Raw genomic sequence first — 71,555 nt, 5'->3', positions numbered from 1 at the left:
GAATTTCTGCTGTACAGCAAGGTGGCTCCATTATACATACAGAGAGATTCTTTTTCGTATTCTTTTCCATTATGGTTTATCACAGAAGACTGAATATAGTTCCCTGTGCTCTACAGTAGGAACTTGTTTATCCATCCTGTATAGACTGTAGTTTGCATCTGCTAATCCCAAACTTCCAATCCTTCCCTCCCCCACTCCCCTCCCCCTTTGGCAACCACAAATATAAGCAGAAGGAATTTTATAGTTCATGTGAAAGAAACTTTAATTTCAAGAGAACAGTGAAAACAACAACAGCAGCAACAAACCACTACCAACAAAAATACTTCTGAATAGCATTAAAGCATTTCATATGAAATTTTTATTTCACTTACCTATTATAAAAAGTGGTTCATGGGCCAAAAATTAGAAGACATTTCAAGAAACAGATGAGATCTCCTTTAACTTTCAGAGACAACCTATTTCTTCAGAGAAGAACGATTCATCTTTTCTTTTCCTCCCACCTTTTAAAACATATGACATGGATTGCTATTAATTAAAACAACATGGATTTTTGGAGGGACTCACTTTTACAACTCAGATTTGTAAATTTTTCCCCCTAATTAAGCTTGTGGTTTCAATGCCCTTCTTTAAGCAGTGAAGGATCTCATTAATAGCGACTGTGAGTAATACTAGTTACTATAGGGCAGTGGTTCTCAAGCCAGTTGCCCAGAAGAATCAACCATCTAAGGGGCTTTTAAAAATACAGATGCCTCTGCCCTGCCCTAAACCAGCTGAATGAGAATCACCGGGGATGAAGTCCTGTATTAGCAGAAATTAAAAGCACCAGGTTATCTTAAAGCTCATCCCAGGTCAAAAACTTACTGCTGTAAATGAAGTAACTTCAATGTAATTATGAATAAATTAGAAGATAATACATTGATTTTATACTACCCCGTCTTTCAATTAGAAACCATACATACATACCTCTTTATTTAGTTTCACCGGCTACTATTTTGACACAGGTGTTACTTTTTAATGACGGCTACATTCAAGCTAGAGCACTGGTTCTCAAAGTGTGGTCCTCAACCAGCACCACCTGGGAACTTGTTAGAAATGTAAATTACCAAGCCCCACCTAGACCTGCTGAATCAGGGGAGTAGAGCCCTGCAATCAGTGTTTTAATAAGCCCTTTAATGCACCCTGAAGTTTGAGAACCACCATGCAATTGTAAAGCTTTAAATCTGGGGCTGTCAGGTTAGATACAGGATACCCAATTAAATATGAATTTCAGATAAACATCTTTAATATAATGATGTCCTAAATATTGCCAAAGAACATACTTATACTAAAAAATTTTATTGTTTATCTGAAATTCATATTGAACTAGCCATGCTGTATTTTTATTTCCTAAATCTAGTAATACTATTTAAATCTTGCCCATGTAGCTTTTAATTTTAGACCTGTAAGAACAAGATGAATATGTCCTTTTTAGAATGAAAGTTTTTTTCTTTATAAAAGTAACTTCATAAAGAAAACTTGAAAAAGATGACTAAGTTGAAAGAAAAGGAAAACATTCATTCACTGAAAACACCATGTGAAGAAATACACCAAAATGTTCACAAAGCTTATGACTGGTGGATAGTATCACGAGTAACATTATTTACCTATAGACTTGAATTCTGAGTAATTCAGAACAGTTTGAGTTATTGAGAAGTATCTCCATTTTAGTGATGATGAAACCAAATGCAAAAGGAGATTTGCAGTTGATTTAAAAAAACAAACCAAATAAACAAAGTCCTACTGTGTAGCATAGGGAACTGTATTCAATATCCTGTGATAAATCACAATGGAAAAGAATATTAAAAAGAACCTAATACCGCGGAGCAACTAAGCCTGTGCACCACAACTACTGAAGTCCGCACACCTAGAGCCCGCGCTGTGCAACAAGAGAAGCTCCCACTCGCCGCAACTAGAGAAAGCCTGCGCACAGCAGTGAAGACCCAATGCAGCCAATAAATAAATAATTTTTTAAAAATTAAAAAAAAGAATGTATATATATGTATAACTGAATCACTGTTGTACAGCAGAAATTAATACAACATTGTAAATCAACTATACTTCAATTAGACAAATTTAAACAACAAAAAGAAAAGAAAACCAAGGTATTGCCTATTTGGAAGATTTGTAGAGAAATGGGGGAATAGTACCTCCTGATCCCTATTTTGATTAGTTTCCACCTTTCCCAGGAGAACTTCCGTGGAGGAAGGTGCTGGAAATTGGCGGCTGGGGGGAGAGGGAGACTAAGCGCAGAGTTTGCAGGTGAGAGTGACGGGTGCTTGTCTCTGGGCATTTTAAAGACATATTTAAAGGAAAAAAATAAAAACTACTTCTGGGGAGTTCCCTGATGGCCTAGTGGTTAGGATTCCAGGCTTTCTCTGCCGTGGCCCGAGTTCAACCCCTGGTCGGGGAACTGAGATCCCGAGAGCCTCACAGTGTGCTCCCTGCCCCCCACCCCGCAAATATAATAAATAAAATAAAACAAAATAAAATGCAAAAAAAAACCCCCACATCTGTAACTCTTATTCTAAGAATCATCAAGATAATGATTTAGAAAAAAGGACTATCTTCTTTCTTAAAACATTTTTCTGATTAGAAAAGTAATACTTATTCTTTGTAAAAAAAAATGAGAACTTTATAGAAAAACACAAAGAATTAACAGCTAATGGAGAAATTTGTTAAAATTGTGTGCAAAGCCTTTGCAGCTTTTTTTCAATACTATATAACAAATGTGGGCTATATTACTGCACTTAGTGTTTTATAACCTAGGTTTTTTTGCCCCGAGAACATATTTGAATACTTTCTCAGATCATTACATTTTTTTCCCACATAATTGTGATGGTGACTTAGAATTTAGTTATAGGGATGACTATAATAATTTATTCCCCTGTTGTTGAATGTTTAGTTTTCCTAGTTTTTCCCAATTGCAGATATAGGACATCCTTGAATATAGGTCTTGTTGTATATATCTGATTATTTTCTTAGGGTAAATTTCTAGTCATTAGAAGAGACATTGCTGGTTCAAAGGGCATTCTTTTTTTTTTTTTAAGAACTTTTTTTGAGACACAAGTGACATACAATAAACTGTGTATATTTAAAGTGTACAATTTGATATTTTTTTCTTATTAGTAATGTATAAATGGTAATCCCAATAAAGGGCATTCTTCTTAAATACAGTCATTGTAATTTAACAGGATACTGAGCAGGACTTTCCTTGCTGCTTCAGAATTGGTGACTAGGGCTCTGCCAGGGAGGGCCAGAGTCCTTCCCAGGAAATGAGACCTTCAGCAACTACCCTGGCCGTTAACCCATTCCCTGGTCTATATAAATTGACTTGGGAAGGAGAGACACCATGCTTGGGAGCTTCAGGACAGTGCCATGAAGGAAGCCCCAAGCAATTACTTAATAGAATGACTCGGAAGAGGGGTCTGTAAAATAGGGAGACTGGGTGGGTGCATGTGTCCTAGGCAGGGAGAGAGGACTGAAGAGATGGCAAGGCAGAGTGGTGGCGATGGAGCTGCCAGCATCTCCACCATCTGCCATAGCAAGGATGTGGGAGTCGTCCCTGCTCAGGTGGATCCAGGGGGAGTGGGGTGATGAGAAAAGTTTCCAATAGAAAATGCAAAAGTATATGGACTTCCTGGTGGCGCAGTGGTTAAGAATCCACCTGCCAATGCAGGGAACACAGGTTTGATTCCTGGTCCGGGAAGATCCCACATGCCGTGGAGCAACTAAGCCCGTGCGCCACAACTACTGAGCCTGTGCTCTAGAGCCTGCAAGCCACAACTACTAAAGCCCGCGCACCTAGAGCCGGTGCTCTGCAACAAGCAAAGGCGCTGCAATGAGAAGCCCACACTCTGCAACGAAGAGTAGCCCCAGCTTACTGTGACTAGAGAAAGCCTGCGCGCAGCAAGGAAGAGCCAAAAAATAAACAAATAAAATTAAATTCAAAAAAAGAAAATGCAAAAGTATAAATTTTGAAAGGTTAAGATGAAATAAATAATATTTTAAAATATCTTGGCAATCAGAATGACTTCATACTATCTTAACTGGTACCTCAAGGCTTAATGCATACTTAGGACAAGATTCATTGTTAACAGCAGTGGATATAAATGTTTTAGTCAAGAAGCCTTCTTGGGGGAATTCCGTGGAGGTCCAGTGGTTAGGACTCTGCCCTTCCACTGCAGGGGGCACAGGTTTGATCCCTTGTGGGGGAATTATATAAGATCCTGCATGCTTTGTGGAGTGGCTAAAATAGAAGAAAAAAAAAGCCTTGATAATTTTCCATTTTCTTGACTGATTTTTTTTTCCCCAGATATGATTAGATTGCTATTTTCACCTCAAATATAGCTGGAAAAGAGCTCCTTGAGAGAGTCAGAGAAGCATCAGCTTTGCTAATTTCCTTTTTTTCCTGTCCTTTTGTGAGGGTTAGTTTAGAACTGTAAGATAATTTGTAAATCCAATAACTGCACATTGAGATACATCACAAAATACTGAAAGTGAAAAAAAAAATGAGAGAAGATACCCCTGTCCCCCTTTTTCCACTCTTCTGTCAATATATCTGTGTGCTAATATGACCCATAGAATATGTGTATATGATGTCACTCATCAGTCTACATTAAATTGTCAGTCAAGCTTAATTTCCACCAAAAAAAAAAAAAAAAGCTTAATTTCCTTCTTTTTCTTTTTACATAAAAATAAATGTAAGTCAGAGAGGGTGTGGAGAAAAGGGAACACTCTTGCACTGTTGGTGGGAGTGTAAATTGATACAGCCACTATGGAGAACAGTATGGAGGGTCCTTGAAAAATTAAAAATAGAATTACCATATGACCCAGCAATCCCACTACTGGGTATATACCCAGAGAAAACCTGGGTGTATGCCCAGGTTCATTCAAAAAGACACATGCACTCCAATGTTCATTGCAGCACTATTTACAATATCCAGGACATGGAAGCAACCTAAATGTCCATCAACAGATGAATGGATAAAGAAGATGTGGTACATATATACAATGGAATATTACTCAGCCATAAAAAGGAACAAAATTGGGACATTTGTAGAAATATGGATGGACCTAGAGACTGTCATACACAGTGAAGTAAGTCAGAAAGAGAAAAACAAGTATCGTGTATTAATGCATATATGCAGAATCTAGAAAAATGGTACAGATCAACCGGTTTGCAAGGCAGAAACAGAGACACAGATGTAGAGAACAAACATATGGACACCAGGGGGGAAACTGGGGGCTGGGATGGGATGAATTGGGAGATTGGGTTTGCCATATATACACTACCAATAAGGAAAAAAATATAAACTTGTATACTTTAAATATATGCAGTTTATTGTATGTCAATTATATCTTAATAAAAGTTGTTAAAATTTTTTTAAAAGAAATTTAAAGAATAAAAATAATAAAAAATAAAAAGCAAGAAAAAACAAATAAATAAATGTAAGTCAAAGTTTTCATCTTTTCTCCCACACCCCAGTGGGTTTTCTTGTTTATTCCTATGGTTCACGCATCTCTCTATGAAGACCCTAGATGATGTCCTGCCCCCTCCATTTCAGTTCTGACCTGCAAAATGGGTGAGCGAGAGAACCCTACATCCTTTATGAGAGTGGAGTTTTAAACTGAAGTGGAATTTTTTTAAAAGACTTCATTTTTATTTTATTTATTTATTTATTTTTATAAATTTATTTATTTATTTTATTTATTTATTGGCTGCATTGGGTCTTCGTTGCTGCACACGGGCTTTCTCTAGTTGCTGAGAGTGGGGGCTCCTCTTCATTGTGGTGCGCAGGCTCCTCATTGTCATGGCTTCTCTTGTTGTGGAGCACGGACTCTAGGAGCGTGGGCTTCAATAGCTGCGGTGCATGAGCTCAATAGTTGTGGCGCACGGGCTTAGTTGCTCCGCGGCATGTGGAATCTTCCCAGGGCAGGGCTCGAACCCGTGTTCCCTGCAGTGGCAGGCGGATTCTTTACCGCTGCGCCACCTAGGAAGTCCCTATTTATTTTTTATTGGATTACAGTTACTTTACAATGTTGTGTTAGTTTCTGCCTCACAGCAATGTGAATCAGCTATATGCATACACATCCCCTCCCTCTTGGACCTCCTTTCCCCTGCCATCCCAGCCAGCTAGGTCATCACAAAGTACCAAGCTGAGCTCCTTGTGCTATATGACAGGTTCCTACTAGCTATCTATTTTACACATGGTAGTGTATTTATGTCAAACCTAATCTCCCAATTCATCCCACCCTCCCCTTCCCCCACTGTGTCCACCTGTCCGTTCTCTACATCTACCTCTTTATTCCTGCCCTGCAAATACGTTCATCTGTACCATTTTTCTAGATTCCACATACATGCGTTCATATATGATATTTGTTTTTCTCTTTCTGACTTACTTCACTCTGTATGACAGATTCTAGGTCCATCCACATCTCTACAGATGATCCAATTTCATTTAAAAGACTTCATTTTAAAAAAAGGCAGTTTTACGTTTATAACAAAAATGAGAGGAAAATACAGCGATTTCCCATGTGCCTCCTGCTCCCGCACATGGATAGCCTCCCCGATTATTAACATCACCTACCAGAATAGTACTTCTTCGTTTTCTTCTTTTTTCTTTTTGGCAGCATTGCAAGGCATGCGGGATCTTAATTCCCCAACCCAATCCCCAGGGATGGAACCCAGGCCCCCGAAGTGAAAGCACCGAGTCCCAACTACTGGACTGCCAGGGAATTCCCAAAGGGTACATTTTAAAAAATATTATTATTATTATTATTATTATTTACCAAAGATGAACTTACATTGATACATTATAGCACCCAAAGTCCATTGTTTACCTTAAGGTTCACTGTTGGTATTGTACATTCGATGGGTGTGAACAAAAGTATAACAACATATATCCATCACTATAATACCTGTAAAAAACAAAATTCAACTAAGTAAATTTAAAGATCTAATTTACTCTGTTTTAATTTATTGTATAGAGAATTTTCACTGCTCTAAAAATCCTCTGTGTGCTGCCTATTCACCTCCCCCCAGCCCCTGCAACCATGGATCATTTTGCTGTTTCCATAGTTTTGCCTTTTCCAGAATATCGTATAGTTGGAATCATACAGTATGTACTAGCCTTTTCAGATTGGCTTCTTTCACTTAGTAGTATGCACTTATGGTTCCTCCTTGTCTTTTCATGGCTTGACAGCTCATTTCATTTTAGCACTGAGTAATATTCCGTTGTTGGATGTACCACAGTTTATCAGTTCACTTACTGAAAGACATCTTGATTGCCTCCAAGTTTGGGCAATTATGGTTAAAGCTGCTGAAAACATCATGTGCAAGTTTTTGTGTGCACAGAAGCTTTAAATTCCTTTGGGTAAATACCAAGGAGCATAATTGCTGGATCTTATGGTAAGAGTATGTTTAGTTTTGTAAGAAATTGCTGAAATGTCTTCCAAAGAGGCTGTACCATTTTGCATTTCTGCTAGCAATGTATGAGAATTCCTGTTGCTATACATCCTCTCCAGCATTTGATGTCAGTTTTCTGGATTTTGGCCATTCTAATAAATCTGTAATGGTACTGCATTGTTGTATTTTTTTAAATTTACTTATTTATTTATTTAGTTAGTTAGTTAGTTATTGGCTGCACTGGGTCTTCTTTGCTGCTCATGGACTTTCTCCAGTTGTGGCGAGTGGGGGCTACTCTTTGTTGTGGTACATTTTGGTTTTTTTTAATATATAAATTTATTTATTTGTTTATTTACTTATTTATTTACTTACTTATTGGCTGCATTGGGTCTTCATTGTTGCACGGGCGTTTCTCTAGTTGTGACCAGTGGGGGCTACTCTTTGTTGTGGTGTGCAGGCTTCTCATTGTGGTGGCTTCTCTTGTTGTGGAGCATGGGCTCCAGGCACACGGGCTTCAGTAATTGTGGCACTTGGACTCAATAGTTGTGGCTCATGGGCTCTAGGTGCAGGCTCAGTAGTTGTGGTGGATGGGCTTAGTTGCTCCACGGCAAGTGGGATCTTCCCTGCCCTGGGCTTGAACCTGTGTGCCCTGCATTGGCAAGCGGATTCTTAACCACTGCGCCACCAGGGAAGTGCTTGTATTGTTGTATTAATTTGTATTTCCCTGATGACATATAATGTGGTGCATCTTTTCACATGCTTCTTTGCCATCTGTATATCTTCTTTGGTGAGGTGTTTGTTAAACTTTTTAGGCTATTTTTAAGTTGGGTTGTTTGTTTTCTTACTATTGAGCTATGAGTTCTTTATAAATCTTGGATAGCAGTCCTTTCTTAGGTGTCCTTTGAAAATATTTTCTCCCACTCCGTGGCTGATTTTCTCATTCTCTGAACAGTGTCTTCCACATAGCAGAAGTTTTTAATTTTAATGAAAAACAGTTTAATTCACGGATCATGTCGTATCTAAAACTTCATCACCATACCCAAGGTCATCTAGATTTCCTATGTTATCTTCTAGGATTTTATAGTGTTACATTTTGCACTTAGGTCTCTTATTCATTTCAGTTAATTTTTGTGAGAAGAGTAAAGTGTGTGTCTAGATTTTTTTTTTTTTTTTGCACATGGATGTCCAGTTCCAGCATTACTTGTTGAAAAGACTGTGTTTGGTATGTCAATTGCATCTCAATAAAAGTTCTTAAAGAAAAAAAAGAAAAGAAAAGACTGTTCCATTGTATTGACTTTGCTCGTTTGTCAAAATCAGTTGACTATAGTTGTGTATAATTGGGTCTTTTTCTGGGGTCTCTATTTTGTTGTGTTGTTCTGTTTGTCAGTTCTTTTGCCAGTGCCACAGTATTTTGATTACTGTAGCTTTATAGTAGGCCTTGAAGTTGGGTAGGGTCAGTTCTCTGACTTTGTTCTCCTTCAACATTGTGTTGGTTATTCTGGGTCTTTGGCCTTACCACATAAACTTTACAACCACTTTGTCGATATCCACAAAAAAACTTGCTGGGATTTTGACCAAATCTGCATTGAATCTATTGATAAAATTGGGAAGAATTGACATTGTGGCAATATTGAGTCTTCCTATCCATGAACATGGAATATCTCTCCATTTATTTAGTTCTTCTTGGATTTTTGTTGTCAGTTTTGTAGTTTTCCCCATTTAGATCCTGTACATATTTGTAAGATTTATACTAAGTATTTTATTTTAGGAGTGCTAATGTAAATGGTATTGTTTTATTGTTTATTTTTAACATTTTTATTGTAGTATAGTTGATTTACAATGTTGTGTTAGTTTCAGGTGTACCAGTCATACATATACATATATCCACTCTTTTTTTTTTTTATTTGGCTGCACAGTACGGCATGCAGGATCTTAGTTCCCTGACCAGGGATTGAACCTGGGCCCTCTGCAGTGGAAGCATGGAGTCTTAACCACTGCACCACTAGAGAAGTCCCATATCCACTCTTTTTTTAGATTCTTTTCCCATATAGGCCATTACAGGGTACTGAGTAGAGTTCCCTGTGCTATGAAATGGTATTGTTTTAAATTTCAAATTCTACTTGTTCATCACTGGTATATAGGAAAGTGTTTAACTTTTGTACGTTAACCTTGTATCCTGCAACCTTGCTTTAATGGCTTATTAGTTTCAGGATTTTCTACATAGACAATCATGTCATCTATGAATAAAGTTTTATTTTTTCCTTCCCAATCTGTATACCCTTTATTTCCTTTTCTTGTCTTATTGTATTAGTGTCTTAGTTCATTTAGGCTGCTATAACAAATTACCATAGACTGGGTGGCTTATATACAATAGAAATATATTTCTCACAGTCCTGGAGGCTGGGAAGTCCAAGACCAAGGTGACAGCAGGTTTGGTATCTGGTGAGGCCTACTTTCTGGCTCAAAGACAGCCATCTTCTCACTAAGTCCTCAGATGGAGGAAGTGGATGAAGTAGTTCTCTAGGGTCTCTTTTATAAGGGCACTAATCCCATTCATGAGGGCTCCACCTTCATGACCTAATCACCCCAAAGGCCCCACCTCTAAATACCATCATATTGCAGGTTAGATTTCAACATGTGAATTTGGGGGATTGGGAGGGAATGCAAACATTTAGTTAAAGCAATTAGCTAGGACTTCTGGTTTGATATTTAAAAAGGAGTGGTGAGAGGTGACATCTTTGCCTTGGTCCTGATCTTAGCAGGATAGCTTCTAGTTTCTCACCATTAAGTATGGTGTTAGTTGTAAATTTTTTGTAGATGTTCTTTACCAAGATGAGGAAATTTCCACTATTCCTAGTTTACTGTATTCATTTTATTTTAATACTTGCATACCATTACCATTAACAAAAGCCCTCTGAACACAACTTAGGATTGCTTTGTATATGTGTTTTGCCTTTAGGTTGTACAGCCAAAATATAATGTGTTTTTTAAATAAATTTATTTATTCGCTTTATTTATTGGCTGTTTTGGGTCTTTGTTGCTGTGCACGGGCTTTCTCAGTTGCAGCGAGTGCGGGCTATTCTTCATTGCGGTGCTCGGGCTTCTTATTGTGGTTGCTTCTCTCGTTGAGGAGCACAGAATCTACGCTTGCAGGCTTCAGTAGTTGTGGCTTACAGGCTCTAGAGTGCAGGCTCAGTAGTTGTGGCCATCAGGGAAGTGCCTATAATATTTTTTTAAGATTTATTTTATTATTTATTTGTTTATTTATTTTTGGCGGCGTTGGGTCTTCGTTGCTGTGCATGGGCTTTCCCTAGCTGTGGCAAGTGAGGGCTACTTTTTGTTGAGGTGCACGGGCTTCTCATTGCAGTGGCTTCTCTGGCTTCGGAGCATGGGCTCTGGGTGCACAGGCTCAGTAGTTGTGGTGCATGGGCTTAGCTGCGCCGCAGCATGTGGGATCTTCCAGCCCAGGGATTGAAACTGTGTCCCATGAATTGGCAGGTGGATTCTTAACCACTGAGCCACCAGGAAAGCCCCAAAATATAATGTTTTATTAAAGTCTCTTGAAATAATTCCTCTCCTTGTGGTTTTATAGATAATCATTTGTTTCAACTTTTTTTTTTATTTCTGGGGATATTGTCCTTTTGATTTAATTTTATTTCTAAATTATGTAAAATTTTACATAAATCCTCAGTCAAAACTAATAAAATAAAATACATTAAGCAAAGTCTATCATCTACCCTTTCCTCAGTCTGTCCTCATACTCTCCTACAGGAAACCTAGGTTACCTTTTTTTAGTTTTTGGTTTAGCTTTGTTACAAAACCAAACTCAAGTCCACTTGCCAGTCGCACAGCAAAGCCAATTACTGACTCCAGGTTGTCGTGAAGGAAAGTACAGCACCACAGCATTTATTGCAGGGCACCAAACAAGGGAATAGGTGACAAGCAACAGATTCACTCCAACTAGTCTTTTGAGTTAGGGGGTTTTTTAAAGGTGAAGAACAAAGAGGCTGGGATTAATCATTATCTTGTGACATTTCTTAATCATAGTTTCAAGAGTCAAGCTGTTTCTGGCTTATAATGCTCTGGCCAAGTGGTTCATGGCTCTGGGGTCTGTGAGCTCATCTTGTCCTGGAGAAACAGCCTGAGTTTGTATGTTGATAATGATATCTATGAAAGCAATTCTAGTACATAAATGATGTTACCAACAACAGCAATTTCAGTTATCTGACTCTGGTTGATTAGTGTTCAGTTAGCACAGGATTGAGGTCAGAGGGGACAAGAAAGGGAATAACATTTGGATAGAGAGATTAATCATAAATTCAGTAAGGAAACTTGGTTTTAGGAGAACTCGGTTTCAATCCCCACTCCTGTTTTAACTCCCCACGTCTTTGAGGGAACAGGGCACTGACTGTTCTGGTTACTATCTGCTGAAATGGAGTGTAGTCCTGCATCAGTTTGGGGAATGGAAATATTTGAAATGCTTGTTTGTTAAAAATTTATTTTATTGAAGTATAGTTGATTTCTGCTGTACAGCAAAGTGACTCAGTTATACACACACACACACACACACACACACACGAGGGTGAGTCAAAAATTATGCACACTCTAGTTATATTAAAACTTCTGTTGGCTGCACTGTCTTATCAGCACTTTCCATTCAAGGCTACTGTCTTCCCAGTCACTGCTGTGCAGGTGTGACCGTGTTACATCAGTTCATTTGTAACTGGGGTGCGAGCAAAAATGGATACCCCACTTGTGATTTGCACGAAAAAAGAGCAGCGTGCAGTGATTCGTTTTTTGTGGCCTGAGGGTGTGCACGTCCGCACACTTCTGCCCACACTGTCGACACTGCAAAAACTTTGTTTTGAGGTGTTAAAGCATCTTCCCTATAGTCCTGATCTTGCTCCATCGGACTTTCACCTGTTTGGTCTCCTGAAAGCAGCCCTACAAGGATGAAGTTTCACTTCCGATGAAGAAATGAAGACAGCAGTGTGTTTGTGGCTCGCAGCTCAGCCTAAAACATTTTTTAATGAGGGAATACAAAAGCTTGTTGACAGATGGACTAAATGTATTGAAAAGGAAGGAGATAATGTTGAAAAATGATGTATTTGTCTTTTCTAACAGTTAATTAAAATAAGTTCTACAGCCAAATTGTGGATAATTTTTGATTCACCCTCATGTATTTTATATATATATTTATTATTTTTCATGTTCTTTCCCATTATGGTTTACCACAGACTACTGAATATAGTTCCCTGTGACATACAGGAGGACCTTTGTTTATCCTTTCAGTGTATAATAGAAAATATTTTTAGGCCAGCAGCAGATCCCAGGATACGAAGGCCTGGGGTTTCAGCAGCAGGGTGGCTCGCAGACCATGGTGGGGATGCACCGCGGAGTGGGAGCTGGCGCCATTGTCAAGAAGAAGCTTGCCAAAGCCAAATGTAAGGAGCAAGGGACTGTCTTGGCTAAGGATAAGCTGGCCCAGATGTTGAAGCAGTTGGACATGTTCAAGATCAACCTGGAAAAATTTGTCAGCAAGCACAAGCAGGAGATCCAGAAGAATCCTGAGATCCAGGTGCAGTTCTGGAAATAGAGTTCCCTGTGTTGAACTATATTAGGGTGGATCCTCTGGCCTCTGGGAAAGAATTTTGGTCTGAGATGTTAGGCGTGGGAGACTTCTACTACCAGCTGGGTCCAGATTATCGAAGTGTGCCTGGCCCTAAGCACAGGAATGGAGGCCTGATAACTCTGGAGGAACTACATCAACAGGTGTGAAGAGGAAGGCGCATACTCTTGCCCAGGATGTCACCCAAGGTGACCTGATGAGCGCCATCAAGAAACTAAAGGCGCTTGTCACTTGGCATCATCCTTGTGGGCATCACTGGCCACATTCGTCTGTTCCAGCTGAGCTCAGCATGAATCTCACTGTGGTGCTGCAGCTGGAAGAGAAAAATGGCTATGTGACTGCCAGTGATATCAAAGCCGGTCTTAAATGGGAGACAGAGAGAGAGCTGCCGGTGCTGGGACACCTGCTGAAGGAAGGGCTGGTGTGGCTGGACCTGCAGGCTCCAGGGGAGGCCCACTACTGGCTGCCAGCTTTCTTCATGACCTCTACTCTCAGAAGATTACAGCTGAGGAGCCCAGAGACGCCATCTCCTGACTGGGAATGCAGAAGGGGGCACAGCAGCAGGCGGGGAGAAAAGGCAGGAGCTGGTGCTGAATAAAACCTAGACTTTGTTTTAAAGAAGAACCAAAAAACTGAAAAAAGAAAGAGAAAATATTTTTAAATAGGCATACCTAAGATGTAAATAGTTCATCTAAAAACTCATCTCATTTACCTCTATTTCATTACTTATGACAATATCATTATATCCAGTTGATTTTTCTTTTCTTTTTTTTAAATTGAAGTATAGTTGGTTTACAATGTTGTGTTAGTTTCTGGTGTACAGCAAAGTGATTCAGATACATGTATCTGAATATCTTTTAAGATTCTTTTCCATTATAGCTTACTACAAGATATTGAATATAATTCCATGTGCTATACAGTAGGACATGGTTTATCTATTTTATATATAGTAGTGTGTATCTGCTATTCCCAAACGCCTAATTTATCCCGTCCCACCCCTTTCCCCTTTGGTTACCTTAAGTTTGTTTTCTATGTCTGTGTTTCTGTTTTGTAAAGAAGTTCATTTGTATCATTTTGTTTAGATTCCACATATAAGTGATATCATATGATATTTATCTTTCGCTGAGTTACTTCACTTAGTATAATAATCTCTAGGCCCATCCATGTTACTGCAAATGGCATTATTTCATTCTTTTTATGGCTGAGTAATATTCCATTTTGTGTGTGTGTGTGTGTGTTTGTGTGTGTGTGTGTGTATACCATATCTTCTTTATCCATTCATTTATCAATGGACATTTAGGTTGCTCTCATGTCTTGGCTATTGTACGTAGTCCTGCCATGAACACTGAGGTGCATGTATATTTTTGAATTAGAGTTTTCTCCAGATATATACCCAGGAGTGGGATTGCTGGGTCATATGGTAGCTATATTTTTAGTTTTTTAAGGAACCTCCATACTGTTTACCATAGTGGCTACACCAGTTTACATTGTCCCCCTCAGGGCAGGCAGGTTCCCTTTTTTCCACACCCTCTCCAGCATTTACTATTTGTAGACTTTTTGGTGATGGCCATTCTGACTGGTGTGAAGTGATACCTCACTGAAGTTTTGATTTGCATTTCTCTAATAATTAGCAATGTTGTGCATTTTTTCATATGCCTGTTGGCCATCCGTATGTCTTCTTTGGAGAAAGGTCTATTTAGGTCTTCTGCCTATTTTTTAATTGGGTTGTTTGTTTTTTTTGTTAATGAGTTATATGAACTGCTTGTATAGTTTGGAAATTAAGCCCTTGTCAGTTGCATCATTTGCAAATATTTTCTCCCAGTCTGTAGGCTGTCTATTCACCTTGACAAGTTAATTTTTATTGCCGACCAATTTTGCAACAGAAACAATAATATCTTATTTGATTTCTAGTAAACCTAGGTACAATAAAAGTATTTTACTTTATGTTCATAACTCTAAAGATATGTCTATATTAATTAACCCAATAAGCTTTAACTAACTTTAATACCAGATATTAATTTAATACTGAATATTTCCCAGGTCACATGAACCTTAAGTTCATTCAGGTTAGTTTGTTTTATATTTCTGAGAATTTATTTAAGTGCTTAGTTTCCCTTAAGTCAATTAAATAGAGTTCATTTAGAAATTAATTTTGGTAAGACTATCCAAACATAAAGACATATTTATAATGCACACATAGATGTATAGATAGACAAAGCCAAAGGCCTCATAACTTCATTTTAAAACTTGGTTATGAATCAGGTATTAGAATATAAAATTCAATAGTTTATAAATAACAGTTGGAATAGGTTAAATTTCAAAATGCTTCTTTTCTCTTTTTCCCCCCTTAGTCTCAGGAATTGGAGGTGGTCCAGATAAGACTAAGATGAGTTCCTGAGAGCCCTAACAGACCATTTACATCTCAGAAGCACAGGGAGAGAAAAGTTCTTCCTAAAAGGACTTGTGCCTTTAGGGTCAGAATTCTGAAGAGATGTTTCATCAAGCTGGAAAAACCAGTTTGGGATTGTCAAATAAGCCTCATCTTGTGTATTTTTCTCCATTCTATAGAATATTGTGGCCATGTGGTGTTACAAAAAATTATCTTTTGGTCTTTAGTCATGGAATCAAACCTAAAGTTTGTCCAATTTTATAGGAACCATCCTAAAGGAATATTTTTTAGGAAATGAATGCCTCTTCCCCATGTCTGTCAATTAAAATAGTGCACCTTCTTTAACACAAATACACACACACAAACACACACACACACACACACGATAAAACCAAACCAGTTCCAAAAGGCTTATTCTGATACAATAGCATAAAAGTTTATACATAAGGAATTTCATTCCTTTTTCCTTCCTTTTTACAAAACAGTTCTAGTTGAAAGATGGGTTTATAATTTAGAGCCATTGTTCTCCAGATTTTAAGGAGTACTGAGGTTAAGCAGTGTTACAATAAAGTACTATTATTTTCCTTTTCATAATTAAACATCTCCAGTTTCTGCAAAATACACTCTAGGGGACCGTAACATGGAACAGAACTCTAGTTACTCAACTATTATTTATTCACAGCAGGTGTTGTCAAATATCAAGCAAACAAACAGACCAATGCAAAGTAGTTTCTCAGGGTCTCAGTTCTCTAATGCAAAAGGGAAAATCCCAACCAATGCCTCGCCAAAGATGAAGCCAAATGCGATAGGGAAGAATAGCCTGATGTTGTCACACACAAGCTCCACTATTTACCAGAGATGTCTCAATCAGCTAATGTCTTGTTTCTTTCACCACAAAATAAAAAGCACTGTGGGCCAATGACACCCTGTCAGCTGCAAGCACTTGGGACAGGTCCTGAGACAAGGGTGTGAAGGCAGCTGCTGGGCAGAATCCCAAGAGCTGTCACTGGCCAGGGGTTGATGTGCCACGGGCCAGATGCCTTCATAGTCACCAAAACTGTTACTGAACCAAACTTGGCCAGCTTGCCCAAGGTGCAGCAAAGCTGGGACTTCCCTGGTGGTGCAGTGGTGAAGAATCCTCCTGCCAATGCAGGGGACATGGGTTCGATCCCTGGTCCGGGAAGATTCCACACGCCACAGAGCAAATAAGCCTGTGTGCCACAACTACTGAGCCTGCGCTCTAGAGCCCACAGGCCACAACTACTGAGCCCATATGCTGCAACTACTGAAGCCTGCACGCTTAGAGCCCATGCTCCTTAACAAGAGAAGCCACCACACTGAGAAGCCTGCGCAACCCAAAGAAGAGCAGCCCCTGCTCGCCACATCTAGAGAAAGCTTGCATCCAGCAACGAAGACCCAATGGGCAGCCAAAACAAACAAAAAGCAAAAAAAAATCACACAAAAAACCACAAAACAAAACATGCAGCAGAGCCAACCTACTGACCCCTGGGATGTGAAGGAAAATGCAGTGTTAACTGCAGGGTGCCAAGCAAGGGGGTGGGAGGCAAGCCTCAGGTCCACTCTAACTTGGCCTCTGAGTTAGGGGTTTTTTAAGGGGAAGAACAAAGAGGCTGGAATTAACCATTGTCTTGTGATGTTTCTGTGACATTTCTCAGTCATTTTTTTGGAAGTCGGGATATCTCTGGTTTACAATTCTCTGGCCAGATGGTTCATGGCTCTGGGGTCTGTGAGCTCGTCTTGCCCTGGAGAAACAACATTAATGATGATATCTATGAGAACAATTTTAGTCATTAACCATGTTATCAACAACAGCAGTTTTAGTCATCTGACTCTGGTTAATTAGTGCTCAATTAGCACAGGATTGAGGGCACAGGGGAAAAGAAAGGGAATAAAGTTTTGGATAGAGAGATTAATCATAAACTCAGTAAATGAACGTGGTTTTAGGGGGATTCAGTTTCATCTTTCCATTGTTACTCTTATATATAGAAAAATTCATATGTAGATGTATTTATAGCCTTTCTTCTTTTCTTAAACAAAACAGGTCCTACTCTGCGTACTATTTTACACCTCGCTTTTTTTTTCACTTGACAATATATCCTGGTGATCACTCACAGCTATGTGCAGAGTTCTTTCCCATTAAACTGTACTGTTTCTTACAGTATTTGTCTTTCTCTGTCTGACTTATTTCACTTAGTATAATACTCTCCAATGCCATCCATGTTGCATCCAATGGCAAAATTTCATTCTATTGTATATATAGGGCTGAGCAGTATTCCACTGTATATATACCACATCTTCTTTATCCATTCATCTGTTGATGGACACTTAGGTTGCTTCCACATCTTGGCAATTGTAAATAATGCTGCTATGAACATTGGGGTGCATGTATCTTTTTGAATTAGTGTTTTGGTTTTGGTTTGGGATATATACCCAGGAGTGGAAATTCTGGGTCATATGGTAGTTCTATTTTTATTTTTTTGAGAAACCTCCCTACTGTTTTCCACAGTGACTGCACCAATTTACATCCCCACCAACAGTGAATGAGGGTCCCCTTTTCTCCACATCCTCACCAACATTTGTTATTTGTGTTCTTTTTGATGATGGCCATTCTGACAAGTGTGAGGTGATATTTTATTACAATTTTGATTTGCATTCCCTGATGACTAGCAGTGTTGAGAGTATTTTCACGTGCCTGTTGGCCATCTGCATCTCCACTTTGGAAATATGTCTATCCAGGTCTTCTGCCCATTTTAAAATCAGGGTGTTTGTTTTTTGATGTTGAGTCGTAAGAGCTGTTTACATATGTTGAATATCAACTCCTTATCAGTCATATAATTTGCAAATATTTTCTCCCATTCAGTAGACTGTCGTTTTGTTTTGTTGATGATTTCCTTTGCTGTGCAAAAGTTTTTAAGTTTAATTAGGTCCTATTTGCTTATTTTTGCTTTTATTTCCGTATTGTTCCTTATCGCTTTAGGAGACAGATCCAAAAGAATATTTTTATGATTTATGTCAAAGAGTGTTCTGCCTATGTTTTCCTCTATGAGTTTTATGTTTCCAGTTTTACATTTAGGTATTTAATCCATGTTGAGTTTATTTTTGTATATGGTCTTAGAGAATGCTCTAATTTCATTCCTTTACAGGTATCCAGTTTCCCCTAGCACCATTTATTAAAGAGACTGTCTTTTCTCCATTGCATATTCTTGCTTCCTTCATTGTAGATTAGTTGACCATAAGTACATGGGTTTATTTCTGGGATCTCTATTCTGTTCCATTGATCTATGTGTCTGTTTTTGTGCTAGTATCATACTGTTTTGATTACTGTAGCTTTGAAGCATAGTCTGAAGTCAGAAGCATAATTTCTTCAGCTCTGTTCTTTCTCAAGATTGTTTTGGCTATTCAGGGTTTGTACAATATTACTTATATGTGGAATCTAAAAAATACAACAAACTGGTGAATATAACGAAAAACAAACAGACTCACAGATATGGAGAACAAACTGGTGGTTACCAGTGGGGAGAGGTAAGTGGGGGGAGGGGCAATATAGGGGTAGGGGATTAAGAGGTACAAACTATTATGTTTAAAATAAGCTACAAGGATATATTGTATAACATGGAGAATATAGCCAATATTAAAATATTAACTATAAAGTGTAACTTTTAAAATTGTGAATCACTATATTGTACATCTGTAATTTACATAATATTGTACATTAACTATACTTCAATTAAAAAATGCACTGTTTCTGATGAAAACATATTAAAATTGTAAGGCTGTACCCTATTTATTCCCCTATTGATAGGCATTTATGTTGTGTCCATTACTTTGCTTTTATAAAAGTGTTAAATGGATAGCCTTGCACATATGCCATTTCATTTTTTTGCCAGTATATTTTGCGATAGATTCTTAGAGTGGGATTCCTGAATGAAGAGGTAAATGCGTATTTTTAATCTATACTCATTAAACAGCAACTCCCCAATTCTCCTTCCCTGCAGCCCCTGGTAACCACAGGGATACACAGTTTTCCAAAAACCACAAACCATAAACCCCAAACTAATGGGTATCTTTATCCTTATGTCTGTGTCTCTGAGTTTTCAGAATAACAAGATAAATTTTCAATAGACAAGCTTTCTTGAATTAAAGTGTATTAATCTGATTTTGTTTTAATTTTAATTTTTTCTCTGAATCACAAAAGTTTAGGGTTCTCATAGAAATTTGGAAAATAAAGATACAAAGATAAAAATAAGAATTGTGAAAAAAAAAAAAAAAGTACTCATGCAATTCCACCAGCAGAGGATAACCAGTAACCATTTTGATATGTTTCATTCATTTTTCCAATTTTTTCTTCTTCACTCTTCTGCTTGTTCCAGAGAGAGCCCCACATAAGCACATGTAGTGCGTATATGCATATAGATATGTTTAGATATGGCTCTCTCTCTGTTATATAATCTGTAATTATAAAGGCAGGACTACACTGTAAATTTCTGCTTTTTATTTATTTATTGGCTGCATTGGGTCTTCGTTGCTGCACACAGGCTTTCTCTAGTTGCTGTGAGTGGGGGCTACTCTTCGTTGTGGTGTGCAGGCTCCTCATCGTAGTGGCTTCTCTTTTTTTGGAGCATGGGTCCTAGGCGCATGGGCTTCAATAGTTGCAGCACATGGGCTCAATAGTTGTGACTCACGGGCTCTAGAGCACAGGCTCAATAGTTGTGGCGCTTGGGCTTAGTTGCTCTGTGGCATGTGGAATTTTCCCAGGGCAGGGCTCGAACCCATGTCCCCTGCATTGGCAGGCGGACTCTTTACCACTGCACCGCCGAGGAAGTCCAGTTTCTGCTTTTTAAAGTATTTTAAGTGACCATTAAATATTCTTCAAAAATACTCTATACCAGAATGAGTGCATATTCTACCATATGAAAATCTTATCATTTAACTACCTTTTAAGTGTTGTATATTTAGGTTGTTTCTAGGTTTTTGCTCTTGTTAAGGACCAACTGTGTGTATAAATCTTGTCTGAGGAATTTATTTTCTTAGAGCTATTCCTAGAAATGGGTTGCTGGGTTAGAGAGTGTGCTGGTCTGTATCAGGATTCACTGTTTTATTATTTGTGGTCTCAAAAGCTGGAGCATGTGCACAGATTCACATGCTCCCCTGTATGTATAGAGTTATTTTATCTTCTAACCATAGAAGAGCACCCACGTCCATCATCTAGAAGAAATCATTTTACTCTCCACACATTTGTAGCAACCTTTTATCAATAGACCAGGATGAAACCTGAAGATGTAGTTAGACTGAGACCAACACTAGGGCACAGTTAACTGATATGCTTCTCTCACCCTTAGGAAGTGAGGTGATTTGACTCCATTCACATTGTGTCATATCCCCTCATCTCTCAGCACATTCAACGGAGGCACCTCTGGACCAGACTTATAATTTAGGTTATTTTAAATATGTTCATTGAGGAGAGAATAGGTCATTAGTATATCTGGTGATGGTCTCAATGCTCTAATTATTTAACATAATTGGGAAAAAATTATTCTGCATAAATGAGCTTTGCAGATGATTGAGGATAACCAGTGAAAGCAGTGGAGTTTGGGGCACAAAAGTTCCAACATTGACAACAGATTTCCTGACTTCTTAATTATAATGGACCTATCAGTATAAATTAGTTTTCCTGCATGCCTAGTGATTGGGAAACTCCTTGAAAGCAAAAGTCTTTCTCCCTACATTTATGTGGGTATTCTACCCCGTTGCCCAGGGAGACCTTCAGAAGAAAGAAAATGTTTTTCACCCCATGTTTTGGAGAGTCTGAAACCCATAATCTGTTTGGACAAGCCTTAATCGGACACCTGTTGTGCGCCAGGCTGGCCGGTGCTGGGCGACCGAGAGACCTAGGCCTTGCCTTGAGGAGCTCATTCCTGTGGGGAGAGAGTGACCTCAGAGTGTGGCACATGGATGCCCTCAGGTTTTCATAGAAGGAGGCAGACAGGGGTTTGGCACCACGTGGAGATGAATTTGAATCTGGGCTCCCCGACGTCTTGGTTCTTAGCTTCTCTAAGCCTCAGTTTCTTCCCGTGAAAATGGGGACACCAGGGGTCCAAGGTTGTGACAAGATCACGCACCCAATGCCCTTAGCACACTGTGGCAGGTGGGGTGTGATGTCACCTTAGCTGCCAGTATCTTTAGGAGGGCTTGGCAGGGGGGACGGGGGAGGTCTAGGGTTCCACTCTGAGAATTAGTTATGACTAATCCGGTAGGGCTAGCACCAGGGACAAAGGGGAACAGCTATATGCCACGACTGTCATCTCTTTTTGATACTAAGCACCTACTGTGTACCTCTTCCCGGCCCCACGAGGTCCCTTGGAAGCCTTATTGCCCCCAACCAGATGAAGAGCCTGAGGAGGGGAGGGACCGAGGTGGGCGGCATGAACAGACACAGCTGCAGCCTCGCCCCCTTTCCCACCGTGGTCTTTTACCAGAACTCACTCTGCGACCTGGAGCAAGTCTTTGCTCCGCTCAGCTTCCGACTGTGGTGGTGGTTGGGAGTGGGTAGTGGGTTACAGAGAGCTGGTTTCAGGGGTATCAGGGACGCCAAGCTTCCCACGTGTAAAGTTTTAAAGTGCGTTCCAGTCCCTCCCCCTCCCCCAAGTCTATTCCCGTCGGACGCCCAGGTAGGCGGCCCGGCCCGCAGGTCATAATAATATCAACAGAGTACCTTGCATGTACTCCGGCACCCGACCTGTGCTAAACGCCTTTCCTCAGTCGTTCTCCACAATCCCTGATCCGAGATACCCCGGGGCCGGCTTCTCCCTGAGGGCCCCGCGCCCATCCCGGCGCCGCCCCACATGCCTCCGGGCAGGCTGCGCCCCGGCCCGCGGGAAAGTGAGACCTGGGGGGCGGGGCCGCGCGGGCGTCGAGGAGGGGATTTAGCCGGGCTCGGTGACCACACCGGCCCGCCAGACCGCCCCACGCTTGCCACCATCCGATGGGTCCGCTGCCTTTGTGCCTGCCAGTAGGGCTGTTCCTGCTGCTTCTGCTGCTGGAACCCGGACTCGGGCTCAGCGCAGGTGAGTGAGGGATGGGCCCCCTCCGAGGACCCAGGAGTTGCTGGGACGCCTCCCGCCCTCCCCAGGGTCCCAGGAGCCCTACAGCCCCCAGCCCTCCTTTCTGTGGTCCATCCACACGTGGCTTTCCAGCTTCCCGGGAGCCCTAGCCCCTATCCTCCCCAAAAGCCCCTACTCATTTACTGCCTCCAGGGACCCAGAACTAGCTCAGTCCCTCCCCAGGGGCTCAGTATCCTCCTCCAAACCCTCTCCACTCGCTGTCACCCTCTGCAGTGCCCAGACCTCCCCATCCACCTGGCCTGGGGGCCTGTGAACTGACCCTTCACTCCATCTGTCCCTGGGGTCTGCAGTAGGACCACCAGGGGGACACTGGAGGATGGAAAGAGCAGGGGAAGAAGGGGCCCAGTCCTACCTGGGGTCAGGGAAGGATGCGATGTCATCTTCTCACCCATCCCTGGATGTCACCCTTGCAAAGTTCCCCTCCCATATTACCCACAGGGAAATATGCGGACACCGCAAGCACGAGACACACAGGCACAGAACACCCCCAGCCTCACCTGGGCACTCAGGTGTTGGGCTCACCGACAGGCTCACAGACACAGGCAGACACCCCAAGGGGAACACACACACAAACACACACTCAGGGATACCGAGACAGCGCCATATGGACATACACACACAGAGAAGCACACACACACAAATGCACACACACGCACACCTTCAGGCCCATAGGAAGCCCAGACAGCCTTGGCACTCCCAGCAGAGGCTGTCGTGGGCAGACAGAGCAAACAGCCCCAAGAATGACCTGCCCCACCTAAGCTGGCACGCAGGGAGTGTTTGCCGTGGTTACAAACCCAGTGCTGGGCATCCGCCCATGCCTGGGTTCTCCCTAGGGCTGAGCCCAGGACACTGAGATGCCGGACTGAGGGTCAGGTCAGGGTGGGGGGACCTCTGGGGACAGTTTTGAGGTGTGGCTTTGGAACCAGGGTCCCGTCAGATGTGCTTATTTTTATTTTCAAGATTTTATTTATTTTATTTTATTTTATTTTAAGTTTTGGCCACGCCACGTGGCATGTGGGATGTTAGTTCCCGAACCAGGAATCCAACCCCCTGCAGTGGCAGCGCAGAGTCAGGGAAGTTGCCAGATGTGCTTCGACTGGGAGTGTTCCCTGGGGCTTAGTGGATCCAGGGGGTCAAGCGAGCTTTTCTGCAAACCCACCGCATGCCAGGGGATCTGGAGCTGTCTGTGGCAGAGATCTGTCCAGGCTGGAGGGTCCCTGCCATGAGCAGACAGTGGCACAGTGTGACAAGGGCCCCTGTGGTCACATGGGGGCAAGGCAGATTCTAGAAGGGGGTGATGAGTGAGCTGGGTGAGGATGGGGTGAGAGCATTTGGAGTGCGGGGTGTATGTGATGGGCAGTTTAACTGGAGGAACAGGAAATGATGAGTGGGGTCTACGTGGGGGGCATTGAGAGAAAGCACTGGGGTGGGGGGGTGGGGGGGTGGGAGGGTCAGCTCTTGCAGGGCCTCTGGTCAGTGAGGACCCTGAGCTTCACCTGGAGGGGGTTGGGAGCCTAGGGAGGTTTCGGGCAGAGGTGTGGGCAGCTGGGTGCGTCACTCAGCGAGTCCTGTAAGAGCCAGGATGAAGGCAAAGCTCTTAATGCTAAACTTGTTTTTACATTTTGCTTCTATTTAACTGACCTCCATTCCCCTGCACGAATATGCTCCTTTTCCCACTGAGAAAAAAACAAAATTGAGGGAATTTCCTGGCTGTCCAGTGGTTAAGACTCTGAGTTTCCACCGCTGGGGGCCCAGGTTTGATCCCTGGTCAAGGAACTAAGATCCCGTAAGCCATATGGCATAGCCAAAAGAAAAAAAGAAAAAAAATGGAATTGAATTGAACTTTGGCCTGGACTCTTCCAAATAGTCAGCATGATAAATTCTTGTTCTAGGTAAAAAGATGTGAAAGAGACATGATGATTAAAGGCAATGCAAAAATCCCCCCTGGATCCTCAGTCCTGGAGCAGTGGGTGGAGAGCTGGCCCCCAGGTTTCTGCTCAGCAGCTCGCCAGTGCCGAGACGTGGATGGGTCCTTCTGCCTCTCGTAGCCTAAGTCTCTCCACCTGTAAATGGGAGAATAGCTGCCCATGAGACAAGGAGGTCAACAACAGATGTTGCCTGTAAATTGGGGAGCACCGTGCCTGGTGCAAGGCAAGGTCCAAGTGATAGCATCTTCTGACTGGGGCTCTGGTTGTGGTTTTTGACCGAACGCCAGAGTGGACTCATGGCCCTCACCAGGAGGAGTCCCTCTGGGATTCTGTGATGCCTGGGTCCCAGCGGGTTTGGAGGTCTCTTACCCGGAGCAGTGGACCCCTTGATGCCCCTCCGCTGTGTCACCCTGGCAGGCCTCCCTCCTCTGCTGCTATTGGGCGAGGAGGAAGGAGCACTGGATTGGGAGTCAGCAGACCCCAATCAGGTCAGGTTCTTGTGGGCCGTGTGACCGTAGGGTTGTCCTTCCCACCTGGGCCTCCTCTTTCCCCCAGGTGAGATGCTGGGGTTCCAGGCGCACACTCTGTACTGCTGTGTGTCACGGCCACGTGAGGGATCCAGAAAAATGGCTGGCTTGTGGCTGCAGGGCCTCCCTGTGTGGGAGGAAGCTGTGCCTGGGCAGTGAAGATAAGAGGGGATGCAAAGAGCTGTGAGCCAGAGCCTGGAAGGCAGTGGTGGGGGGTGAGGGAGACCCAGGGACAGGGAAACCCCTGCAGAGGAGCCCGTCTTGATGGCAGGGACCCTGTTCAGCTCATCTCTGAAGTCCAGAGCCCAGCACGGGCAAGTGGACGGACATTTGATGCACAACTTGCAATCTGACTGTGTCTGGAGTTGACAAGGGCAAAAGATAGGGAATCAGGGAATTCCAGGAAGAGGGACCAGCCTGTGCAAAGGCCCAGAGGCGTGAGTGTTTTCAGATGCTGTGGTTCTGTGACCTGTTTTCTCCTTCCTGGCTGCCTTGGAGATATTGACGATAATAGTTAGAGCTTATTGTGTGCCTGGTGCTTTACATGCCTGATCTCACTGCATTCTAGGGAATGATGGTTTACAGATGATGAAACCAAGGCACAGAGAGGTTGAGTTGTCCAAGGTCACACGGCTAGGAAGAAGGAGCAGCAGGATTCAAACCGAGATAGTCCTCCAGGCCCAGGGCCAGGGCAGCCCCAACCTGCAGCCTCTCACCTTTGTCTCCCTCCACCCACTGCAGCTTCCCAGAGGTCACACGTGCACCGACGTGGAATCGTTGAGTTGGCAGGGACTGTAAATTGTGTTGGCACCCGCAATGCCATGGCCTACGTGAGGTACGGCTGCTACTGTGGCTTGGGTGGCCATGGCCTGCCCAGGGACGACATTGACTGGTGAGTGTATGCGGGGGCCAGAAGGTCCCACCCCCTGGGGTCGTTAAGGAAATATGACCTATGACGAAATACCCCAAACGGAGGTTGGGGCTGGGGCTAGGAAGATCCCAGCATGTGGTGCTACTTGCAGGCAGAGGGCCTCCTGGGTAACATGGCCAATGAGGCCAAACTGTGGTGCCAGCTGCCCCCCAGTCTGGCCATAGGTGATTTTTTTTTTTTAAAGAACTTTTATTGAGATACAATTGACATACAATAAACTGCATGTATTTAAAGTGTACACTTTGATATATTTTTTCTTATTAATAATGTATATATGGCAATCCCAATCTCCCAATTCATCCCACCCCAACCCCCCCGCCCCCCCCCCCCACCGCTTTCCCCACTTGGTGTCCATATGTTTGTTCTCTACACCTGTGTCTCTATTTCTGCCTTGCAAACCGGTTGATCTGTTCCATTTTTCTAGATTCCGCACATATGCGTTAATATACCACATTTGTTTTTCTCTTTCTGATTTACTTCACTCTGTATGACAGTCTCTAGGTCCATCCATGTCTCTACAAATGTCCCAATTTTGTTCCTTTTTATGGCTGAGTAATATTCCATTGTATGTATGTATAGGGTGATTATTTTAGTTGAAAAAAAAATTACACATCATTGATCAGACATTATGCACGAAAACTGTTTTGAGTCCTCACAGAACCCCATTTCAGAGATGAGGGAAGTCAGGCACAGAGAGATCAACTTGTCTGGAGCCACATACAGAGTGAGGGGTGGGGCCTGGGATTTAAACCCAGGCAGCCTGGCTGGATTCACGCCCCTGATCACTGCCCTCTGTGTAAGAAGGGCCTGTCCTGTGCGAGGCTGTGGGCTTAGATCTGGCCAGGACTGCCTATCATTTGCCCTCGGGGCCACGGCCAAGGCTATCGGTAGAGGCCGGTATGATGGTGATCCTCGTTTTACAGATGAGGCCCCTAAGGTTTAAAGAGACACAGCCACTCACCCACTTCCACTTAGTGCTGGCGGGTAGTGTGGTGGTCAATGTGACTGTCTCTTCTGGAGCTCGGAGGATGTAGCTGTCACTGACAGGTCTTTATCCAGACTTGTGCCTTGGAGACTCCTGCCCGCGCCCTGCCCTCCCTCCTATACTCTGGTTGTCTGGCTCCTGACATCTTTCCAGGTACAGCCCAGGCCTCACCTGCTCTAGGAAGGCTTCCCTGGAGCCCAGCTGGGCCTGGCACTTCTCTGGCTCTCAAAAGCCCTTCTCCGTACCCCACATCCCAGCATGTCTCACCACGCACATGGCATCTGGCGGCTTCTCTGCCTCTCCCACCAGAATGGGGGCTCCTTGAGGACAGAGTGGAATCTGGCTGAGGTCTCCCTGCCAGACCCCACTAAGCCCTCAGCACAGAGTGGGGCTGATGGCTGGATGGAAGCAAGAGCAGAGGATGATTGCACGATAGGCAGGTTTACAGACTGATGGGTATCGCTCAGGGAATTCGTCTTTTATTGTTATTATTATTACTATTGTTACTGAGGTCCTCTTATGTGGCAGGCTGGGGTGGGCTGTGGGGAACAGAACAGAAATGGCTGCACCCTCACAGAGAGATCTGGTCAGGGAAGACAGCTGTTAATCAGTCTTCTCCCTAATTATGGTCTCATTATAAACTTGCCCTGAGGGAAGGAATCGGGCTTTATGAGAGGGTGTGACTAGGAGATGATCAGAGCCTGGAGAGTTGTGGGGTCTGGCTAGCATCCTGGGGGTGGGGGCTGGTGCTTGGGCTGAGACCTAGAGCAGGAAGAGTGGGCAGGAAGTTCTCCCAGGCATGGGACAGAGTGTGGGCAAAGTCAGGCGGCTGGGAGGGCGTGGCTTACTCCAGGAACAGAGAAGCCACCAGAGTGGCTGGAGCTCAGAGACTTGGAGAGTGAGGCAGGCAGGGACCAGTCTCGAGCGTGGCCACGGGATGGAGGCAGCGCAGGACACACTGGGGTCAGTGGAATTATTTCCCAGGATGGGGATTCTCAGGGACATAGCCTGGACCAGAAGATGCTGTCCCCCTGTGGGTCCTCACTCACCCGTAGTCCTGCACAGGAGGGTGGCCAAGAGTGCATCCCTGCCTTCACCCACCCACCAGTCTGCTTGTCTGCCATTCACAGGTGCTGTCATTCCCACGACTGTTGCTACAAACGTGCCAAGGAAGCTGGCTGCAGTCCCAAGATAGAGGGCTACTCCTGGAAGTGTGTCGATCAGCTTATCGAGTGTGGTGAGTTCCCAGCATCCAACCTGGTAGCAACCGCTGGCTGGAGCATAGAGGAGCTTCCACGTATAGGCAGGGCCCATCTCTCCTAACTACCCGTCTCCACCATGCCCTATTGTCTGCCTGGCATTGAGGCCAAGTGTTAATTACTATAGTTCATTTCTCCTGTGCTGTTGATTTTGTTATGGAAAAGGAATATTTCTATTAAACCCAGGAAAACAGATGGAAGGTCAAAAGGCTGAATGCTTGAAGAAAAATGGGAGTGGTGAGCCCATTTATTTGTTGAAGTGAGGAGTACACTTGCGTCTGATGTATCCCCTTTGCTTCGCTCGTTAGCACTGTCTGCCACAGGGGACATCTGAATTTGCAGACCCTGGCCTGTGGTCAACAGCTTAGTGCTTGATTCAGGCTTTGTGACGTTGCCAAGCCCTGATCTCTCAGGAACTCTGTTTCCTCATTGGTAAACTGGGGGCAGGAATCAAGCTGGCCTATTGTGAGGATGAAGCAACTGTCTCACGGTGCTTCCTGCCTAGTAGTTGTCATTAAATGTCTGATGAAGAAATGACCCAACACAGAACCTCCGGTGAAGATGACCGGGCACTGTTTCACCAAGCACAGGATCTGGGGAAGGATGAGAAGATAGTTCTGAGTAACCCTGAACCCCCCGCCCCCAAGGGAAAGTGATTTCTCTTACAATTTTCTTCTAATGCTTCTAATTTTGTGAAATTAGGAGAAAGTCTCAGTTCAGTCTTATGTTAGCTAAAGCATTCCTGGGGCACTTGCTGACCCTTTTTAACTGAGAGAGTAGGTTTTTGGCTTATAACATTATTCAAAAACTGTTCTAGTACTAAATTTAATTCTGGCTTAAAAGAATTCTTCATTATCTATCTATCTATCTATCTGTCTATCTATCATCTCTATCTACAAGGGTGAGTCAAAACTTACCCGCACTCTGGCTGTAGAATTTATAGACATTTTAATATAACTATCTATCTATCTATCTATCTATCTATCTATCTATCTATCTATCTATCATCTATATCTATCTATCTATCCATCTATCTATCTACCTATAGCTATCTATTGTCTATCTATCTATCTATCTATCTATCTATCTATCTATCTATCTATCTTTCTATTAGCTATCTATTGTCTGTCTGTCTATCTATCTATCTATCTATCTATCTATCTATCTATCTATCTATCATCTATCATCTCTATCTACAAGGGTGAGTCAAAACTTACCCACACTCTGGCTGTAGAATTTATAGACATTTTAATATAACTATCTATCATCTATCCATCTATCCATCTATCTATCTATCTATCTATCTATATCTATCTATCCATCTATATCTATCTATCCATCTATCTACCTATAGCTATCTATTGTCTGTCTATATCTATCTATCTATCTATCTATCTATCTATCTATCTATCTATCTATCTACAAGGGTGAGTCAAAACTTACCCGCACTCTGGCTGTAGAATTTACAGGCATTTTTTTTTTTCCTGCCCCATTTCTATCATTTTATTTTATTATTTTTATTATTTTTTTGGGGGTACACCAAGTTCAATCATCTGTTTTTATACACATATCCCCGTATTCCCTCCCTTCCTTGACTCCCCCCCCTCGAGTCCCCCCCACTCTCCCTGCCCCAGTCCTCTAAGGCATCTTCCATCCTCGAGTTGGACTTCCTTTGTTATACAACTTCCCACTGACTATCTATTTTACAGTTGATAGTATATATATGTCTGTGCTACTCTCTCGCTTCGTCTCAGTTTCCCCTTCACCCCCCGCCCCCCTCCCATACCTCGAGTTCTCCAGTCCATTCTCTGTATCTGCGTCCTTGTTCTTGTCACTGAGTTCATCAGTACCATTTTTAGATTCCGTATATGTGAGTTAGCATACAATATTTGTCCTTCTCTTTCTGACTTACTTCACTCTGTATGACAGATTGTAGTTCTATCCACCTCATTACATATAGCTCCATCTCATCCCTTTTTATAGCTGAGTAATATTCCATTGTGTATATATGCCACATCTTCTTCATCCATTCATTTGTTGATGGGCATTTCGGTTGCTTCCATGTCCTGGCTATTGTAAATAGTGCTGCAGTAAACATTATGGTACAAGTTTCTTTTGGGATTATGGTTTTCTTTGGGTATATGCCCAGGAGTGGGATTACTGGATCATATGGTAGTTCTATTTGTAGTTTTTTAAGGAACCTCCAAATTGTTTTCCATAGTGGCTGTACCAACTTACAGTCCCACCAACAGTGCAGGAGAGTTCCCTTTTCTCCACACCCTCTCCAGCATTTGTTGTTTCCAGATTTTGTGATGATGGCCATTCTGATCGGTGTGAGGTGATACCTCATTGTGGCTTTGACTTGCATTTCTCTGATGATGAGTGATGTTGAGCATCTTTTCATGTGTTTGTTGGCCATCTGTATGTCTTCTTTGGAGAAATGTCTATTTAGGTCTTCTGCCCATTTGTGGATTGGGTTATTTGCTTTTTTGGTATTAAGCTTCATGAGCTGCTTGCATATTTTGGAGGTTAATCCTTTGTCCGTTGTTTCATAGGCAATTATTTTTTCCCATCCTGAGGGTTGCCTTTTAGTCTTGTTTATGGTTTCTTTCGCTGTGCAAAAGCTTTTAAGTTTCATGAGGTCCCATTTGTTTATTCTTGATTTTATTTCCATGATTCTAGGAGGTGGGTCAAAAAGGATGTTGCTTTGATGTATGTCATAGAGTGTTCTGCCTATGTTTTCCTCTAGGAGTTTTATAGTGTGTGGCCTTACATGTAGGTCTTTAATCCATTTGGAGTTTATTTTTGTGTATGGTGTTAGAACAGGCATTTTAATATAACTATCTAGCTAGCTAGCTAGCTAGCTATTAGCTATCTACTGTCTGTCTATCTATCTATCTATCTATCTATCTATCTATCTATCTATCTATCTATCATCTATTTGCTCACCTTTAACCACAACCAGAGTGTATTTAATGAAGATAATTGTAACATAATCTGATATCACTTACATTTCACATGACCAGCCACTTCTAAAGCTGAAAGAAAAGTGAAACTGTGGTTTAAAATATTGGGTCCCTTGGGGCAACCTTACTGGTTTTTAAAACAAAGCAATGAGAAAGGGAGGTGTTTGTTTTTAAGATTACCTTCTGATGGATGGTATTTTCTATTTTGAGTTTCTTTTCAAATAAATTAGAAAGCTGAATCAAGGGAAAAAAGAGGAAGTGAGGAGTAGTACAGGCATAATGTAGGTAAGGCTGGAATTTGGGCAGTGAGCCTCCAAGTTATCTGAGGAGCTAGAAATGAAAACTGCAGACAAGTGGTTCCATAACTTTTTTTTTTTAAATTATTTATTTATTTATTTATTTATTTTATTTTTGGCTGCGTTGAGTCTTTGTTGCTACATATGGGCTTTCTGTAGTTGCAGCGAGCAGGGGCTACTCTTCGTTGCAGTGCGCTGGTTTCTCATTGCAGTGGCTTCTCTTGTTGTGGAGCATGGGCTCTAGGTGAGTGGGCTTCAGTATTGTGGAGCATAGGTTCAGTAGCTGTGGCACACAGGCTTAGCTGCTCCGAGACATGTGGGATCTTCCTGGCCCAGGGATCGAACCCGTGTCCCTTGCATTGGCAGACGGATTCTTAACCGCTGCGCCACCAGTGGTTTTTCTTTTACTTTCAATTGAGAATAAGCGTAACATAAAATTAACCATTTTAAAGTGTACACTTCAGTGACATTTAATACATTCACAATGTCCTCCAACCACCACCTCTATCTAGTTCCAAAACATTGTCATCCACATCCCTCCCAAAAAATTCCTGTCCCCATGAAGCACTCAGCCTCCATCCCCCCTCCCTCCGGCACCTGGCAACCACCAATTTGCTTTCCATCTCTATGGATTTACCTATTCTATATATTTCACATAAATGAAATCATATGATACGTGGCCTTTCGTGTCTGGCTTCTTTCACTTAGCATCATGTTTTCAAGGTTCATCCATGGCTGAGTAATATTCCATTATCGGTAGGTACCACGTTGTGTTTATCCGTTCATCCATTGGTGGACTTTGGGTTGTTTGCATCTTTTCACTACTGGGAATAGACTGCTGTGAACATTTGTGAACAAGTATTTGTTTGAACACCTGTCTCTGGGGCATATACCCAGGAGTGGAATTGTTGGGTCTCATCTGGTAATTCTATGTTTTACTTTTTGAGGAACCACCAAACTTTTCTACAGATGCTGCAGTATTTTACATTCTCATTAGCAATATATAGGGGATCCAATTTCTCCATAGTCTTGCCAACATTTGCTATTTTTCTTCTCTTTTTTTTTAATTAGCAGAGGTGATTAGTGTATCTCATTGTGGTTTTGATACACTAATGACTAATGATGTTGAGTATCTTTTCATGTGCTTGTTGGCCATTTTTATATCTTTTTGGAGAAATGTCTATTCAAGTCTTCTGCTCATTTTTAATTGAGTTGTCTTTTCGTTGTTGAATTGTAAGAGTTCTTTATTCTGGATACTGGTCTCTATCATATATGTGATTTGGTATCTATATGTTTGTTCTCTACATCTGTGTCTCTGTTTCTGCCTTGCAAACCAGTTGATTTGTACCATTTTTCTATAGTCCACATATATGTGTTAATATATGATATTTGCTTTTCTCTTTCTGACTCACTTCACTCTGTATGACAGTCTCTAGATCCATCCATGTCTCTACAAATGTCCCAGTTTCATTCCTTTTTACAGCAGAATAATATTCCAGTGTATATATGTACCACATCTTTTTTATACATTCATGTGTTGACGGACATTTAGGTTGCTTCCATGTCCTGGCTATTGTAAATAGTGCTGCAATGAACATTGGAGTGCACATGTCTTTTTGAATTATGGTGTTCTCTGGGTATATGCCCAGGAGTGGGATTGCTGGGTCATATGGTAGTTCTGTTCTTAGTTTTGCAAGGAACCTCTATACTGTTCTCCACAATGGCTGTATCAATTTACATTCCCACCAACAGTGCAAGAACACACCCTCTCCAGCATTTACTGTTTGTCGATTTTCTGATGATGCCCATTCTAACTGGTGTGAGGTGATACCTCATTGTCGTTTTGACTTGCATTTCTCTAAGAATTAGTGATGTTGAGCAGCTTTTCATGTGCATTTTGGCCATCTGTATGTCTTCTTTGGAGAAATGTCTATTTAGGTCTTCTGTCCATTTTTTGATTGGATTGTTTGTTTTTTTGATATTGAGCTGCATGAACTGTTTATATATTTTGGAGATTAATCCGTTGTCTGTTGATTCGTTTGCAAATATTTTCTCCCATTCTGAGGGTTGTCTTTTTGTCTTGCTTATAGTTTCCTTTGCTGTGCAGAAGCTTTGAAGTTTCATTAGGTCCCACTTATTTATTTTTATTTTTATTTCCATTACTCTAGGGGGTGGATCAAAAGAGATCTCGCTGTGATTTATATCGAGGAGTGTTCTTCCTATGTTTTCCTCTAGGAGTTTTATAGTGTCTGGCCTTACATTTAGGTCTTTAATCCATTTTGAGTTTATTTTTGTGTATGGTGTTAGGGAGTGTTCTAATTTCATTCTTTTACATGTAGCTGTCCAGTTTTCCCAGTATCACTTATTGAAGAGGCTGCCTTTTCTCCATTGTATATCCTTGCCTCCTTTGTCATAGATTAGCTGACCATAGTTTATCTCTAGGCTTTCTATCCTGTTCTATTGATCTATATTTTCTGTTTTTGTGCCAGTACCATACTGTCTTGATCACTGTAGCCTTGTAGTATAGTTTGAAGTCAGGAAGCCTGATTCCACAAACTCCATCTTTTCTTCTCAAGATTGCTTTGGCTATTCGGGGTCTTTTGCATTTCCATACAAACCGTAAAATTTCTTGTTCTAGTTCTGTGAAAAATGCCATTGGTAATTTGATAGGGATTGCATTGAATCTGTAAATTGCTTTGGGTAGTATAGTCATTTCACAATGTTGATTCTTCCAACATTGTGCGCCTGTTCCTTTACCTGGAAGATGAATGTTGCAAAAATGAAGAAAGGTTTATAATGTGATAACCAAATCGGATGGAAGTTGTTACTTTCTTCCCTCCCCTCTTCTTATCTGAACTTCTGTCTGACCCCCACTACCTCCATCTGAGAGAACTGAGGATCTGGTGTGATTCTCCATGAAAACCGCAGCTTCTGCAGGCTTGGTCTCCTCTGGAGGGAAGGAGGCTATCCTAAGGGTTACGTAGAAGGATGTTCTTAGATATGCACGGATTATCAGCTGTATCTTCTGAGTCTGAATTAAGAGTTGGCATAGAGCAAAACTGAATTAATATGGAGACATAACATCAAGGACTGAAAATGCCCCAGACATCACCTCATCCAACCCTCTCACTTAAAGTTGGGGAAAATGAAGTCCAGGAAAAGAAGTGACTTGTTTAACATGGTGGTGATAAGCCCACTTCTGGTCATATTCCCTGTCCCCAAACTGCCTGCTTCCACTGTGGGCAGAGAGAAGTGGGCCTTGAATGGAAAATGTGTTAAAGACCTTTCTCTTCTTCCTCCAACCTGCATATTCTGCTTGCCCTTAACCATGTAAAAATGATGTCATTGGCATGTCAGCTGGTAGAGTCTGTGAGTGTTTACAGAACTGCCCTCCCTGAACCAAACAAAGAGAACCAAAATATCTATTATGCATTTTTTGGCTAAAAATATTCTCTTATTCTGTTTGGAGATATTCTGGACATAGTTGTTTGCTTAATTACAGGTGTGGCCCATTTTCCATTTATGGGCCTGACAAATATATTTTTAAAAAATGTTAAGCATATAATAATATTTACTGGCAGGCCTTTATTTTAAACTTAACCCTTGGGAGCTAGGTTTCCTCTTCAGTTTTTATTATTCTTGAATAATACGACGCTGTTGAGCTCCTGGGGCCGTGGAGCAGTGAGACCAAGCCTTGCTTTTGAAAGACTCTTTCTTGCTCAGGGAAAAGGGTGGGAGTACAAAGGAGGCATTGGCATTGGGTCAGTTCTGTGGCCTTGGACAAGTTGCTAAATCCCTCTGAGCCTCACTTTCTTCATCTGTAAAATGGGAATAATAAAACTCTGGTGCTGGGTTTGTACAAGAATCGGAAACAATGTATGGCTTTTCTGTATTCTCCCAAAAATTATTATTGAGAATCTACTCTGTGCCAGGCTCCCTGCTAGGTTTGGGGCAAAACAGAAGCAAGGCTCTGTTGTCTAAAAAGTGGAGAGTAGGAAATAGTGTCCGTGCCAATTGCCTTTATAAGTGCTGTGTCAGAAAAGAAAGCAGTGAAATATTATACGAACTACAACGCAGATGAACCTTGAAAACATGATGCTCAGTAAAAGAAGCCAGACACAAAAGGTCACACATTGTACGATTCCATGTATACGAAATGCCTAGACTAGGCAAATCCACAGAGACAGAAAGCATGTTAGTGGTTGCCAGGGACTCCGGAGATGGGGACTAGGGAGCAACTTAATAAATACGAGGTTTATTTTGGGGTGATAAAAATGGTTTGGAATTAGATAGAGGTGACAGTTGCAGAACACTATGAATAAACTAAATGCCCTGACTTGCGCACTTTATTTTAAGTTTTTATTTATTTTATTTTTTTGCTGCATTGGGTCGTCATTGCTGCACACGGACTTTCTCTAGTTGCAGAGACTGGGGGCTACTCTTTGTTGTGGTCCACGGGCTTCTCATTGCGGTGGCTTATCTTCTTGAGGAGCACGGGCTCTAGGCATGTGGGCTTCAGTAGTTGTAGCACGTGGGCTCAGTGGTTGTGGTTCGTGGGCTCTGGAGCGCAGGCTCAGTAGTTGTGGCGCATGGGCTTAGGTGCTCCATGGCATGTTGGATCTTCCCAGACCAGGGCTCGAACCCGTGTCCCCTGCACTGGCAGGAGGATTCTTAACCACTATGCCACCAGGGAAGTCTCTGCACTTTAAAATGGTAAATTTTGTTATGAGAATTTTGCCTCAGTAAAAATGTGTCCTCACCCTAGAATGTTCAGGGGTCAGAGGTCTCACTGACCAGATGCCACTGAAGCAGAGACTTGGGGAATGAAGGAGCCGTGGGAAGAGGTGGTGGGAACAGCCAGTGCAAAGACTCTGAGGTAGGGATGAATGCCTGGGTGGTTTGAGGAGCACAAGGAGGAAGGTGAGGCTGGAGCAGAGTCACACGGGGAGAGAGGAGTAGGTGATGTGGTTAGAATGATGAGGGCTAGATCCCCCGGGGCGTTGCAGGCTTTCCTCTGAGAGAGATGGAGAACCGGGGAGGGTTTGGGGCACAGGAGGGACATGATCTGATCTGCACTTTAACTGAACTGCATTTTGCATGGAACATATGCTGGAGGGAGCAAAGGTAGAAGCCAGGCACGTGTGTGAGGCTGTCCCAGAGATTTGGCTGAGAGGCGGCTTGGCAGGTGGCGGCCGTGGAGGTGGTGGAAGGGAGGCTCCTAGACTTGCCTGGCTGGAAGGTGGACCTGGGGGACTTGCTCATAGATGGGGGAGGGAAGGGAACTGGCTCGAGTGTTTGTGCCAGTCACCCCGTCCTTAGACAGCTGTCCTCCAGCCAGCTCTGTGGAAACAGTGCAGCCCTGGAGCTTCAATGGCTCTTTCCTCAGAAGTGCCTACCCCACCAGGTCACATTGCTCCCAGGGTGCGTGTGTCTCTGCCTTGCAGTGGCCCATGGAAATTTTACAGGCAGAAGGGCTGGCTCCTGCACCAGCTGGTTCATTTGCCAATTTTTACATATATTTTTATCTGTCTCTGTCCAGCCATCCATCTATCTGTCCATCCATTCATCCACATGATTTTTCTGATTCAAACCTAATCCATCTTCGTTGTGAAAAATTAAAACATTCCAGAAGTATTGTAATGTAGGAAGTTACGCTCCATCCACCAGAGTTAACTAGCTTCTGGTAAGTTTGGCATCTTTTCCTCCAGATTTACGTGTGTGTAAACAAACAAACAATAACAAAAATCAGATCACACTGTGTATGTTTTATTATTGTTTTCACTTAATATAGTGTCTTGGACAGCTTGGAACATCTAGGTCAGCCTCATTCTTTTTTTTTTTAAATATATTTATTTATTCATTTATTGGCTGTGTTGCGTCTTCGTTGTTGTATGGGGGCTTTCTATAGTTGCCGTGAGCAGGGGCTACTCTTCGTTGCGGTGCACGGGCTTCTCATTGCAGTGGCTTCTCTTGTTATGGAGCACAGGCTCTAGGCTCACGGGCTTCAGTAGTTGCAGCATGTGGGCTCAGTAGTTGCGGCTTGTGAGCTCTAGAGCACAGGCTCAGTAGTTGTGGTACACGGGCTTAGCTGCTCCGCAGCATGTGGGATCTTCCTGGCCCAGGGCTCGAACCCGTGTCCCCTGCATTGGCAGGTGGATTCTTAACCACTGCACCACCAGGGAAGTCCTGAGGTCAGCCTCATTCTTTTAAAGTCGGACAATCACCTACGGCAGAGTGTCTCCATCTTGACACTGTGGGCATTTGGGGCTGGAAAGTTCTCCGGTGTAGAGGCTGTCCTGGGCATTGTAGATGTTTAGCAGAGTCCCTGGTCTCTACCAACCAAGTGCCAGTAGCAATCCCGCACCCACCACAGGTGACAACCTAAGATGTCTCCAGACACTGCCAAATTGTGGGGGCCGCAACTGAGAATGGCCAGTCTGTGACACGAATGTGCTTTATTTTGCAGAGACCACGGCTGTTCATAAGTCTTTGTGCACTTGCGAGAGGGTTTTGTAGCATGGAGTCCTAGAATTGTTGGGTCAAATGGTGTAGCCCTTAGAATTTACATGTAGAAGGGGCTAGCGGGCAGCCTGAAAGGGGATTAGAGGGTTTGTCCTAGAAGGGTATTTACTCCGCAAGAGTATTTTAAAAATGTAAATTGTGTTTATTGTAGAGGCTGGGGAGGGGCTAAAGGGAGACCTGGTAAAGATTAGGTAGGAGGAAGGCCACCAAAGCCCCCACAAGCCACCTCCTTTTGGCACTGTCACTGAGTGGTATAGATATTTTAAGTCTAACAAATAACGTAAACTAAACTTTGAAATAGCTGCCCTTCAAATTTGGCTAACTGAGATCGCTTTTTCCACAATGAAAGCACCGTATGGCTCAAAGTAGAAAAGTTTCAAATTACAAAATGTAAAAGTTTTGTGGGAAAGAAAACTCCCATTGACACTATCCAGACCTCCATTTGATTAATCTTCTGGTGGCGGTGGTGGTGTTGTTTTGTCTTTTTTGAGTGCATAATACATAAAAACTATAGCAGTGTGTTTTGTACCCCTTGTTTTCCTCTTAAGTATAAGCTGTTTTCCATGTCATTAAAATTCTTTTAAAAGAATAGATATATGGTATATGTATAACTAAGTCATTTTGCTGTACAATATAAAATAAAAATTAAAAAAAAAACAACTCTATTAAACAATCCTCTGTTATAAACTTGAGTCCCCTGAGTTAACACCTATTCCCTTCCTGCAGACAAGCCAGGAGGCCTGGGGTTGGGTAGAGCACCCACGCCCCTTCTTGGATTTTTCTTCAGTAAGGTTGGTGGGCCAATGGCTCTGCCCTTAGAGGACTGGGCGAGATGGGGACCATAGAGCCAACCCTTTGCCTAGTGCCTGGCTCCACGTAACTGCACAGTTAACGCCGGCTTCCATTATCCTGACTTTTTCTGTTATCCATGTACTGAATTATAACCAAGGCAGTTTTTGTTTGTTTGTTTAAGTTTTTGTTTTGTTTTGTTTTTTCTCGGCCATGCTGTGTGGCTTGCAATCTTAGGTCCCAGAGCAGGGATCAAACCCAGGCTCTCTGCCTTGGGACCGAGGGGTCTTACTGGATCACCAGGAAAGTAAGTCCCTGGGAAGCTTAATAAATGAATTTAAGGGAGAAAGATTTTCCCTTTCCATCCCTTGTTAATTTTCCAGTTAGGCAAGGAGGAAGTATCAAGTGCCTGATGGTCTGACTGCTAGGGAGGGTATACCCTCTTACACTTGCTAATCTGCCTTTTTTTTTTTAACCAAGACACTCCACTTTGGGGTCTCACAGCTTTCAGGTGGGCAACAGCATTTAACTAGACTTTGATATTAGAACTTTATATTCACTGGTTTTTGTTGTTGTTGTTGCTTTGTTTTTTAGTCAGTTTCTTATATTTGTGGTATAAGATTTTGGTTTCCCATTTATGTCAGTGATAGAACTTATTTAATGCAATTTAATACCATTTAATATAATTAAAACATTATTTAATAATTGACTATTAATAACAAAGGGGATTTAAAGCGATCATCTTGAACCTGCCACGGGCCTGAGTTTGGGAAACCCTGTGTGCAGTCATGCAAATAAACACCTTTAATCAACTCAGCTCATTACAGGGCCAGAGGGTCCTGGGCCCTCTGCCTCCTGCTTGCCATCCCCTCACCACACCCCCGCTCATCACGCCAGCCCCTCCTGGTGCCATCAAGCTCTCCGAGTATTGCCTCAGAGAGAAGCTGATGAATCTTCTCTCATGCTTCACTTGCTAGGATCTCCAGGGAACTTGTGCATTTTAAGAGGAGATCTTTAAGGATCAGCTGGCAGCTTAAGGAGGTCAGCTGCAGCTCACACACACCTACTGTATGCCCTGCATTTTACTGACTCGGTCTCTTTTCATTCTCCCAACAGCCCTTACAAGCAGGTACTTTTAGTATCCTCATGTGGCCCCTGTGGAAACAGCCTAGGAAGGATGAAGTGATGTTTCCAAAGAAACTATATCCATGGCTGAGCTTGCTACCTTCAAAGCTCATGCTTCACTGCACCTCTGGAAGAAATCTGGAAAGATTTAATAGTGGGTCCCCCCCCCCCCCCATTTTGTGAATAATTAAAAGCCCACAGTCAAAGGCAGCTGACATATCCATAGCTGTTATACCTTCTAGATTAATAAGAAACAACTTGAAGATCACAAAATCTTTCCAACCCAAAGGAATGACTCTCTAGCAGCAGGACTCCCAAGGCAGAAGATTTATCTTTGCGTGGCAACCTTTGTGTCTCTGTATAAGGTAGGCCCAGGATGGAAGGGAGAGATGGAACATACAATTGTTACCTAAAACAAACTGTTTTCTTATACAGTATCATGTCATCTGCATATGATGACATTTTACCTCTTCTCTTCCAATTTGGGTACCTTTTATTTCTTTTTCTTGTCTGATTGCTATGGCTAGGACTTCCAATACTAAGTTGAACAGAAGTGGCAAGAGTGGGCATCCCTTTCTTGTTCCAGATTTTAGTCAAAAGTCTTTCAGCTTTTCACCGTTGAATATTATGTTGGCTGTGGGAACAAGCTGTTTTCTTTTCCTTTTTTTAAAAATAAATTTACTTATTTATTGGCTGTGTTGGGTCTTTGTTGCTGCATGCGGGCTTTCTCTAGTTGCAGAGAGTGGGGCTACTCTTTGTTGCAGTGCACAGGCTTCTCATTGCAGTGGCCTCTCCTGTTGCAGAGCACAGGCTCTAGGTGCTTGGCCTTCAGTAGTTGTGGCATGCGGGCTCAATAGTTACGGCTCGTGGGCTCTAGAGCGCAGGCTCAGTAGTTGTGGAGCACAGGCTTTGTTGCTCCGTGGCGTGTGGGATCTTCCCAGACCAGGGCTTGAACCCGTGTCCCCTGCATTGGCAGGCAGATTCTTAACCACTGTGCCACCAGGGAAGTCCCAAGCTGCTTTCTTGAAGGAGCATTTGAAAGAGATTTGGAGAGAAAAGGCAGAGAAATGCAGGTGGAACCAACATTGATGGAGTGCATGCCTAGGGCCAAGCCCCTGCTGCGCACTTTACATAGGCTTTCTCACCCATGCTTCCCAATAAACCTGAAAAGTGGATAGTGCCCCCATCTACTTGAGGACTTGGCTCAGAAAATTGAGGTAAGGTCACACAGCTAGGAACTAGCAGAGCAGGCATTCCAAAAAAACCAAACAAACAAAAACAAAAAAACAAAACCTGGATGGTTCGCAGGCACCTACCACTTAGCTACATGGATCCTCCAATGCAGTGGTGTGATACTGATGCAGAAGAGATACTAAAAGGGCATGTGGACTTTGGACTTCCTCTCTGAAAACACTTCCCCTGACAACTTCGATTTCCTTTTCTGTAAAATGGACCAAACATCACCTCCCTCCCCCGGGAGTTGTCATGATGAGGGAGATTACCTGGTAAGAGGTCAAAGTGTCACCCAGATGCAATTTATGCCCTTCCTGTCCCTAGCTTTACTGGCTTCCCTTGCGTTTAAGTCTCTGCAAGTCCCTGTTCTAACCTCAGTTTTCCCACTTCTTCCAGGACCAGCAGAGGACAAATGTCAAGAACTCATGTGCAGCTGTGACCGGGATTTTGCTTACTGTTTAGCCAATACTGTGTACAACTTAAAGTACCTCTTTTACCCCCGTTTCTTGTGTGGGAGGGGCTCACCCAAGTGTGACTGACTAGCTTGACTCGAAATGCTGTTTTTGCACTCCTTTTTGCTAATCAACAGCCGTATTCAGTTCTTTGCAGGAGGGAGCTGGGGCCAAATGTTAAAGCTGCAACCCTTGTGTTTCCTTTTATTCCTGTCCCAGAACTTGGGGCTGGAGCCAGTTTGGTCTCCAGCTTGATTAATGTCAAAAGTCCCATGCCTATTTTGTAAAACCACAACTGTATTTATGACTGTATTGGCTTTGGTACCATTTTTGAGGTTCTACCTTTATGAAAAGGGCTGAGCTTTGTCTTCTAACCTGCTCCTGATGCCAGGTAGTCAAAAGTGAGCAAACACCTGCCATGCGCCTGGCCTTGCTCTAGATTCTGGGCTGGGGCAATAAACAAAATGGGCACACAATGCCCAACCTTGTGAAGTTCAAGCCTAGTAGTTGTTAGCTCAAGAGTCTTCTTCCATATCCCACTCCAGCTTTAACAGTTAAAATTTATTTCCTCATTACAAAAGTAGTACCTACGCATTGCCAAAAAAAAAAAATCAAGAAATATATAAAGGAGAAAAAAAACCACTCCAATTCTCACAGTCCACAGTAACCACTTTTAGCATCACAGTGCACTGCCCATGTCTTGTCTATAATGTTTTAAAAATGTAGAGACTCTATACTGTATGATAGTCATAAGTTTTTTTCCATTTCTCCATGTCTTTAAAAAAAAATCTTTGGAAACTTCATTTCCATATGTATGAGATACATTTCCAGCTGTATTAGGTACCATTTTATAGACTGCTAGCTTTGGGACATTGGTGATACTTCCTATTCTTATCAACTACTGATGTGATGAGGCTGCTTGTGAATAAATCTTTGCCACCCTCTAACCTTTTTATTATTCCATAACTGAGATTTGCAGAAATGGAATTCTCACATTGAAGGGTCTGAATATGTTACACAGACACCCCATTTTGACACACCCAAGCCTGCTATGATGAGAGGGCCCAAGGGGTGGAGAGGCAGTCGGTGACCCTCGTTCTGATATGCCTGCTCCTCCTGCAGGCGCTAAGCAGGGAGCGCCCAGCCCAGCCTGTCTGCTCTGCGCCAAGTCTGCTCTGCGCTCCGCACCCCCAGAGCATTTGTGGGTATTATTCATCTTTGAAGCATGGTTTGGGGAGTGGGTGGGGACAGCATGGGGAGGCCAAGGGGTACAGGTGGGGAGCGCTGGACCGGGAGTCTGGCCTGGACCCAGCTCTACCAGTGCCACCCAGCCCCCATCTCTTCATCTAAAAATGAGAAGAGTAACCCTGCGAGGCACGAGGCCAGGGATGTGCAGGTACCGACGACCTGCTGGGCTGGCAGTGTCTCCGGCATGTCATGAGGGTTAAACAGGTAAAGTCAGGCACCCTCGGGGCCTGAGGAGCAAACACAGGAAGAAGGAAAACACTCGCCCTCCTCTCACTTAAGATGCCTTCCGTGGCTCGTGGGCTCAATGTCCACATCAGGCCGGGGGACTCAGGCGTGACCAGTAGGGTGTGCTGGGCAGCGCAGGTGTTCTTCACACTTCCTAACAGGTAATTTCTCTCTATGTGGGAGTTTTATCCGTATAAAACAATCTTTATTTTCATTTCAAGTCATTTCTTCAAACTTGCAGATGCAAAGTTTGAATGAACTCTTCAAAGATACAAGGGTTAATGAATGGTTCACAGAGTCACAAAAAAACCACTTTGGATGCAAGCTGACCTCTGCAGGGCTGATCTTCAGATTGACTGCCTTTCACACCTGCTATTGTCACAATGGAAGGAAATCAAAGGCCATAGCTCATCTCATATTTATAATTACAGCAAGTAGTGTAATTATACATATTGTTTTATACATCAGAACAGATTATACAGTGTGAGGTCAATGTACAAAATGTTTCCTTAAACAGACTAGCCTGGATTTTATAGATTAAATTCTTAAAAACAAAACAAAGCAAACCCCAAAACAACAATTTTAAGTAGCACTGAAGCAGCTCAGCCTGATGTGAATTACTCTCCATTCATTGTCTGACATCCCACTCAATTCCCCCAGAAAGAGAGATTCAAACTGTCAATGATTACAAGTAGAAAACAGTGATGGCAAGTCTAACCACCATCATTCTAATCTCAAACTGAATCCTTTCAGAGGTTTAACTCTGAAACCTTCTAGCAAGTCTTAAATAAGAATTGTCAACTGGATTTTGGTTTTTCCTCTGTATTTTTTACGTGCAGCTGCCTATTCCTATGACAAAATCTCCTGTTTTCCTAAACCTCACTTAGAGGACAGGCCTGGCCCCAGGCTCAGGCTCATGGCTCCAACTCGCCCCGGGAGCCTTGTGTGAGTCACTGAGGTTAAAGCAAGCAGGGCTGCGACCCACTGTGTGTCCTCCGAGAACCGTGGGTCCCTGCCAGCCGTCGTGGACTGGGCCTCCCAAGTCCCCACGAGGAAGGCGGCTGGGTGGGAGGTACGGCTGCTGTGTCGGCCAAGCTCCGGGGCACCAGCCTCTGCTGCCACAGGCAGAGGGAGAGGACCTGGCTGTAGCCTTTGACAGACAAAGCAGCACCTTGTTTACTAGGGGGGGGAAATAGGAAGTCGGCTCCCCCCCCTCCTCCCCCCATGTAAGCATCACAGCTTGGCCGGCAGAGAGGCGGGGAGACCCCTCAGGGCCTGGGCAGCTCTGAGTTTCACAGCACTTGGGTTTCTAGGCGTCGGACCTCCTTGACCACGAGATCAATGTTAATAATTGGGTTAAAGTACAGGGCCCAGTAAAACAGACAGTTGCAAACGAACTGAGGGATGAGGGGCCAGAACATGGCCACAAAAAGCCCCTGTGTTGATACTTTCCAGAAATGGTTCCACATCCTCTGAGGCACAGTCCTGAAAAAGGAAAAGAGGCGTTTGAGACTCAGAGTCAGACCCTGGGCCTTTCCCAGACGCAGAGTCTGGCTGCCAGGGCTGCAGAGACCTTGTTTCCTGTCCCCCGTGCCCCAGATATACCTTTCCTGACCAGCCCACCTTCAACTCCCTGGACGCAGCCTAGAGGGCGCTTCCTCAGGGCACTGTCACCCAGTCCCCACACCTGGGCCCCACAGGTGAGGGCTCTCCAGCACAGCCCCAGCTCTACCCGCTTCTTTGCTGGGTCACACTTGACATATTTAACATAGTATTTTCTCTGCTAGGCTGTAGGCCTTCAGAGTACAGACTGTCTTCTCTATGAAAAGATCTGCAGTGTGCAGCAGAGAACTGGGGTAGAGGAGAGAGTTCACTGAATTGAAATAAATGAGGGACATTCTTGTCAGGTTCTCAGAACTATTTACAAGGCTGCTCCTGATGGATGAGGCCAAGAACGCTTCTCGTCACGGGCTGTTTCTGGCTAAAAGGATGCTGGCGTGCCGATGCGTTACTTCTGCCTGCCCAGCAGCCACTCCGTCTTCTGGAAGCATCTTCTGAGTCTTCCTCTGGGGTGTCTCCCTCCCCTATTCTCTTCCATGTGGCCTGGGTGGGGCTGAAGCCGGCCCCTGGATGGAGGGGTGAGTGCCTGCCTGCACCTGGACAAGGTGAGCCTGCAAACACTGCACGTGTGATAGCTTCGGGGGAGCCTGTGACCCAGGCTGGGTCCATCAGAGCAAAGGCATGTGAGCCTGAGGCTTTTACAAGAGCTACGGGCAAAGACGTGTTCTTTTTCCTCCAGGGCCACTAAACTGCAGGTCTGCGCCTGGGGTAATCAAGGGCCCCCAAACAAAGAAGCCGTCGAGGCTGAACCGAGCAGAGCTTTGAGAGGGAGAGAGAGTGTCGGCCCTGATGGCAGCATTCGGGTCTCTGGGTCCAGCCATGCAGGAAGCCTTCAGTGGGCGTGTCCCTTGGTAGGAAAGCCAATTTAGGTTGGTTTCTGTCACTTGCAACCAAGAGTCACTTGACTCCGTGGTGGTCTAGTTCAACTCCCATATTACGCGTTAATCCAGGGAAAGTCCTACTGTCCCAGGTGATGGCAGAGCAGGACTAGAACTCCTGCCTACAGAGTCCCTCATCAGATCTGTTTACGCTCTGCCACACTGCTGCTTTCCATAAAGCACCCTCTCCTTCTCACTTGTTTATTCCTCAATTATTAAATGCCTTCACGCCCCCCCCCCCCACCCCCGGAATTATCTCGTATATTACGTGGGGAAAAGGCACACGGAGACGCAGTTTAACAATGAGCACCATGACAGCCTCCCCGGCCCCGAACGCAAAGTCACTGTCCTGTTCACTGATTAAGCAGTGTTTCTAAACCAGAGCCGGGGGCATCTTCTCCAGTCTGAACAACACTCCACAGGGGACTTCTCCTCCACTTGGTATTTCTTTCCCAGTCTCTGTTGCTCCAACTATCTCCTACATAAAAGCACACTTACTTCAGTTCACTTCTTGACCAGATCCTCCAAAAGGAGAATAATTCCAGAACTGAGAGTAACATGGCATTGACGATGAGAAACCGCGATGTCCAGTAATGGACGTCCAGCCAGTCCCAGGCAAATTCAGCAATCAGCTGGTACGGAAGGAAGGAGTACTTGACAAGGAATTCTCGCCACTGCTTCCATGTGGGCTCTCTAAGATCCTTCAAAAATAACACACAAGTAAATAAAAATACATAAAAATGGACACAAAAAATCATGAGAATTGACTTTTATACAAAATAGTGTGACCCCAGTGAGTTTTACATTTATTAAAACACACACACATTCACACACACACACACATCCAACAATCTAAACATGAACTCGCCTTGTAATAATTAATCTTACACGGGATAAATGTTACCAAAGAGGCTGAACTGAGATGCTTGTTTTAGAATTGTGGAAGTTCAGAAGTAAAAAAAATCTAAGCGTGAGTTATTAATAATGAGACTGAAATGAATCAAAGTTAACCAGTTTTAAAATTTCTTTATCACTGCTCAAACAGTTTCCCAAATCTAATGTCTCATCTATGGTAGAATGATAACAGGTCACGGGAAAATAAAAACACATACCTTTAAAAAGTAGTTCTGATAAAATGAAAAACTTTAATTACAGAATTAGCAAGTGGTTTGTAACAAGAGTATTTAAATAACTCACAGGTGTGCAGAGGCTAATGAAAGCCGAGCAAGGCTGTGTACCATGGAGCAGACACTGAGCATCCCCAGAAAAGTCAGCCCGATGAGCGGGCAGAGGCTGACGGGCCTTGTTAAAATGGAAAGGTCGGGGGTTCTGTGTGCTCCCAGTCCAGCAAGGGCAGGGAAGAGCACAAAACTGGGTAACCAGAGAAACACTGTGAAAGGCGCTAACCAGCAGGCTTTACACGACAACCAAGGCTGAAGTCAGTTAGGCAGGCACTTGATTCAAGTGTTTAAAAAGGGTCTTTGGAGATTTAGGAATTCTGTTTCAACATCACATCCATGTGACTTTTGATATAAACGGACCTGAGGGACTACCCCAGAAGGACCAACGTATAGGGCATTACCCTGCAGTGACCAACTAGACAGAGAATCACCCTGAGTCAATGGGGTCCACCAACAACTCTGCAGGAGTCCCTGGGTCAGGCTCAACAAACAAGAGCCGTGGTGGGTAACCATCCCTGCGAGGGCCCTGTCAGCTGACACGTGACTCCCATCAGTGAGCCGGATGATGGCTTACTATTCTGAGGCCAACAGCACGGACACTAGCCCTGCCTTGTGGTAGGACAAAGAAGCATCCTTTGGGGATCCTGTTAAGAGACAGATCACCAAGCTGGAGGGCCCATAAATCTAACCCTCAGGCTACCTGGCCCTATGCTGTCGTCTTTCATAATGGAGGCAATTCTGTTTTGTTTTGCTTTTTTTTTTCCCCCTAAATATTTCAAGTCCAGAGGGTAACCCCTCTTGCTATGCAATGCAGGAAGCGAAACAGGCTTCTGGGAATGGGGAAGTTGCTGCTGTATTTTCCTTTGTAGGAGTTCTCCTTGCAAAATTCAAATGAAGACTGATGTTTGCTCTTCCCTGACAGGTTACAGCCACATCTCCAATTCCATCCCATGCTGAGGAATGGCAGCAGGAAGGCACTCAGGACCCTCTGCAGACCCACCAGAAGCTTGGTGATGATATCCTCCCCGGAGCCATCTTCCTGCAGAGGGCAGATGGTGTGGATGAAGGGCAGGAAGGTGTCTGTGTAGTCAAACAGGTAGAGGTACAGCAGACCGAGTCTCGGGGAGCTCTTGAGGGCATACAGCAGGAACAGGGACCTGCCCGGGTTCACGGCCTGCAGAGGACGAGGCGGGCGGGGCCTGGTTACAACCACAGCTGCGCGCGCCCCACCCAGGCTCCTGCCGCAGCCTCGTGCCCTCTGCCCTGAGGTCTGCACGGGCCATGAATGAGTGAATGGATGGGAAGAAGAGGCCAAGTGATCTGCCTGTTAGGCTACATGATGTAAAGATCCCATCTCTCTCCATGGCTGGCGGGGGGTGGGGTGGGGGGGGGGTGGCGGGGTGGAGAGAAGCAAGCTCCTAGGCACAGGGAGAGAGACACAACCTTTAATTAATGGGCACCACTTAATGAAAAAAATCTGAACCACAGAAGCCTCACGCACAAAATAGTTCGTGCTGCATTGTGTATAACAGAGAGAAAGTGAAATCTGTGACCTCGGTCCTGAAGTTACAGTAGATATTTAGCCCAGAATTCCTACAGCCATGGAGGGATGCATGGAGGAGCTTTGGCTGATGCTCACGTTACCATGTTAGGTGAAAAAAAGATCTAAGACGTGTAGCCATCCGACCTCAACAGTGTCAGCTCCGTGAAAGCAGGGCCCGTCTGATTCAGGACGGAGATCCCTTTTCTAAAGGACCACCTGGCTCACAAGAGCTGTCAATACATATTTGTGGAAGACATACAAAAATAAAAGAGCTGTTTTAAGTACACACAGAAAATTGTCTAGAAGAGAACAGAGCAAAACGCAATGCTAACCATGTTTGAATCTCAGGTGGGATTAGGGTCGATTTACTTTCATTTTCCTCACTTTTGTAAATTTTGCTATAATGAATGTGTATTTATTTTCTTCCTGATAAGGGAAACTTTAAAATGATTCAACTTACTTGATGCTACTAAGCATCAAATAAAATGGGCAAAAGATGTGACTGGACATTTCACCAAAGCAGATGAAAGGATGGCAAAGGAGCACATGAGAAGATGCTCACTATCACCATTCCTTAGAGGAATGCAAACCAAGCCAGTGAGATACACTGTACGCTTACTAGAAAGGGGAGGGGTGGGAAGAAGCTTTTGGAGCGATGTATACGTTCACTAGCTTGATTGTGGTGATGGTTTCACAGGTGTGTACATACGTCAAACCTTAGCACACTGTACACTTTAAATATATGGATGTCAATTACAGCTCAACGAAACTCTTAAAACATATTCAACTTATTTGATGCTATTAAATGGCTTACCAATAAAAATTTTAAAGTGTGATAACGGTTACACTTAAGAAGAGAGTCCTTCTCTTTAGAGCTTCACACTAAAGCATTTAGGGGTGAAATAATATGACATGTGGATATGCTTTAACATAATTCCAGGACTGGGGGTGCTGGGGGGCAGCGAAGGGGTACAGATGAAGTAGGAGTGGCCACGTGTTGATGCTCACTGAACCTGGGTATGAGTACACTCTTCCTTCTATGTTTGTATGTACCTAAAATTTTCTATATTTAAACAAATTTTTAAGAGGTCCAACTTGTGAAATGGCTGATTCCGGGACTGGGGCAGGAAAAGTACAAGAGTAACTTGAACGTCTTGTCATGTGAGAGAGGAAAGTATCAAAGACTAAGAAGTCATGTTAAAAGAACTCATTAGCAAGTACATTGTACCTCAATTCAAAAGTTAAATTTAAAAAATAGACTCAGAAAATAATTTGAGGAGACTCCTACTTAAAAAAGATGGGCCAGTTGGAGCATCAATTAGAATAATTACTGAAACGTATCCAAACATATCAAGAATGTTAAAATCCCCAGTTACTAATAATCCTAAAGAAATAAACTGGTCCCCTTTGGAGGACCACTGGGAAGCAAATCATTATTCTAAAACTGTAAGTAAAAGGAAAAGATTAAGCATTTAACCTCCCTTTCTGGTATAAACTGTACTTAGGATAATCAATATGGCTGTTGACAGAAAATTTCTTTTTTATTAAAGATGTATTTTCAGGGAACAAATGAAAAAGAAACGAGAGAGTTACAGTATCGGCAACCCCTAGTGAACTAACAGATCTAAACAATGAAGGATCACAGGACATTATGAGCCTCCTGATGGAAGAAAATACCACAGCTACGAAGCAGCCTTGCCAAAACACCAAACCAGAACCAGAGCAAGCCTCTAGACCTAACTACTGGATTACAGGATATGCAGGAGACGAAGGGACCTGTTAGGTGACTCCACAGAGAGACAATTGGCAGAGTTCAAAATGTCAGAAAACTACAGGAGAAAATGATCTGGTTTCTTCAACAAAGAAATGCAGGGTGACAAAAAGAGGCGGGGAGACTCTACAGACTGAAAGAGACTTAAGAGACATGCCAACCAACAAACCCATTAAAAAAATTCAGAAGACCTGAATAGACGTTTTTCCAAAGAAGACGCTGAACTGGCCAACAGGCACATGAAAAGATGCTCAACATCACTACTTATCAGAGAAATGTAAATCAAAAACACAATGAGGTATCAGGCCTCACACCTGTCAGAAAAGCCATCATCAAAAACACCACAGATAACAAATGCTGGAGAGGGTGTGGAGAAAAGGGAATCCTCGAGCACTTTTGGTGGGAACGTAAATTGCTGCAGCCACGGTGGAAAACAGTACGAAGGTTCCTCAAAAAATTCAAAATAGAACTACTATATGAGTCAGCAATCCCCCTCCTTGGAATATATCCAAAGAAAACAAAAACACTAATTTGAAAAGATAAAGGCACCCCAATGTTTGTATCAGCACTATTTATAATAGCCAAGATAGGGAAGCAGCCTACGTGTCCATCAACAGACAAATGGGTAAAGATGATGTGGCATACACACACACACACACACACACACACACACACACACACACACACACACACACACACACACACACAGAGTGGAATACTACTCTCCCATAAAAAGAGTGAAATTTTGCCATCTGCAGCAACATGGATGTTCCTGGTATTACACTTAGTGAAATAAGTCAGACACAGAAAAAGAAATAGGTACAATTTTGACTTATATGTGGAATCTAACAAATAAAGCAAACAAATGACTATAACAAAACAGAAACCAACTCACAGATATAGAGAACCAACTAATGGTTACCAGTGGGGAGAGGGAAGGGGGGAGGGGCTCGATAGGGGTAGGGGACCAAGAGGTACCAACTACTATATATAAAATCAATAAGCTACGAGAATATACTATATAGCACAGGGAATATAACCGATATTTTATGATACCTTTAAGTAGGCTATGATCTATAAAAATATTGAATCCCTATGTTGTATATCTGAAACTAATATAATACTGTAAATCAACTTCACCTCAATTGGAAAAAAAAGAAAAAAAGATATGACAACCTAACGTGGACCTTGTTTGGGCCCTGGGTGGAACAAATAAACTGAAAAAAAAAGTGGGGTATTTGAATACTGCCAAATTATTTGATAATATCAGAGAATTATTTATTCTGGGGGGGGTACCTCGTGGTATTTCAGTTTTATTTTTATAAGCCATTACTTTTCAGAGATTCAATGAAATATTCACTTATGAAATACATGCTATCTCAGATTTTCAAAATGATCAAGGGTAGCAGGAGGAGGTGTTACTGAAATACACACAGCCACAAGCTGCTGTCATGTGGGCTGATGGCAGTTGTGTACTGTTACCCTGCTTTTGTGTATATTTTTAAAAATCTAACTTCTAAAAAATATATTGTAACTTAGGTGAGACAGAAATATGGAAGTGGTTCTTCATTTTAAAGCAGTGTTTCCAAAGCTTTTTTTCATTATTGCCCCTTGAGGAGGCTTTTAAAGTCATCTTTTCATACACTCTCCCCTGCCCCATGAAGTGTTCATACCACAGACATACCCAGTATCTGTCTATGTGCTGTGGTCTTTAGAAGGGCTGCAAGTCACTGCAATACCTAACACTTCTCACCCCGCAAGAACCAATGGCCTTCGGGACGATCCTGCTCTTGTTGAGTGTGCAGGCTCTAAAGGAACACAGGTCCCAGAAATAGAGCCTGAAGGGATCCAGCCACATCTTGGTTAGCACGTGAGAAAGGGCGATGACCGGGTTACGTGTGTGCAGGTCTGGCGTCAGCGGGACCAAAATATCCCAACTCTGGGGCTACTTTCTATCAGATAAGGAGGATACACCCACCTCCCAGTGAGGTGAGGACAACGACAGCGCTGCAGCTGTCTCTCTCAAGTCTGACGCGAGCAGTGAGCTCAGACGCCAGGGGTGGAGGAGTCTTGGGCTACACATCAGATGCCGGCCCTTGGGGAGGGGCGGACAGCACAGGTCGGAAGGACAGACTCATGATAAGCCTCTGCTTGCTTTTTACAGCAGGCCCAGAACCCCGTTCCCATTCGCTCTAGTTAACAGCAAGTTTACTTGACAGACTCTAAATAGAGGGTCATTGCTGGATACACAACCCAGAAAGGCTCTGCCAGGTATGAACCCCGCCCCCGCCCCCCACAGGACTACTATCGGCTACAGGAAGTCCAGCGTTTGACTGCATTAACAAAACTAATAATTGGTGATAAAAGAGAAGCAGGGTTTTTTTCTTCATTGACAAACAACAACAACAACAACACAGAAAACAACAAAATTCCTATCTGAGGACCCTATCCCCATTCCTCAAAAATTTTGGAACGAGTGTTTTTTCAGTGTTAAAGTAATACACGCACTTAATAAACAATTTTTTTTTCAAATGGCACAGAATTACAGTAAACGGCAAATATAATTCACCCTTCCATCCAAGTCTCAAGCCCTGCGTGAAAACATTGTTAACCGTCTGTGTACCCTTCCAGAGATTTTCTATGACCCATACAAATGTGTAGGCTTTCTAACATGCTTTTCTTTATTTTCCGTCAACGACACGACGTGGGCACCCTGTCTTGTCAGCGCGCCCAGGTCACCACGTTCCTCGGTCAGGGCCACACGAATGGATGAGCCGTATTTATTTAAGCTGTTCCTAACAATGGGCACTTGTTTAAACGCCTTGTTTAACGACTCCTGTGACTCAAACATTCAGTTCTCACTGTGAGTCTCTGAGGCCACTGGCTGAGGAGGAGAGGGGGCCGGGAGGCCCAGGGACTGGCTGGCGTCCCCACCGTCAGCATGTCCTGCAGGAGCCTGGCAGGAGCCCAGGAGTCGGGCTGCCGTGCCCTCTCCTGATCACAGCGCTATGCTGCCTGGGCTCCAAATGCAAAGACGTGAAACTGTGGATCAGAGAGTAGGTGCCGTTTCAATTTGAATAGTTATTGACAAACTGCTCTCCAGAGAGACTGCGCCAATTCAGGATCTGCAAATGAGTGCCTCTTTCCTCACGTTATGAAGTGTCCTCACCCTTGACAATGTCATAGGGGAGAACAACGCCAGCTGGTTGTCTCAGTTTCTACTATAATCATCAGTGAGCATTTCCCCCCAATAAACTTAATGGTTATTTGTATTTCTTTTTCTCCATGATGTCTTTTTTTAGGGTACAGGTCTCTGTATTCCAGATATTCCATGACTAATAAGAAAGAGAATATTCATTTTACAGTACAGTACTCGCTAAGCTCTCTCTGTGAAGGAGAACCAGGTACGGTCACAGTGAAGAACAGTTTATCAGCATCTAGTAGAGCTGAAGATGTGCATTCCTTGTGACCCAGTAATCCTATTCCTCAGTGTACAGCACAAAGCAAGTCTTACACACAAGCACACGAACTTTCCTAGAAAGTCCACAGCAGCACTGTTTCTCGTAGCAAAAATGGAAACACTCTCAGTGGCCATCCATGGGCGAGGGTATAAAGAGTCACGCACTTGTGCAGTGGAACATGGCACAAGAGAAAAAGGGTGAGCCAGAGCCAGAAAGAAAAGCTACTTGCAGAAGGATACACTCAGTTCATGCCTTTTGTGTCAAGGTTAAAAACCTAGAACATTGGGGATATCCCTGGTGGCGCAGTGGTTAAGAATTCTCCTGCCAATGCAGTGGACACAGGTTCGAGTCCTGGTCCAGGAAGATCCCACATGCCTCGCAGCAACTAAGCCTGTGCGCCACAACTACTGAGCATACATGCCACAACTGCTGAAGCCCGCGTGCCTAGAGCCCATGCTCTGCAACAAGAGAAGCCACCGCAATGAGAAGCCTGTGCACTGCAACGAAGGATATCCCTGCTCTCCACAACTAGAGAAAGCCCGTATGCAGCAACAAAGACCCAATGCAGCCAAAAATAAATAAAATAAATTTATAAAAAACCAAAAACCTAGATCACTGTTCCTAGACCTGTGGGTCCCAAAACACAAGTAGGAAAACAGGCCCAGGAAGGATACACAGCCTGGCACAGGGAGAGTGGAGACGCGGGGGCTTCAGCTGTGTCTGTGTCTGATGTGGTCATGAGCAGTGGGCAGGCGGATAACTGCTATCTTGTGCGGGATACTTTTTTCTGCTGAAAAAACAGAGAGTTCACCTTATATTCCCAGAGGTTTTGGGGAGGCTTCACGCCCAGGGCTTTGACTCGCTCCAGTTCCATGAGGATGGCTCTCCGGTGGCTGCTATTTTCTATGGTATATGGTGCCTTGGAAAATTCTTCCTCTGTCAAAGTTAAAAGCAGCCTGGGGTGTGGGGGAGGGGATAGGAGGAGATGTCTTTTGAGATTATATCCTGGAAGCAAACTTTCCACAGTCAGAGTTCCATCTTATCAACACAGATAAACACTTTAGGCTTGAGGTAAGACGCATAACATATGAAATAATATTCATAACAGCAAATAACTGAAAGCTTACTATTCACCAGTGACTATCTGAAAATGCTTTGCTCTGTCATCACGGATTCATTTACCAGTTCTGCCCTGTAGGTGCTATTGTGCCCATTCTGTGGGTGAGAAAACGGGCTTAGGGAAATAGTGACTTGCCCAAAGCACAGCCAGGTCCGTTTTGCTCCTAACCTTTGATCTTTTAGCTATGCACTTTGACCTTTCTATTTTTTAAAGAGTGTGTCTGTACAGAGAAAAAAAAAAAAAGGAAAGAAATCTAATAAAACATTATGACGTTGCGAGTAGTTGTTTGGGGGTAGTGGCTGAATAAAGATAACCTGTTCCCTTGCACCAGAAAATGTGAATTCACCTCCACGGTGATCCCTTGTTAAAAGTGCCCCATAGAGGTTTATTCCTTTTCACTCAGCAATTCCAGTTTTAGGAATCTCTCCTCTGGAAGGAAGACAGTGAACGCAAAGTTACACTGTATTAACTAGCTAGAGACTTTTCTTTAACGACAGTTCAGGGCGGGGGCAAGGTGGTGCTACTTCTTGCAAAAAACAGACAAAGTGGGAGCATTTTGCTTCCTCAGTAGAGAGTCAAGTGTTGTAAGCTCAGTTCAGGGGGGGAACATGGACCAGCGTGGGAGGTGGGGCAGTCAGGCAGCCTAGCAGTGAGTGGACTACATGTCTGACTCAAGCGGTTAGAGAGCAGCTGCCTGGTTACTTAGACTCTAAGTGACATCCCTACGTGGTCCCCAAGGAAGGAGGGACCCCAGTAAAGATGGACAGGACTCAGGAAGGGGCAGGGGGATTTGCTGACAGGCAGAGGCAGGCTGCCCCATTGCTGAGCGATGAGTGAGTTTCTCAAACTAATGGGTTCCTCAGGGCATTTGCACAATGTAGTTTGGTACTGTCTGGAGCAGAAAAAAAGGGAACACCACAAATGTGTGTTGGTAGAGATGGATTAATAGACTAGCATATACACATACACATAAACACACACACACATATATATATAAACACAGGTCTGCTTAGTACAATCGTATTTTCACTTTAAATAAATAAAGAACACACAGTTCTATGTGTATGCATGCATGCCTGTATGAACACTGAAAAAAATCTGGAAAGGTGTCCAGCAAGATGATGACAGTGGTTTTCTCTGAAGAGCAGCATTATGAAGGTATTTCATTTCTAATGTCCTATAGTTCTACATTATTATTTTAAAATAAATATGTTACTCTTATAATCAGGAAGCAACAAACAATTAAAATGCCCGTCACTGATATAAAATGGTACAGCTGCTTTAGAAAACAGTTCAATGGTTCCCCAAAAGGTAAACATAGAGTTACCTTGCGACCCAGCAATTCCACTCCAAGAGAGTACTGAGCATTGAAAATATAGGTCCACACAAAAACCTTTATACAAATGATCACAGCAGCGCTGTTCCTAATAGCCCCCAAATGGAATCAATCCAAACGTCCATCAACTGAAGAATGGATGGGCGAAGAATGGAAATACTCTGAACAGGCAAATCCAGGAGACAGAAAGGAGCATGGTGGTTGCCGGGGGCTGAGGGAGGGGACAGTGAGGGTTGACTGCCTTTAGCAGGAGCTTTCTTTGTGGGGGTGATGAAAATGTTCTAAAGCCAGACTGTGGCGATGGCCGCACATATCTGTGAATATATTAAGAACCGCTGATTATACACTTTAAACGGGTGAATTTGGGATTACGTGGATGGTAACTCAATAAAACTGAGAAGTGTCAGGGACGCGGCCGTGTTTGCTCCTCACCTTCCATTCACTCTTTCAGATAAAAACCTGTCTCTGTAGAGAGAGGCCCAAGGGCCCAGCTGCTCCAGCCAGAGGACAACTTCTTCTGCTGTCCATTTGGCCACAGCCTTGTGGATCAGGAGGTCGTGCTCAGATTCCCTGCTGCTCCAGTGATACACCAACAGGACCACCTGAGGAAAAGGGACATGGGCCTTATTCCACAGAAAGAGCAGAGATGCCCGTTTCTAAATACATGAGTGTGGGGGAAGAGGCTGAGCTGGAAGGGAATGATGCCAAGTCTGTAGACACGGAAGCCGGGCAATACCACTGCCACCGAGAGCTGGAGGCACAACCCTCAGTGGGCTCATCTTGGCTGACTCTTGGGCCACCGGGGAACAGAGACAGGAATGGGACGTGCTGCAGGGAACCTGGGAGCACTGCACCCTTCTCCCCATCAGTTTGGCCACTGTAACTGATTCATGTGCCTTTTCTATTGGAAAATTTGTAACAGATTTTAGTAGCATGGATGGGTCTTAAAAGGAAATAGTCTCTACATTGGAAGTTAGTGAAGTACTGTGCTCAAGATATGGCCTTGAGTTCCAGCTCTAACGCTTTTCTGCACTGGTTTCCTCCTCTCTAGGGTGGGAATAATAATGGTGCCTATTGCATAGTTTGTGAAGAGGATGAAATGGGACAAAGCTAATATTTACCGGGCTCTGAATATTATGTTGTATATACTTGCATAGGTGACATCCTCAGGTTTCAACGTACACAGTGAATTACCACGTGCGGTCACGTCATTAGTCATTTAGGGGTGTTTCAACAGAACGGTCACGTCATTAGTCATTTAGGGGTGTTTCAACAGAACTGACGTCAGTGGAAATCGTGGGAGGGAGAGGCACAGACACAGAAACTTACTGCCACACCAGTTAAAGCTGTGAGCACTCCGGAAAAGAATCCCCCTCCCCTCTGCTGATTCACTCGGCCTGTGTTGGGAGCTGAAAGACTCTGATCATTCCCATACTTCTGAAAGGCTGCAAGACTCTGGACTATGTCATTATTCTGCTGAATGTCTTCAAGTCGCGTTCTAATGGCATCAGGAAATAATTTTTCAATGGCATCCCTATGGAGAACAGAAAAAAAATCACAAGACAGTTCTGTGACTAAATACACTTATAATGTTGAGAGGCCAACATAAAACTACTACCAACATTTAATAATATACAAGGATTCCAGAAGAATGGAAGAGAAGATTGGTTGTGGTCCTGTTGGTAACAGCAACACATCAGAAACACCTACACGTCCACAGTTAGGGAAACAGCTAAAGAAAACAGCAGATTCATATAGTGGAACAATACATAGTTTTAAAAATGAATTTACTGGCTATCACTGTGTATCAAGATGAATAAATTCAATTCAAACATATTGTCGAATGAGATGGTAAACGGCAGAAACACAGACAGGACACCACTGATGTGAGAAAATATTTGCATTTCCTATTGGCATGTGAATGTATAAAAGTATTCTTAAAAATGTGAAAGATGACAACTAAGTCATATTGAAATTACTCTGAGAAAAAGGAAGGAAGAATTGTAAGATGGGGGAGGAGGGATCAAAGAGGTCTTCATCAGCAATGTTCTGACTTTTTTAAAAGAATGTGACTATATATGTACTGCTTATGTTATTAAAAATTCATTTTATTTAATTCATTTTTTTCATTTCATTTAATTTCATTAATTTCATTTAATTCATAAAAAAGAAAAAAGGTGACATTCAGTAGTGAGAGTTAGACCAACCATCAGGTCGTACTGTAGGGCTTTTCATTTTCGATTATTCACCATCAGAGAACCCTTCTTCAATTTAAGATTAACCTGCGGGTAAGCCAAGGCTGACAGGTCAGAGCAAAGCGTGTGTAAATACATCTGTGAAAAAGAGAATGCTGGGTTAACGTCTTCATGGAACTTCCTGATACTCTATTGACATCAGGAAGGCAACAGAAAAGGATTTTAGCCTCAAAGACCTCACAGGTACACGATGGACATTAGGAATGAAAGCAGAAAAAAACCTGCTACTTGAAGGTCTTACCATCTGTTGTATGACGCCATGCATGAGAAACTCTATTAATGTGATAAATGCAACAGAGTTTAGTCAAAGATTACAAAAATCAGCATCAAACCAGTTATTCAGAATCACACAGACCATTTTCTCTATTAGACCTAGGGTGTTCTCAGTGCATACAAATCAATAAGAAATATTATGTACAAAGGGTTACAGACAACAGTCTGATAACCAGTTTCTTGCTTTCCTTCGATTATAATAAATAATAAATCACGGTCACCTGTGAGGAAGAGACTTTCAGGTCCCTGAGCTCCCTGACTCACACGCCAGCAGATCCAGAATGACCCCCAAGGACAAGGGACTTCCCAGACATTGTTGCTCCCATTAAGAGAAACCATGCTGGACAAGCCCAGCAAGCCACCCACATGCACTGAGTGTTACCTGAGGAGAATATTGACTTTGGGGAAACCTTCCCATTTTTCTCTGCACTCTGGACACTCTGTTTTCTTCGAAGAGGCCCACCACAGAGCTAGGCAGTGCCGGCAGAAGCTGTGCCCGCAGTTCAAGGTGGTGGGGTTAACCAGGATGTCGTAACAGCAGTGGCAGGAAAATTCACTAACAGAAATCTGAGGGCTGGTGTTCTGGAGACGGTCATCTTCCTTGAGGCTTGTCGTGTTCAGATCATTTTGTGGAGACTTTTCCATGTCTTAGCAAATTCTGGGATCCACAGACATAGAAAATTCCAGACTCAGAAAATTGCTGCCAAGCATTATTAAATCTAGAAAAAAAAGAGACAACAACAGAAATAGGACAAATAATTTAGTAGGTGTTTGAAATTACAGTCATTCTATTGATATTAAAGCTCTGATTTTTAAATGTGACAAGTCTGTCTTCTAAAAATTTGTATTCCAGGCTGCTCTCACCTTCTGAGATGGCCCACACTGTCTGTGGAGTGTGTTTCTCTCTAAATAAATCCACTTCTTACCTATCACTTTGTCTCTCACTGAATTCTTTCTTTGATGAGACATTAAGAACCTGAGCTTCATTAAGTCCTGAGACCAGGTGTGTGATCTCAGTTAAAAGACTGGGTTCAAAGGACTTCCCTGGTGGCACAGTGGTTAAGAATCTGCCTGCCAACGCAGGGAACATGGGTTCGATCCCTGGTCTAGGAAGGATTCCACATGCCGCAGAGCAACTAAGCCCGTGTGCCACAACTACTGAGCCTGCGCTCTAGAGCCCACGAGCCACAACCACTAAGCTCACGTGTTGCAACTACTGAAGCCCGTGCACCTAGAGCCCGTGCTCCGCAACAAGAGAAGCCACTGCAAAGAGAAGCCCACGCATCACAACGAAGAGTAGCCCCCACTCGCCGCAACTAGAGAAAGCCCTCATGCAGCAATGAAGACCCAACACAGCCAAAAAAAAAAAAAGACTGGGTTCAAGTCCCAATCTGTACTCTGGCTGGGTTCGAGTCTGGACCTATGGGTTCAAGTCCCAATCTGAGTTGCACAGTTTCAATCACATTCTCTGAACATTATACTGCACTCACACAAATTCACAAGAGTGATACCCCGGACACAGCTTATTTCACATTAGTGAACAAATCTAAAATTTTTATGACGTTCTGACTTTTGGCCAGAAGATAAACTGATATATGCATATATACAAACCCCAATTCTTAACCTCTTAAATTCTCTAACTCTAAAAATGCCTGGGGCTTGCTAGGTGGTGCAGTGGTTAAGAATCCACCTGCCAATGCAGAGGTCACGGGTTCGATCCCAGCTCCAGGAAGATCCCACATGCCGCGGAGCAACTAAGCCCGTGTGCCAAAAATAAATAAATAAAAATGCCTTTTTGACTTGTCTTTAAGTTTAAAAAAAAAAGTATGCAATATACTTGTATTTGTGTCTGAACTGAGAAACTAATGAGAACCTACTGTATACCACAGGGAACTCTACTCAATTTTCTGTGGTGACCTAAATGGGAAGGAAATCTAAAAAGGGGGATATTTGTATACACATAACTGACTCACTTTGCTGTAGAGCAGAAACTAACACAACATTGTAAAGCAACCATACTCCAATAAAAATTAACTTGAAATTTATGCTAACACTGCCTGTATGTGGCCTATCAAACATACATTGTACATCTGCTTTAATTATTAAAGAAAAGGGTTTATTGACCAGAAGTAAAGAATGTCCATCTTAAAAATAAAGATTAAATGTCTCAAAAAAAGTTTTATATTCCATAAACCACCACAGAAACATCACTAAATTTTTCTGACCTACTGTCATACTTTCAAAAATTAGGTAAAACAAAACAGTGTAGTGGAAAGTTTAATGGACTTGGATAGGGGAGGCTGGAGAATTCTAGATCCTTCCTTTCTGCTACCTTCCTTTCTGCTAAGTTCCTTTGAAAATGTAATTTCTATGGCCTCAAGTTTTCTCAATGAAATTTCTAAAGTCCTTTCAACCTACATAATTTTAAATAAACCAGCTTCTTGGCTCACTAAACTGTCTGGAGTTGGCAATGACAGATGTACTTCATATAAATAACAGATTTTATCCAAACAAATCTGCCTTCCCCTTAGGTAATTATTCCTTTTAACATCTGATTTCAGAGGCTCCCACAGGTACAGTACCTGAAGAGTGAGGCCTGGTTCTCGGAGGTGCCCTGTGCCAGGTCCACTGGCCTGTGGCTTAATACCCCCCCCCCACCGCCCCCCCACACATCCTGCCTTCTGGATCCCATCAGTTTGGTGCTTCAGAAACACGCTAACGTCGCTAATATGGAAATAGAAAAGGACCATTCTCTTCTCAGTCTCATCTGGGTCTTGAGGGATTTTTTTATTGAGAAGCAGTATGATGGGCCCATGGATCTAGAAGCTCAACTCTCCATCTCTGGGACTGTGCCTAAGTTACCTGGGCTCTCTGGGCCTTGTTTCCTCAATTGTGAAATTGTGCTTATAACAGACAAACCCTTCAGAGCTTCTTGTGAGGGTTACAGATAGTGAACTATGGTGGTAGATGGTGTAAACAGGGGCTAAAGAGATGATTATGCATATTGTTACTGGAATTAGCATGGCATAGGCACTGATGGGGAAGAGCCTCTCAATCTCTCTATTGTTACAGGAAAGAAAGTACGTTGCTCCTGATCACCCACACTGGTCCTGCAGAGAAGGGCTCTTGGCAGGCACAGTGGTTAAGAACACAGGTCCCAGGGCTGGGCTGCCTGCTTCCTTACCCTTGCTCTGCCAGTTAACAGCTTTGTGCCCTGGATTTCTTTTGAGTCTCAGGTTCCTCATACATAAATAGGGGTGGTGATGGTATTTACCCCATTGCAAGGTTCTGAGAGTTAAATAAGAGAATGCAAGTAAAGTGCCTGGCATACGGTAAGTAGACCATAAAGACCATAAATGGTAGCAATTTCTCTGGTTTTCAGGGAATTTTATCACCTTTTACAGGGCACAAATTTTATACAGAGCATGATAACTATATTTAAAACAAGCAAATCTATTAACAAAGACTAGAAGAAAACACAATGAAATATTAGTAGTTGGTTTGTTGGATGGGGAATCCTGATTTTCTTGGTTTTGGTTTTCTGTATTTACCAAGCTGTTTTTAATGAAAATATTATAATCACTGCAAAAGTATAGAGAAAATTATAAATATCAATCATATTTGCTCATTATTTGTATGTTTAGGAACATTTAAACATTTTTTAACTGTTTCCCTTTGGGCAGCCTCTTCAAATTACTAAGGAAGTGGGAGGCTTCATACATATAGATTTTTAGAAAAAGGAAACATCATTTTGATGGAGTAGTTCCTTTATTTGGCTAATACGGATTAAACAACTATCATGTGGACAGTACTATCCCAGGAAATGATAACTGGACCATTGCTGGCTATGGAGCATCTCCTAGGAGCTGCGCACTGGCGGGCACTTTAGGTACAGTCACAAGCACATCTGGATTCAGTGTTGGAGGAAGGATACCGAGGCTTCCAGTGAGGGGCTGCACAGGGTCTAGAAGAGATGGGCCTGAATTGGACACTGCTCTTGATGCTTCCTGGGGAGCAGTGATACCCCTGGAGATACAGGTCTGATACAGGGTCTTGCTTGCCTGGTTAATAAGAAGTGGGCAGATTCATACACATAGGTTCAAAAACCAAAAGTTAGCAGAGAAAGAATGCACAGCTTAACTGAATTCAGCTGATCTTTTCTACTATTTGTGTCTATAAGTATTTAGGTTCTTTCCATTAAAGCAAGCAGTACTTTTAGAGGAGGAAAGTGCCTTTTAGGTGATAAAAATCTAGCTCAGATGCTAAAGTTCCAAGTTGTGGCCTTCTAATTTGGATAAACACGCCTTCCTGCACTGGCAATGATTAAAGTCTTCTTTGAGGAGAAGGCCCAATGTTTCTTTGAGGATGTTTATAACTGTTTCTCTCCAGACTCGGCACACACACCAGTGGGTTGGAGCTGATTCGCTGGCTGAGTTCCTTCACAAGGAAGCACGTGTTAGGACATGCCCACAGTCTACTGCCCTTTCCCCCGTGTCCCAAAGCCTCAGAGGAGACTAAGGGGACATGGTTAGGACTGGGGTGAGGAGAATCATCCCATTCCCACTCCCAGTGCCTTGTTCACATGGAGACGCTCTGAACTGTGCTTAAGCATCGCATGACATTACGAGTGTTGATTACCTACTTCAAAACTAATGGGGAAAATGCCTGAGCTGGAAAAGCCTGCAAAACTGCAAACAGAGACAAGTTTAAAACGACGGCTTGAACACCGCAGATTTGAAGGGCACAGCAAGACCTCTGGACTGAGTCACTCTGAACAGCTGCGGTTCCTGAAAGTTGAAGTTGGGTCTTCAACAGACGTCTGGATTGGCGCTTCAGGGGGTCAGGGGACACTCTGAAAGCACTTGCCAAGGTTGTGTTTGTGCGCGTGAGCGTTTTCCTGAAGGAAATCTAGCTTTTATCTGCTCTCCAAGGGGACCAAGACCCAAATGAGGTTAAGAACCACTGTTTACCCAGTGGGATGAGGGTAATGTACCCCTGCCCCGGCTTCCTGGAGCGGTTGTAAGGAACCCAGGCGAGCCTTTCCACAGTGAGGCGGCATCACTGCCAAGAGCTGCCAGCCTCCGTGACCTGGCAGCCTCAACAGCGGCCACTGCTCCACAGTGGCGACATCTAGTCTTGTTTTTCACATGGTGCTTCTCTTTCTCCCCCTCGCTCTCCCTTTTTATTGAACTTGGTGCCAGCATTAAAAAAAGAATCTGATTTCACATAAAAATCCAGATTCCTGGCTTCTGCTGAAAAGGCAGAAGATCTGGCAACACCAGGCTCTCCTTTGACGTGGTAAGAATCCGCTGAGGCTGAGCACCTGCCCCCTTCAGACAGGGCCAGCTGGCTCCAGTCTGCTGCAGTCCTCGCCCAGTTGGTTTCCTTATTTCTATTAGCTGCCTGACCTCTGTGGATATTTGTTTTCATGACCTGTTCCACAAGGTGATGCCTTCAGGGTCTACCGACGAGTGTATGACAACGTTTCTAGGTTGACTGGCCTTAGGCTAGAAAGTTTCTGGAGTTCTATCAGCTTATTGTTTTTCTCTCTTGCTTTGCTGTCACGTATTACTTACTGCTTATGAGCTCTCCCACACATTTTCCTACATTAGCACTTCTATTCTGCTTTAGACTCAGAGGCTCTGTAGATTCTGTGTGTGTGAAAGGCTGTGGATGAACCTGAGGGCAGAGGCCAAGTCTAAAAACTCTAAGTCAGCTTTATTCTCATCAGATCCTCACAGACCTAGCTCAAAATGAGTGAGAGTCCGGGGGTGCTCCTATTTATTAAATGTTTTGTTAGAGGCCTCTGACACACTTAATTCTTTAAAAAATATGTATTTATTTCTTTATTTTGTTTATTTATTTTATATTTTTTGGCTGCATCGGGTCTTGGTTGTGGCACATGGGATCTTTCGTTGCGGCGTGCAGGCTTCTCTAGCTGAGGTGCAGGCTCCAAGGCGCGCGGGCTCAGTTGTTCCGCGGCATGTGGGGTCTTAGTTCCCCCACCAGGGATCGAACCCATGTCCCCTGAATTGGAAGGCGGATTCTATAGCACTGGACCACCAGGGAAGTCCCCAAAACACTTACTTTTTTGGAGGTATTACTTAACGTCCTGGTTCTGAGAGACAGTGTAATGCATTTCAGTTGCAAAATCAGAAGACAGGTTCTGATGCCCAGCTTCACTACGAGCCATGAGATCACGGCCAAGTTATTCATTCTCTCCAAGGCTCACGTCAGCACATGTCAGCAATGAGGTTACTGCTGCCGACCTCACAGGACCGTCCTGAGCATTAAGAGGACAGCACATAGGAAGGGCTCAATAAATGTGGTCCCTTCTTCCACATCACGTTCCAATGGGTGACATTCCCAATCCACACAAGTGAGGAATCCCTAAGGCGGTGGTTCTCACACCCATGCCACATAACCAATAACTTACTCTACCAGGTAACATGTATTTATTTCCTGAAATGACCACACCTGCTTTTACTGCAAGACATGGACATTTTTTATTTTATATTTTTGGCTGCACCACACAGCATGTGGGATTTTAGTTCCCTGACCAGGGATCGAACCTGTGCCCCCTACAGTGGAAGTATGGAGTCCAAACCACTGGACCGCCATGGAAGTCCCTTCCATGTAACTCTTAAAACACCTGGAAAGATGCTACTTCCTGAGGAGCACACCATCTCTAAAGTGGCAATGTCAAGAAATGGCATAAAATCTTAGAAAGCATTAATCTGTGAAATATAACATGAATATATGCATATGAACAAATGGTACAGCTTGACTTTTTCTAAAGTGTTCACGGGTTAGGTCTGTTGGCACAACTGATAGGAAACAAATGATAGGAAACAATTATCACCAGATATCTATTACCATGACCCCATCTGTGTTCTCCCAAAGAAATACCTAATTGAAATACCCAATGGTATAGTTATCTGAAAATTCATGGCGGTGGCGGTGGGGATACACACACACACACACATATAATGACCCAATAATTCTATGTAACTAAAGACCCTAGAATGAATTTGGCTATTCTGTCCCTGGAAGGAAAGCTGTTTGTCAAGTGCTTTTCTATGGATTTATCCAAAAGGCTACTCTCCAGGAGGAGGCAGGGATGCTGCTGTAACCTGTTTCATTCTTTAGTCACTCAACTAACATTTAAGAAAATTAATATAATAATTTTTACTGAGTTTATCAAAGAAGAATGCATTAATTCTGAGTTTAAGAATTTTTATACCAGAACTTCCCTGGTGGTCCAGTGCCTAAGACTCTGCTCCCAATGCAGGGGTCCTGGGTTCAATCCCTAGTCAGGGAACTAGGTCCCACATGCCTCAACTAAGAGTTCATATGCCACAACTAAAGACCCTGCATGCTGCAGCTAAGACTGGCATAGCCAAATAAATAAATATTAAAAAAAAATACTTAAAAAAAATTTTTTTTAATACCTTAGCTTCTAAAGACCTCATTATGTGATGACTGTTAACTCTTTTGAAAATGTAATTATCAAGTTGCTTGGTTCAGTGGTATATAATTACAGTTCTACGTCTTCACTTAACAAAACACTGATTGTGACTATAATACATACCTATTTGGCTTTAGATGGGTCTCTAGTTAGGTTATTTCTTCTCATTACATATTACCTGACAAAGAGAATGACAATTGCTAACATTTACTGAGCCCTTACCATAATGTGAGAGGCACAACAGTCTTATGGGAAAATTATTACTATCATCTCCATTTTACTGATGAGAAAATGGAGACCTAATCACTACAGGACAGAGCCAGGTTTTTTTGGTTTTGTTTCTTTTTTTTTTAAACAACAACAATACAAATTTCTTTTGTTTTTTTTTGGCTGCACCATCTGGCATGCAGGATCCTAGTTCCCCGACCAGGGATTGAACCTGTGCCCCCTGCAGTGGACGCACAGTCTTAACCACTGGACCGCCAAGGAATTCCCAGAGCGAGGTTTTAAATCATGGTCTGACATAAAGCCTGTCCTCATAACACTATGTCGGTCTAGGCCACATCATAGAGCTGCCACTGTGAAGCTGAGAAATCCAAACTAGAATCTGACATCACTGCATTTTGGAATATGAGCTCCAGCTTGTGGCCATTGGGTGAGTATGCTGTTCTTCATATGAGATAAATAAGCAGAAATATTCACAAGAGAGATAAGGGTGAGGGTGCTTGGGTGAACAGCCATTTCTGGCACCCCAAGTCCACCCTTGGGGACACCACTATAAACACTAGCAGAGGGACTTGCCTGGTGGCCCGGTAGGTAAGAATCCGCTCTCTCAATGTAGGGGGACTTAGTTTGATCCCTGGTCGGGGAACTAGATCCCACATGCATGACACAACTAAGAGTCTACCTGCTGCAACTAAATATGCCACAACGAAGATCCTGCATGCTGCAACTAAGATCCAGTGCAGCCTAATAAATACTAAAAAAATAAAATAAAATAAACACTAGCAGAACACTACAGACATCATCAAATGTCCAAAGAGGGACCACCCATTTCTAGTGATTATGAGATAAAAAGAAATGTGTCCAAATGTAAGCAAGGCCAAGGTCAGAAATGGCAATAAAAAGAGAACATGATGTGTACTTCTTGTAGGTGGTGGAAATTGGCTTTCATTAATCTCTAGGCTCTTACTGTATAAAACTTTGTGTTTTTCCAACTCCAAATAGACAGATTTTGTTTCTAGACAGGGTCAGAAATCACCAGGGCAAAGGCAGCTAGCTAGCTCACTGGATGCTGACTTGCTGCCTGCACTTTGAGGCCCTGTGATTTACTGCCTGTGAGTGGTGTTGGGCAAGATCAGAGCACACGGGGAAGGGTGTCCTGGTTTCTCCTCTTTCGTGTCTGTTCTGTGGCGTATATGCAATGACCTATCTTGTATGAAACACTGGAGATGTCCAATAATTCAGAAAGTGATCAAAAACTACTGGTGATTTTCAGTAACCCATACCTTAGCTATCAGGTTTTAAACTATTCTGATTCATACATTCTAAACTAACAACTCCTTCTCAGCTTTTGCACCCTGATGGCTGCATAGTCTTTGCCTCTCCAACCAAATCCTGAGCCCCAGAAGGTCAGGAACCAAACCAGAGAATTCTATCATTGCACCTGAGAGTAACTGGCACAAAGCTGGGTTCTAGCTATTTGCAGCTGACAATCAAATCCACCAATCTCTGACTTCTTTCACAGAAATTTCTTAGAACGTCTGTCAGAATCACCTGGGAAGTTTGGTGAACTTAAAGATATTTGGCAGAGAGGCCCAAGAATGTTCATTTTAAACAAGCTCCTTAGAATATTCTTATGTACATGGATGTTTGGGAACTAGAGAGCTGTTACATACAAATAAATGCTTACATGCTGAAGCATATGTTCACATAAGGTTTAGGCAAGATATTAACAAAATCAAGTTTAAATAACACTTCCAATCTCATTTCCTCTTCTCTCCAATCCCTCCCCTCTCTACTGTCCGAATCATCCTCCTGGAGCAAAATTCTGATCAAGTCCTTCCTTTGCTCAAAACCTTCCCAACTACGAGAATATAAAACCCATGTTCATAAGCTTGTCGTTTAAGAATCTTTATGGCCCAGCTGCAAATAACATAACTTTTGAACTAAGAGCACAAACTCTGGGACCAGAATGACTGAATTCAAATCCCAGTGCCTCCAGCTATTAGTTGTGTGACCTCAGGCAAGTCACTTAACCTCTCTATGCCTCAGTTTCTTCATCTGTAAAATGGGGATATAAACAGTACCTGCCTGATAGGATTATTGACAGGATTAAATGAATTAACACATGTGCAGCACTCAGAATAATGCCTGGCACATAGTAAGTGAAAAATAAGTGTTAGCTATTACTGTTCTCCTGATTACATCCTGCTACGCCCCTACTCCCACATTATATTCTAGTTCCACCTATTAATTCCTGCTCCTTGGGCATTTTTCCATATCACACTTTTCCCTCCATCTGTAACACAGCTCCACACCATCTCTGGGTCAAAGGCATCCAACTGACAAGACCCAGACAACTGTCACTTGAAAATCTTTAATTACTAACTCCCCTTGTACCCCAAATTAATTCTTCCTGCCTCTGTGCATTAGCGTAACTTTTAATGGTGCATGTTTTCTCATCTCCTAGATTATCATTTCCCTGGAGAGGCTGGTATAGTTGAAACTGTATGGTCTTAAGAGTAAGACAGGCCTGGGTTCCGAACCAGATCACATTTATCTCCTCTGAGCCTCGTATTTCCCATCTGTAAGTTCAGGATAATAACATCTACCTTTGAAGGAGGCTTAAATGACAAATTCTAGCTATAGATACCAAAAAGTCTGCTGTATGATGGACTGGTATTAATAGAATTATTAATAATGGTATTTATTTAGTACCAGCTATGTAGGTAGTACCAGTGCCAAATACTGGAGCTTAAAAAAAAAAAAGACAACTGTCCTGGAGAAAAACAATTTTTCCATCAAGTTTATGGAGATATGCAGGTAAAGGCAGAACACACGAGTTTGTATATCCCTAGGCTGGCTTGTTTACAAAACCGCTGTGACAAACCCGCACGTGCACTCAGCGTCAACTCTGGGGTGTGCCGGGGAAAGATAGCAAAACTCTTTCCTATTGGCGTTTCAGAGCGTGACATCAAGACCACCTACAAAGGACCGGCCAATGGGCTTCGGCGGGGAGGACCCAACGGGGGCTGTAGAAGGCAATGACAGCACCTGGCTCTTTCTCCTCCCCTGCAAAGTTGGGGGGCCGCCTTCTGCCCGCCAAAGATCCCCAGTTTGACAGGCCTGACTCTCTTTTGCCTTTCTTCTTTTTTTTTTGAAAGAAAACTCTCTTTTGCGAAAGTCCAGAATTCCGCGTCGTGAGTTCAGAATCCCAAGAGCTGGGAGTGTGACTCTGGGGTTTCACTTTCCCCTTCCTGCGCGTCCGTCACCCTCTTTTAAAACGAGAGCAATCGTTCAGCCGTAGGGGTCGGAACGTGCCCGGCCAGGTAGACCTGAAGCCCAGCCTGGCGTCTCTCAGGAGCCTGGTCAATTCTGCACGCGCTGTCGCAGGCTGCGACCCGCGCTCCCGGGGGCGGGCGCCCCGCCGTCTCCCTCCAAGCTGTGTGCTAGCCACGTCCCCTCCTTCCCGCCCCGGGGAGATCCTGGCACTACAGCCTCGGACTCTGACCCCGGAAGGGGCACAGACGAGGCCCAGGGACCCGCCGCGCCGAGGTGGGGCTCTCGGGGAAGGGATGGAGAAGTTGGCCAAGCGGGGGTCCGCGCCGGAAGGCCAGGACCGCGCCTGCTGAGGACTCGGGCCTGGGAGGGGAAAGCCCGCGCACCTCCTCCGAGCCCGTCCTCCACGTCCGCAGCCCACACCCCGCCCCCAAATCAAGCCCGGGCCGCCCCCTGGCCATCCTTCCCCAAGCCGCCGCTCACCTCCGCGCTCATCCAGGGGCCCACCCGGCCGTCGACCCCGCCTGGACCCCCGCGGAAGCGGAGAGAGAGGTAGCGGCTTCACTTCCGGAAGTAACCTAGGACTGACTGCTGAGGAGGGTGCCCCCGGCCCGCGACCATAGAGGAGAGGCCGCACTCATTCCTCAACCCCCTCAACCCCGCCCCCTCCCCGCTGCCTAGAGCGGCCACTCCCAGGCCTGGGAGGTCCGCGCAGGCGTACTACCGCCGGCCCCACCCTTTCCTCTTGGGTAGACAGACCGTGAGCCAGGGAGTTCCACGCAGAAGGTGAGGGTGCTGTGTTTATCTGCTCCTCCAGGACGGCTGTTTTTGTATCTGCAGGATACAGCTTTGCCCGGAAATTAAAATATTGTAAGACTGTACTGTACTCGCCACAGTTTTTGTTTTTTGCCTTTACATTTCTTTGCAGAAAATTAGAGGAAATTAGATTTTCATTTGCAGTGTTAAGAAGAATCGGAATTAAAGTGACTTTCTTATACCACTTTTTTTTTCTCCCAGCGTCTTGGTTCGTTAAGAATTAATTCCTGGTGGTGCAGTGGTTTAAGAATCCACCTGCCAATGTAGGGGACACACCGTTCTAGAGCCTGTAAGCCATAACTATGGAAGCCTGTGTGCCCTAGAGCCTGAGTGACACAACTGCTGAACCCACCTGCTGCAACTACTGAAGCCCGAGTGCGCCTAGAGCCAGGGCTCTGCAACAAGAGAAGCCACTGCACTGAGAAGCCCTCGATGGCCACAACTAAAGAAAAACCTGTGCGCAGCAACAAGACCCAAACGCAGCCCAAAAAAAACAATTTATGCTGATTATCTGTTTTAAATCACTGGCCTGGAGATTGTTAAATCGATCATTTGGGATGTTACATACCTTGGTGAGTCAAAAATTATCCGCACTCTGGCTGTAGAATTTATTTTAATTAACTTTTATAAAAGACAAATACATCATTTTTTGACATAATTTCCTTGCTTTTCAACACACATTGTCCATCTGTCAACAAGATTTTGCATTCCCTCGTTAAAAAATGTTTTAGGTTGATCTAAGAGCCACGAATGCACTGCTGTCTTCACTTCTTCGTCAGAAGTGAATCTTTGTCCTCGTAGGGCTGCTTTCAGGGGACCAAAAAGGTGAAAGTCCAGTGGAGCAAGAGTAGGACTATAGGGAGGATGCTTAGCACCTCAAAACGAAGTTTTTGCAGAGTGTCAACAGTGTGGGCAGAAGTGTGAAGACGTGCATTGTCATGCAAGATCACAACGCCCTTGGATAGCAGTCCTCTGCATTTAATCCGAAGTTTAGGCTTCAGCTCTTCAAAAAGTGTCTCTACCCATTCATACACACATCTTCGCAACAAAACACTTTCTCCATACTGTGCAAAAAGTCTTTGATAAATAACAGCCTCAGGTACACCCTCAGACCACAAAAAATGAATCATTGCACGCCGGTCTGCTGCTCTTCTTTCACGCAAATCACAAGTGGGACATCCATTTTTGCTCACAATGCAGTTACAAATGAATTGATGCAACACGTTCACACCTGCACAGCAG

General features: G+C 43.5%; 2 protein-coding genes and 1 pseudogene across 3 annotated transcripts; 2 read left to right on the top strand and 1 right to left on the bottom strand.

Annotated features, from left to right (window-relative positions):
- Positions 1-12,830: 12,830 nt before the first annotated feature.
- LOC130861058 (vacuolar-sorting protein SNF8-like) lies at positions 12,831-13,607 on the top strand (annotated as a pseudogene).
- Positions 13,608-22,465: 8,858 nt separating this feature from the next.
- LOC130829114 (group 10 secretory phospholipase A2-like) lies at positions 22,466-41,704 on the top strand. Its single transcript, XM_057695314.1, has 4 exons — positions 22,466-22,547; positions 25,801-25,951; positions 28,106-28,212; positions 41,562-41,704. The coding sequence occupies exons 1-4, from the start codon at positions 22,466-22,468 to the stop codon at positions 41,702-41,704; spliced, it is 483 nt and encodes a 160-aa protein (XP_057551297.1).
- A 1,578-nt stretch (positions 41,705-43,282) lies between these two features.
- LOC130829162 (bifunctional apoptosis regulator-like) lies at positions 43,283-70,160 on the bottom strand. 2 transcript variants are annotated; one of them, XM_057695404.1, is made up of 8 exons: positions 69,981-70,160; positions 58,911-59,247; positions 57,330-57,534; positions 56,433-56,602; positions 54,356-54,500; positions 47,770-47,943; positions 46,087-46,289; positions 43,283-44,575 (listed from the first exon to the last, which is right to left on the bottom strand). In XM_057695404.1, exons 2-8 carry the CDS (start codon positions 59,171-59,173, stop codon positions 44,383-44,385), a joined length of 1,353 nt encoding a protein of 450 aa, XP_057551387.1. In that variant the 5' UTR covers positions 59,174-59,247; positions 69,981-70,160; the 3' UTR covers positions 43,283-44,382. The 2 variants fall into 2 exon arrangements, with proteins under 2 accessions (XP_057551387.1, XP_057551388.1); XM_057695405.1 differs by lacking the exon at positions 47,770-47,943 and having other exon boundaries at positions 44,216-44,575; positions 69,981-70,154.
- Between the last annotated feature and the right edge of the window lie 1,395 nt (positions 70,161-71,555).

Source organism: Hippopotamus amphibius, chromosome 9, assembly GCF_030028045.1.
Source record: "Hippopotamus amphibius kiboko isolate mHipAmp2 chromosome 9, mHipAmp2.hap2, whole genome shotgun sequence".
Taxonomy (NCBI): Eukaryota; Metazoa; Chordata; class Mammalia; order Artiodactyla; family Hippopotamidae; genus Hippopotamus; species Hippopotamus amphibius.
The sequence above is the reverse complement of the archived record's forward strand: the minus strand, read 5'-3'. Positions and strand labels throughout refer to the sequence as shown.

What these genes read in the sequence shown, in the direction of transcription:
- LOC130829114 (XM_057695314.1), top strand. Translation starts at nt 22,466, where the DNA reads ATGGGTCCGCTGCCTTTGTGCCTGCCAGTAGGGCTGTTCCTGCTGCTT. An exon ending in CCCAGGGACGACATTGACTG is followed by an intron (nt 25,952 to 28,105) that starts GTGAGTGTATGC and finishes TGCCATTCACAG; the next exon opens with GTGCTGTCATTCCCACGACT. An exon ending in CGATCAGCTTATCGAGTGTG is followed by an intron (nt 28,213 to 41,561) that starts GTGAGTTCCCAG and finishes CACTTCTTCCAG; the next exon opens with GACCAGCAGAGGACAAATGT.
- LOC130829162 (XM_057695404.1), bottom strand. Translation starts at nt 59,173, where the DNA reads ATGGAAAAGTCTCCACAAAATGATCTGAACACGACAAGCCTCAAGGAA. An exon ending in TCTGAAAGAGTGAATGGAAG is followed by an intron (nt 54,501 to 56,432) that starts GTGAGGAGCAAA and finishes CCCACACCCCAG; the next exon opens with GCTGCTTTTAACTTTGACAG. An exon ending in AAAACCTCTGGGAATATAAG is followed by an intron (nt 47,944 to 54,355) that starts GTGAACTCTCTG and finishes CGTCCTCTGCAG; the next exon opens with GCCGTGAACCCGGGCAGGTC.